Source organism: Sitophilus oryzae, unplaced genomic scaffold (assembly GCF_002938485.1).
Source record: "Sitophilus oryzae breed Bouriz unplaced genomic scaffold, Soryzae_2.0 scaffold_1590_pilon_pilon, whole genome shotgun sequence".
Classification (NCBI taxonomy): Eukaryota; Metazoa; Arthropoda; class Insecta; order Coleoptera; family Curculionidae; genus Sitophilus; species Sitophilus oryzae.
Genome location: NW_022146270.1, coordinates 633,030 through 705,118, shown reverse-complemented (window position 1 = coordinate 705,118; position 72,089 = coordinate 633,030). Strand labels below are relative to the sequence as shown.

The 72,089-nt window shown below is 31.8% G+C and overlaps 4 protein-coding genes, 1 non-coding gene and 1 pseudogene across 9 annotated transcripts; 2 read left to right on the top strand and 4 right to left on the bottom strand.

Moving 5' to 3' along the window:
- Positions 1 to 1,419: 1,419 nt before the first annotated feature.
- Positions 1,420 to 1,493, bottom strand: Trnat-agu. Its single transcript has one exon. It is a non-coding gene; the product is annotated as a tRNA-Thr (tRNA).
- Positions 1,494 to 3,014: 1,521 nt separating this feature from the next.
- Positions 3,015 to 7,682, top strand: LOC115879947. Its single transcript, XM_030897014.1, has 4 exons — positions 3,015 to 3,095; positions 3,203 to 3,355; positions 5,925 to 6,128; positions 6,515 to 7,682. Exons 1-4 carry the CDS (start codon positions 3,087 to 3,089, stop codon positions 6,773 to 6,775), a joined length of 627 nt encoding a protein of 208 aa, XP_030752874.1. The 5' UTR covers positions 3,015 to 3,086; the 3' UTR covers positions 6,776 to 7,682.
- Positions 7,683 to 11,496: 3,814 nt separating this feature from the next.
- On the top strand, positions 11,497 to 39,184 carry LOC115879927 (G-protein coupled receptor Mth-like). 2 transcript variants are annotated; one of them, XM_030896985.1, is made up of 11 exons: positions 11,497 to 12,040; positions 24,585 to 24,789; positions 25,266 to 25,417; positions 27,997 to 28,208; positions 28,672 to 28,871; positions 30,919 to 31,098; positions 32,772 to 32,850; positions 32,935 to 33,101; positions 33,851 to 34,016; positions 34,227 to 34,336; positions 35,762 to 39,184. In XM_030896985.1, the coding sequence occupies exons 1-11, from the start codon at positions 11,936 to 11,938 to the stop codon at positions 35,980 to 35,982; spliced, it is 1,797 nt and encodes a 598-aa protein (XP_030752845.1). In that variant the 5' UTR covers positions 11,497 to 11,935; the 3' UTR covers positions 35,983 to 39,184. The 2 variants fall into 2 exon arrangements, with proteins under 2 accessions (XP_030752845.1, XP_030752846.1); XM_030896986.1 differs by lacking the exons at positions 11,497 to 12,040; positions 24,585 to 24,789; positions 25,266 to 25,417; positions 27,997 to 28,208; positions 28,672 to 28,871 and adding an exon at positions 29,390 to 29,998.
- Positions 39,185 to 43,081: 3,897 nt separating this feature from the next.
- LOC115879925 (phosphatidylinositol 4,5-bisphosphate 5-phosphatase A-like) lies at positions 43,082 to 56,612 on the bottom strand. 2 transcript variants are annotated; one of them, XM_030896980.1, is made up of 9 exons: positions 56,331 to 56,612; positions 55,983 to 56,151; positions 55,753 to 55,923; positions 55,490 to 55,665; positions 55,203 to 55,433; positions 54,997 to 55,150; positions 49,781 to 49,999; positions 45,021 to 45,197; positions 43,082 to 44,964 (listed from the first exon to the last, which is right to left on the bottom strand). In XM_030896980.1, the coding sequence occupies exons 1-9, from the start codon at positions 56,342 to 56,344 to the stop codon at positions 44,905 to 44,907; spliced, it is 1,371 nt and encodes a 456-aa protein (XP_030752840.1). In that variant the 5' UTR covers positions 56,345 to 56,612; the 3' UTR covers positions 43,082 to 44,904. The 2 variants fall into 2 exon arrangements, with proteins under 2 accessions (XP_030752840.1, XP_030752841.1); XM_030896981.1 differs by having other exon boundaries at positions 49,781 to 49,918; positions 56,331 to 56,611.
- Positions 56,613 to 56,856: 244 nt separating this feature from the next.
- Positions 56,857 to 64,473, bottom strand: LOC115879926. Of its 3 annotated transcripts, XR_004049779.1 has the most exons (5): positions 63,272 to 64,468; positions 62,958 to 63,074; positions 60,517 to 61,405; positions 59,034 to 59,156; positions 58,660 to 58,929 (listed from the first exon to the last, which is right to left on the bottom strand). XR_004049779.1 is itself a non-coding variant. In XM_030896984.1 (4 exons), the coding sequence occupies exons 1-4, from the start codon at positions 63,327 to 63,329 to the stop codon at positions 56,920 to 56,922; spliced, it is 414 nt and encodes a 137-aa protein (XP_030752844.1). In that variant the 5' UTR covers positions 63,330 to 64,473; the 3' UTR covers positions 56,857 to 56,919. The 3 variants fall into 3 exon arrangements, 2 of the variants coding, with proteins under 2 accessions (XP_030752844.1, XP_030752843.1); XM_030896984.1 differs by lacking the exons at positions 58,660 to 58,929; positions 59,034 to 59,156; positions 60,517 to 61,405 and adding exons at positions 56,857 to 57,032; positions 57,087 to 57,212 and having other exon boundaries at positions 63,272 to 64,473; XM_030896983.1 differs by lacking the exon at positions 60,517 to 61,405 and having other exon boundaries at positions 63,272 to 63,767.
- A 1,901-nt stretch (positions 64,474 to 66,374) lies between these two features.
- LOC115879946 lies at positions 66,375 to 71,420 on the bottom strand (annotated as a pseudogene).
- Between the last annotated feature and the right edge of the window lie 669 nt (positions 71,421 to 72,089).

Below are 72,089 nucleotides of genomic sequence, written 5' to 3'. Positions count from 1 at the left end.
CTAGATTCTGAACAAAATAAACATATCATGTCTATAATAACAAGAATAATCTCAGACATTATTAGAAATTTTGAGGAAATTTTAAATTTTCTAAAGTTTAACTAAAAAATTGCAACAGAAATTTATTTTACTGCTTTTCCAAATGTTATTATGAATCATTCTTATATCAGAGATAAATAGAAAAAGTCCAGAAATATTTTTATTTTCTTTGATTAGATATACAGAGTGGTTCGAATTGTATTCAGGAAACTTCAGCAGCAAAAGTAATCTGCCGATAAAAAAATTAAAAAAGTTTGTATGTCCGAAAATGACTTGGTGGTGGTGACTGAGTGTTTTTGGAAATGAGAAATTTCGTTTTGATGTTAATATGACCAGATATTCATAGGGGGCACCACCTACATAATTTTGAACTGTTTTGAAGAGTCATTAACTTTTAGTTTTAGTCCGACGGTTTTCAAGATATTTCAAAGCAAAATAAAAACACTAAATCACCACAATACACCAAAACACTTTTACTTTTACACTGGACGCGCGTTTCGCTAACCATGTTAGTGTGTGAGTTTATAATCATCTGCTGATGATGCTAACATGGTTAGCGAAACGCGCGTCCAGTGTAAAAGTAAAAGTGTTTTGGTGTATTGTGGTGATTTAGTGTTTTTATTTTGCTGTGTAACACCAAAGGTTCCAACCCTCAACTGTAATATTTCAAAGCGAAATAATCAATACATGTCATCACTTACAAACAATTTTACACATGTTGACTAGACTGTAGATTGTTATTAGACTGAATCTATATCAACATCCATTTTTTCTCAATAATAACATGTATTAACTATTTCCACCCCAAATATCTTGAGAGCGGTTGCTCGTAGACATTTTTACCAAGATACCTTTTTTAGGTTAAAAATTACGGAAATGTATATATTTTTTTATTCAATATTTTATACAGGTACGGACAAACAAGTTATTACTCCTTTCAAGACTTAAAAAACATATAGGTAGCGTTCTTTGTAGCGTCCCTTACGAGTAGGAGTCATATTGATATTTAAATTGAATTTCTCATGTCAAAAAACACCCAGACACAAATTTTCATCAAAATATATAGATGTTCAAAAATGAAAATTCTACACCCTGTATTTCCAAAACGATACGAAGCATTTTAGGACATACATTTATACGAAGTTTTTTAATTTTTATCGTACTTATTTTTTTATGTGGAGAATGTGTTGACGATCTTTTTTTTTATTCTTAATCTAAGGATCTTTTCGATTACAATACGGACCACCCTGTATATTAATAAAAATTATAAAAAATAGATTGATTTGATTTTCAGTGTGGAAATTATGTTGTGTTTTATGAATGCCATTTGATATAAAATAAAATTAAAAAAAAGTTAAAAAAATCAAAAAAGTTAAGGATAGGCCCCGGAGGGATTCGAACCCTCGATCTCCTGTTTACTTGACAGGCGCTTTAACCAACTAAGCCACGGCGCCATCTCAATTGGTAAGCTCTAATACGTGCATATCAACAGAATATTAAAACTCCATAATAAATTGACGTATTTTATAAATACCAGTTATTGGAACATTAGTTTTCAATATTTCTTAGTGTAATGGTGGGAATAGATTAATAAGATAGTTATACCATTATATATTATATTAAATAGTCGTGTAATGAGGGGTATCGTGAGATGCTGCCACCATGCGGTTATTTTCTGAAGCTTAAAATTAATGAAAATCACCATAAATTTTACACCTCAACACTTCTTTCCTCTGACCACCAGGTAGCGCCCTTGTATAAAATTATAATATATTGTGAGTTGCCTACCTGTTTTATATTATAAGTCTTTTATCTACAGGATGTTTCAAAGAACATGTTCCTTCACTCGTGGGAAGATTTCTCATGTAAAAATAAGATTTATTTCTTATATCAACATAGGTTCAATTCTGCTTTCTACAGGAGGATAGTCTTAATTTTTTTTCGAATTATTAATAATTATAATTTTCTTCCAAGTGCTTTTGGCGATTAGAATTAAATTTTAAGGGTATAAAAGTTGCCATAAGTGCGACATATTTTAAAAAGTGTCAATATATTCACCAGATGTTCATGTCCATTGTATTATCAATGGAATATGTTTTTCTCTTGTTAGCATAATTATTGTGTAGGCCGTTTAATGTCGATTAAAAATTGTATCTTGATATTTTGTCGATTTCCATCTCCTTGATGAGACTGAATTTTATTACACATAATTATTAAAATTAAAATACAACTGAAATTAATGAATTATTTATTTAAATCTATTATCTATTCAAATTTGAACCGCTTATGATCAGTGCTACCTACAGCAAATTCAAGCAAATAATAATGATATTTAAGATAATTACAAAAGACCTATTTTTTAAGTTTTAACATTCTGTAACTTTAAAACTAGCATAGAATGAGTACTTGTTTGACACTTTGGTCAGTTAGTGCCATTCAAATATTTTCAAGGTACCATTAAAATATTTGGATTAAGGATTGGATTAAGGCAAATTAATAAAATTATGCTTATCTCGTCAATGAGACTGAAGTCATTAAAATATCAAGAGGCTAAGATACTATACTTTTAATCGACATTAAACGGCCTACACAAATGTACACTAACAAGAGAAAAAAGCCAGGGAATCACATTTATTTTTAGAAAAATATTCAATGATAACCCTTATGCACGCCCCTGGTAAATCTGTCGACGCTTTTTTAGCATTAATTAAAATAAAAAATATATCATTAATAAATTAAAAAAATTAATACTTTAACTTCTGTAGCTACGAAAAAAAGCAGAATAGGACCTATGTTCTATGTTGATATAAGAAATAAATTTTATTTTTACGTGTGGAATTTCCCCACGAGAGATGGCACGTGTTTTTTGAAACACACTGTATGTTGGGCATCTCGTGTGAACCAAACCAAAAAAGATTAAAGAAATAAGAGCTGAAAAAAGTCCCTGCTGTTTTATCTTTTTTTTATGTTAAACACTTTGTTATTATTTATTTATTTTAATCATAAAATATGATTTTTATTTGTGATTTTGCTATCCGAGTTTCGACATGTTCCAGGTAAAGTATACTTAGTGAATTAATAAATTTTTTAATTAATAAATTACTTCTAAACACAAAATTAATGTAAGAAATGTATGAAGTATTTATATATTTTTTTTATATAGTGGGTACACGAAAACGTTGAAGGTACTGAAATTGAGGTCTTGTCACTGGCACCTTTTACTCTGAATCCTAAAATTATATTTTATAATGTTCCTCTTGGTACTTCACAAACCAGAAAATTACTGATACAGAACCCAGCTAAGCAAGGAGTTAAGGTAACAAAAGACGCATATTATCTGTAGTATATTAATAGTTATTTATATATTATATATCAAGGGAATTATAAGAATAACAATAATTACACTTAACACACAACACTCGTGGTTAATATCCATGATAAATATCCATAAATAAAGTAAATCCATTTTACCCGAAGGAATATAAAAATATCTTCAGTGGCTGGGACAGAAAAATATTGTACTAGGGGATGTCGATGAAACAATGATGTAAATAAATTATTAGTGTAGTTGTTATATTATTACTCAAAATCTCTATTGTATTTCATGGTTGTTGCCTATAAATGGCAGAGGGAATTATGCCATCTTAATTCCCGTTAATAATATCCCAAGGGAGTTATGACTCTATTTATATTTATGCTTAGCGTATAACCAAGTCGAAAAAGCTTATACAGGGTTGTTCACCACATACGACACGGAGTATTGTAGCTAAACAATTAGATTTTTACAAATTGTAAGTTTTGGGTTCGTTGAAGGACTATTAGAACTACAATTTAAAAATATTTTTACAAGATACAGAGTGTCCCAAACATAGACTTAGAATAAAATATAGACTACACTATTTACATTTAAGCGCGGTCCAATATTAATTTTTGTAAACATGTTTACTCCTGGGTGCAGCTGACCTCGGCCGTCTGAGTCTTTCGCCTCCAGCCTATGTTGTCACGTCTAAAATATTATTAATATTTTTTTTGTTGTTATACACTTGCAGTATAAATTTTAAGGCTTCATTTCTCCGAGGATATCAAAGTTTTTAATACTAAATATTTACTGAAGTTTATTTATTGATCAGTTATTGTGTTGCAATAATAAAAATTATACTACCTTATACATAGTGTCTAAAATTTTATTTTAAATAATTACTAGGTTTAAACGGCAATAACTTATTTAATTTAAATAGAACACTGTATATTTTATGAGAATCAGATGCACAGTTTTATATGTCTATCAAATTGTATTATAGCACTTCTTACCTATTCCTTCAAGTTTTCACAGAAAATGCATTTTCATATAATTTAGACCTCATTTATCAATATACCCATGGAATATTGACATTTTAGATTGTTTTTAAAACAACAAATGTACAAAATGTACAGGCTAGTAATATTATCGTTTTTAGTAAAACGATAATATATTACTAGCCCATTTGTATGCAAAAAGAAAACTATTTAAATATTTATAACAGAGTATACCATTAATTAAATATACCGCCCAAATACTAATTAACTACATACTTAATTGTATTCGTTAATAAATTATTCTAAATAAATGTGGATTTGAATCAGAAATCAATATAAGAATAAGTTATGAAAATAAACGTCTCTGTCGTTATAAATAAGCATTTGTCAAAAAATTAAATATCATTTTTAAGGTGTTACTTTTTACCACACTGTCTAATACACATACATAATTCAGTTTTTTAGTATTTGGAGCAATTATTATTAATCAACGCAAACAGTCAATTAATGTAGTTTGAATACTGGAATCATATTAATTGGTCCTCTTTAACAAATATTTAAACAGTTTTTTTTATTTTTTTAATGAAATAAACGAACTATAGCGACAATATTAGTATCTGTACTCTTTAAAAATTTGGTACATCTTTAAAAATAATCTAAAATGTCAGTATTCCATGGGTATATTGATAAATGAGTTCTAAATTACAAGAAAATGCATTTTCTACGGAAACTTGAAGAGATAGGTAAAAAATGGTATAATACAATTTGATAGACAATTAAATTGTGCATTTGATTCTCGTAAAATATGCAGGGTGTTCTATTTAAATTAAATAATTTATAGCCGTTTAAAGCTAGTAATTATTTAAAATACATTTTTAGACACTCTGTATAAGGTAGTATAATTTTTATTATTGCAACACAATAACTGATCAATAAATAAACTTCAGTAAATATTTAGTATTAAAAACTTTGATATCCTCGGAGAAATGAAGCCTTAAAATTTATACTGCAATTTTACAAAATTGAAAGTATTTCAAAAACGGTAAGGTCACACCTCATCACTGAGTGCGCCGAGACGACAACCATTCGTGCCATGAACTTTGGTACGACTGATATTGGAGATGGAGAACTACCCTCTATAAAACCGTCCCAGATACTGGCTTTTGTCAAAGCCCTGGGACTGTATGATAAGTTATGATTCAAGAAAGGGGGACACAATGGATCTGTAAGGTCGAAGTGATTAACCCCCTCCCACTCATTCTAAATTCTAAATTATAAAAACGGTAAAGTTTAAGTGTAACAAACCTTAATCAAATTTACCTTTATTTTAATCGTAGAAACTAAAAATGTAATAATATATAGAGTGTTCCATTTAAAAAAATACAACTTTGATATTTGATTATTTATTTGGGACATTCTGTATCTTGTAAAAATATTTTTAAATTGTAGCTCTAATAGTCCTCCAACGAACCCAAAACTTACAATTTATAAAAATCTAGTCGTTTAGCTACAATACTCCGTGTCGTATGTGGTACAACCCTGTATAATAATTCAGTAAGAAATAAATAATATTTATATCGTTTTTAAAGATATTTGTGGCAAAAACTTTACCAGAAGAGTTACGTGTTACATTGAGTTGGACCGCAAGCTACATTGGGCCAGGTAGTGGAAAGATTTTGGAAATGACCTGGAATCCAGTGGATGGAGAAGCAGGAATATATAATTTTACTTTGACAGATGGTAAAAGAATCAACAGGAGTATAAGAGTTACTTTAAAATCTGCTGAAGCAGAAGTAAGTGTATAGTCTGTTCAGCGATCGTTCAACGTTACGTCATCATTATTTATCAAATATGCGATGTGCCTGTGTGCCTGAGATCATTTAATATTGTTTAGAAAATTTTAAATGCGTTCTGAAGTTATTAATTATAACCTCAAATCAAATGACAATGCCAATTACTAAAAACAAAGTGCAGTAATTTGCGAAATGCTGTAATGACATAATCAATCTCTTTCATCTGGCTGTCGAGAGTAAGTAAGTAAAAGAGACAGTTCGACAATATATGACGTGACATTGGATCGCTGAACAAACAATATTTTGTTTAGCTATTGTTTGTAAAACAACTAAACATTAGATTAACTTCCTCTTCAATTTTTTAATTATTCTGAATTATTTTACAGCGATTCAATGCGAAAGAAAAAGAAAAACTTCTGGAAAATGACAAGTTAGTAAAAGCTGCTGTCAAAATACAAAAATGGTATAGAACTATAAATTTGATGAGGGAAAGAAGAATATGCAAAATACTCACTGACAGCTATATTGCTGTAACGATGAGAGCTACAGAATTAGGTACCGCAGTCAGGCCACCAAGGTATGAGGTTTTGAACAACTGTCGAAGAAGTGCTGCTGTTTTCGAAAATTCAAAGCCCGGTTCATCGTAAGGAAAGCGTGGTTTCGAAAACTACGAGTCTTGCCAGTGTACAGGGTGTCCTATTTTTGTGAGTTTTACAGGGTTTTTCGTTTATGAGTAGAGATACAAAAATTCTGTTTTCTCGTCACTTTGCTACTTTTTTACTGAAGATGTTACACAAATAATTTGTCCTAGCCTTTTTGGTTCCTGAAATACAGAGGGCGTATTTGAGATTGATGCATTTTCTGACACCCCTCGTATCTTGGTTATCTTATAACTTATCGAAAAGATGAAAAATATGTCCTGTAGAGTTTTCACGTAGAATCCAGTGGTGTAACTAGTTTTTCGCTGGCAGTTGTCATTTTCGAAATATGAATCTCAACCTTATGTTTTGTTAAAGGGGACACCCTGTATATTATTTTTTCGTTTTATTTGCCTTGTTATGAGCTTTCCAAAAATATTTTATATTCTGTACTTATTTTCATAAATAACATAAAAAATGCATTACCTAAATTTATAACATAAATCAATTTAGTTTAACAGAGTATTATTATTTCATTTAATTTAATTTAACTAGATAATTTTGCTTTTCATCGTGTTGTCTTAACAAACTGAACTGAAAATGAACTTAAGCAGCTTTTAGATAACAAGCTGTCAATCAGAGATATTGATATTTTCGATGAATTTTTTGTGCAATCAAATCGCACACAAAAACTAGCGTGGAATAGTCAATAAAAAATAATTGATGTAGAATAATGTGTGTAGCATCTTTAGTTTCATAAAAAGTAGCACATTTTATTTCTACTTAAACAGGGCGTCTCAAAAAACATATGCTATCTTCCGCGGAGGGATTCCTCACGTAAAAATAAGATTCATTTTTCATATTAACGTAGGTCCGATTCTGCTTTATTTCGTGGCTACAAGGTGTTCAAGTCTTAATAATCTTTCAATTTATTATAATTTTCTTCCAAATAATTTTAATGATTCGAATGAAATTTTGAGAGTAAAAGCAGAGTTTTTTTAAATTTTATTCTGTAAACTTTGGTAAAAGTTACTATAAGTGCTACATATTTTACTGCTAAAAAAATGTCGATAAATTTATCAGGGACGTGCATATGGGTTATCACTGGAATATTTTAAAAAAAAAACATGCGCGACACTGACTTTTTTTCTTGGTGAATATGTCGACTCTTTTTTAGCTTTAAAATGTGTCGCATTTATAGTAACTTTTACCTTAACTTACCTTAACTTTAACTAAAAGTACTAATCGAAAAAATATTATGACTTTAACACCCTGTAGCTACGAAACAAAGAATCGGACCGTTGATATGTAAAATAAATCTTATTTTTACGTAAGGAATCTCCCCATGAGATAGCACATATTTTGTAAACCTAACCCCCTGTATACGATAAACACTATAAAACGCACGAAAATAAGACATTCTGTATCTTCAATGTCTGGATTATGCCAACCTAACCAAACATTTTCACTAAGGCAGTATTCGCTTGCTCTTCACTAATAAAAATACTAGAATTATCCGAGTAGATATGAATTAAAAAATCAGTTAATTGTTTTATATATTTTTTTATTAAGTCCGTCATATATATTTGTATATTGTTTTTTTGTATTTATTTTTTTATATTATTAAACGATGTTTATTTTTTAATTTGTGAGAAATAGACTGATACCTTTTTCTGCATGGTGTTTTTTTTTCATAACAAGGGGCCGTCCTCTCCCGGAAACACTGCGACCTGTGAGGCCTATTGTGTTTGTCCCCTTTCTATATCTGCACCCATTCTCCTATCCCTGTGCCCTGCACTAACTTATGCAGGTCCGTGATAGGATGGGAGCATAGTTTCTCCGGTTCTAGCCTAGCTTTCCCAAATAAAAAGTGTCGCTTGCGATCCAGAGCCTCGCAATGAGATTTTATGTGCTCCGCTGTTTCAGGATCTTTATCGCAGAGTCTGCAGCAAAGACTTCCTTGATACAGGTTGAGCTTGTTCAGGTAACACTTGACAGCCATGGGTCCTGTCAAGAGGCCTGTTGTAATCCGCACTTTATTCCTGCTAAGCATTAGCAGTTCTTTTGCGGTTTTAGAGCTAGGTCCTTGGATAACAGCCTTGCTATGCCTGTGTCCCTGTCTGTTTCTCCAGTGGACATTCTGCTTTTCCCTGATCCAGAGTTTTAGTGCACCACGGGCCATACATTTGGGTATTCACAGTACTGGCTCTGGACCAAGATAGGATGCCGATGATCCTTGCCTAGCTAGCTCATTGTTTTTTTCGTTGCTTTGGATGCCGCTGTGGCCCGGCACCCAGAATAATTTAATTCTGTTCTTTCGTGCCAGAGCATATTATAGAGCATTAAATATGTGAGGGAGACTTCACCATAATTGGAAAAGGTTGTAAAAGCTGAAAATGAAGATGATGACTGCTACTCCAGAAAATGATTAAAAAGAAAACATTTTCAATGTTTTTGACATTGGTTCTATTTAAACAAACTAATTTAATTATCTCCAAAAACAAGACAGTAACATAAAATGCGATGTCAGAGCTAGTGCATCCATATTTTATCACAAAAGTAAACAATATCAATTCGAAATACAACCATACATCTATCCTGTCTCCTATTTCAAGCGAGATATATAGTAGGGGAGCCCAATCGAGAGTTTTGGAATTTATTCAAGCACGCCAAAATAACATAAAAGGAGAAATATTGCACCCTGTTAAGTACCCCCATCATACGTTGCTAGTCTATACGCACGACCCTGTATAAGATAGAGGGTCGTGAGAGTAGGGCAGTTGATCAGACTAGTACAAAATTGACCGTTAGAAAAACTCGAGCGCGTCAGATTAAAGTGTAACAACAAAAGTGTTAACACTAATTTAAGAGACACAGACGAATGGGAGAATCACAAAGTTGCAAAGTTGCAAAAAGAACGTCACCTGGAGCGTGGTTATTTGTTATTTTGAAGGAAATAATTCAAGAATCAAGGGAATAATATAATTTGCCGATTTTCAGAAGCCGAATTAACTAAAATAATCAATAAGTATGGTGCTTAGAACTAAATAATATTTCTAAAAAATCTGCCATGACTTTGGTCGCGCCGAAATCGTCAGTCTTTTGAATAGGAACTTCTTTACGGTTTTTCTTCCCAAGTGGAAAACAAGTTAAAGCGGAACTCAAGAACATTGAAGCCTCCATGCGTAATGTGGGATCAGTCAGATATCCGCTAACGGTCTAAGATACTCGACGAACTTCTCAGTATCTACGTCGAGAAATACCCGGGAAAAAAAGATTTTCCTTGCTTTAAGTAAGAATAATCTTCGGATTGTCACGGGGTTTTAAAAGGACACTGTCTTCTCAATGAACATCTCAGTAGATTGAAGCTAAGAAACAACGGCGAATGCAGATTCTGTGGGGAAAATGAGTGAATACCCATCAATGAGTGCGCCAAGACGACAACCATTCCGGAGATGGAGAACTAACCTCTGTAAAACCGTCTCAGAAAATGGCTTTTATCGAAGCTTTGAGACTGTATCATCAATTATAACTGAAAAAAGAGAGACAATAGATCGCGGTGATTAACTTCTCGCTCCTATACAATCTACTATCAGAGATTATACAGATTATAATCTTTGTTTTTTCTTTATTGTTTTTCGTGCTTCCAATTTTCGGAATCGGGCCCACTTATGGCCTCTAAAATTGTGCACAGCGCCTGACCGGCACAGTTATTAGAGAGATATCGGAAAACCGAATAGCGTCATCCAGTATTTACGCGTACCTTATCATGGTTACGATATGCGCGAGTCAATTTTTAACGCAACACCCGCTAATAACATTACCGCCTGACGTAATTTGCGGATCAATTACACTAAGCGCTCTTTCTAAATAACCTCTGATAACGTTTAAAAATTGCTTAAATGGGCATGTGCGGGTATTTGACAACCGGAGCCGGCCGTCGAGACTATGGGCGTGATCTTTTATTTTAGGTTATGTTTGAATTGTTTTGAATTATTGCTTTAGTTTTATTAGGTAATTTGATATTTAAGTAGCTGGGATTAGTTTTAATTAAATAAATATGGCCCAAAATATGGATTCCACCTCTTCCCATACTAAAGAACCTATAAAGAGTCTTAGGTTTACAGCAGATGACGACTTCTAAGAGAATTTGTTGCTTGTTGCCCTAAACCCACTGGCAGACGTTGAACAATAAAGCACTGGAAATAAGCACTTTAGCCCTTTAGTTTTAAAATACCTAGTAAACAAAACAATTTCAAAGTTTTAAATTCAAAGTTAGGTTAAGTTTAAATAGCGGACGCGACGACGCGATCAGAATTCTTTCAGATCCGATAACTATAAATGAAGAGAGTTAATACCACCTCACGTAAAGGAAATAACACCTGGCCTTAGTAACGTCCACGCACGCTATTCGGTTTAGCGATATCTCTCTATTACGCTGCGCTGGTTATTGTTATTTTACGCGAGTTTATTTTTGCGCACAGGAAATTTGACTCGTTTGCACATCATCATAAAAAACAACTTTCGTACCACGAATTAGGGACAAGATTTTTATCTGTATACTTATAGGATACCTAATCTGTGCTACTATCTACAAATCCCATCTAACATCTTTGGCTCCCCTACTAATATTTTCTATCTCCGTCTGGCAAAACCTGTCTAAACGGTCGTACTACTAGTCGTAGGTATTTTATAGGCTCGCTGAATAAAGATTTTAATTTTAATCTCGGTTGGCTCAGGCAGTACTATTTTGACTTAAGTTGGAACTGCGCTCAGTCGCAGCGTGATCGTGTCTAACTTACGAGAATCGCGTTTAGGATGGTACTTACACACGTTTTTGGAAGTCATTCGTACTATCAGAGATCGATAAGAATGAGCCTTAGTGATGATAAGCCTGGTCGTAATATAGCAACACCTTTTTTTCTAAATTTTAGTACTCTACTTTAGTAACCCAGTCGTTTTAATAAACACATCTTTTTTTAAATAGTTTGTGTGATTAAACTAGCGTCGACGTGAGTGATATTAGTTGTGATTAGTGCTTTTCTTATTGTGTAGAGCAAAAATGAGGAATTCTCACGCATAATGACTCACAAACAAACAATAAAATATTGCTAGTAATAGATTAGGAACATTAATTGTTCTGAAACCTATTTTTCACGTGCCGACAAAATGAAGAGTTGTACTGCAGTACTGCTAGTATTTTTAAGTATTTATTTATGTGCTAATAGACAGACTAATGCTGCAAACCAAACTAAAGTTCCTAATAAACTACCGGTGAGTAGGAAAATATAATTTTTTTATTCATTATTAAGGATTGTTATTTATTTGTTAAATTAAAATTATAATTTTTGCATATCAAAGATTAATAATTATCTATCACATATACATTATCACATCAGACAACCTGTTTTGTATTCTAGTTTCTTTGTGGCTGTAATTGTTTGAAATAAAGAACAACATTGTAGTATTTCATTCATTAATTGTAATCATATGCGGTACGTATGCAACTACAAACGATAAGTAATATATAATTTTTATACTAACTTTGATGTGATGATTACATTCGTAGAAGTGTACTGAAACGTATTTTTACTGCTGTATTTTTATTTTTAAACAATTTGAATAAAAAATAGTAATTTATATTGTTTGCTCATTGTCATTGGTGTAGTCTAGGAATATTTTTGGTTTATTTATTTCCCCAGTCAGCAAACACTGTCGGTTGTTATTTTCATATATGTAGGGTTGGTTTTCCGATGGGTTCAGGTGGAAAATGCGTAAATACAAATAGGTACCGGGTGTATCTCAAAAGTGGCTCACCCCTATAACCCTATAACTTTTTTATTTCTTCAGATAAAAAACGAGATTAGGTATGCTTTGGTAATATGACATAAATTAGGAGTGATTGACGTATTCAATTGTTTTCGGTCACTTCCTGTTTCACCGGAAATTGCTACAACTTTTGATTTTTAAATGATACCCTCGGTATTTTTTATTCGTTAGAAAATGACATTCTGAATAGAATGACATATCACGTGTGAACTTTTGACATTTTCGCATATGGTGTATTTGAAATTGTAACATGCGGTTTATAACGACAATTTGACTCGAAATATCAAGTGTGTGGTATCAAATTATTCGTAAAAAACTTTTTCCAAATATGCTAATGAGCCACCCTTGTACCATTTGAAAAAAATTGAGATATTATTAAAAATACGATTTGGGCATCTTTTAATCGGCCTGGACAAGACACTAAAAACGATAATTAAATATATTTGTCCAAGGCTCCTCGATTAAACTATAGTGTTTTTAACACAGCCATGGCACTCTAGATTCAAATTTAAAATACAACTTTTTTTACGCGAGAATGTCAAAAGTTGACATAATATAGTTGTCATTCTATTCAAAGTGTCATTTTTTATAGGATAAAGTAAAAAAATACCGAGGGTGCCATTTAAAAATCAAAGATTGTCGTCATATCCGGTGAAACAGGAAGTGACAGAAAACAATTGAATACGTCAATCAATCCTAATTTATGTCATATACTAGCATATCAAATCTCGTTTTTTTATTTGAAAAAATAAAAAGTTATAGGGGTGAGCCACTTTTGAGACGCACTCGGTATACTGCACTTTTTTTCCAGCGATAAAAATTAGTTGAGAGATGTTATACAGAGTGAGAGATGTTATACAGTTAAGAAAAAAAATAATCTGGTTAATCTGTAAAGGCGCGTTCTCACGACTTGTGTACTTGACAAACATTTGTAATTGGTATACAGGGTATACACGGTGCGTCGGGCATCTATATAGAATTTCTAAGTCATTTATTATAGGAGCTACGCCGCATTCCCGCCAGATACTGTAGGCCAATAAAAAATACTTGCCAAGTACACGAGTCGTGAGAATGCGCCATTAGAATGGGTAATATGTTTGGCAGGTGAAAAACGAAGTGAAAAATTACATAAAAATTCTTGAAACCATACAAACTAATTTTTTTTGCAAAATTGTGTTAGGTACTTAGTGTGATATTGATGACTCTGATAACGTAAATAATGTTTGTGGTATTATAGTACCGATTGTTGTTGTAGACTATAATTATAGGACCATTTTTTTCCTTCTTGTTACAATGGAAACGTGTAATTATATTATGAAGTTGAATGTCAATCATATTTTGCGTGTCTCGTTTGAAATATTACACACATTGATCTTTTCTCTATTTATACTCATCGTGATTATAGAAAACTGTTATATACTCCTATTGTCTTGTGATTTACACAATTAGAACGTTGTGAATAATTACACCAATATAAATGAATATGAGCATTAGCAATGTATGATATAACTTGTTAAGTTCCACTCTCAGAACTACGTTTTGTCGCTGGCGACGCTGTTTGACACCTCAAACAACCAGTGAGAGCTGTACTAAATTTCAAATTGACAGGTGTTTGAATTTTGTAAAAATCACGTGTCGCTGGCTTAACACCATATCTGTGATGAAGTAAAATCTGTACTGATCTGTACAATCTAGATATATGGAGGTAGGAAGAATGAGCTTGAAGATGTTACATTACTGATATGGTAAAAGAAATTATATTTATTATTTAATTATTTAATATAAATCAGTCTAGTTTAAAAGAGTATTATTATTTTATTTAATCGAACCAGAGATGATTTTGCTTTCCATTCACATAAAACACTGTCAATTAGAGTTATTGACATTTTCGATACACTTGCGCAATAATTTCATACACAGAAACTAACGTGGAATAGCCAATAACCAAAATTTTATGTCGAATAAGTTATTCGATTGTTTTTAATACTAAATTTAAAACGGCCGCCTATGTTAAAAAGTTAAATAATGCATTTTTTACGTTGTTTATGAAAATAAATAGATAATATAATAGAATATATTACATTTTTCAAAAGCTCATAACAAGGGCAATAAAATAAATAATATACAGGGTGACCCATTTAAAGAAAAACATAAGTGTGGGTCATAATTCAAGAATGACAGCTCACTGTGAAAAACAGGTTACGCTACTAGATTCTACGTGAAAAATTCTATGGGTCTCGGGTTTCACCTTTTCGATAAGTTACAAGATAGCCGAGATACAAGGGGAGTTGAAAAATGCAATTATTTCAAATTCGCGTTGTATTCCAGGAAATAAGAAGGATAGGACCTCGGATAGGACAAATTTGTTTGCAGTATTTTTAGTTTCATAAAAATCTAGGACAGTAATGTGAAAACCGCATCTTTGTACGTCTAGTCATAAACGAGAAGCCCTGTAAAACTTACAAAAATAGGAGACTCTGTACAATAAAAATTGAATTGAAAAACTATAGGTTTGGTATGAATATAAGTTCGAATCGCCCTGTACAGCGTTTCCTGTCCAAGAAAAGGTTGATCGCGGATTACGAGGAAATCATGGTTGCGTAAAAAAAATAGAAAAATTCCTAATTCAGCAACTTCGTCACATAGGTATGGACGGACAAACGAAAAACACATAACGTAGGTTTTGTGTTATACAGTGCCTTTAAAATACACAATATCCTGTTTTATTATACCTATAAAATATAAATTTATCTGTATATGTGTGGCCTGGACGTTTCATCGTACAATAACTCATTGCCAAATAAAAGAAATGAGTTTTATTCTGACAATATTATAAACGGTTTCAATTTTACTGCCAATATTTTACGTTCTATTATAAATATTTTTCACACGGATGTCATAAATTCCATTATTGATTTTTCAAATCATATATATTTTCGGGGAACGTTTAATTTTAACAATTAGCAAATCACACCTCACGCATTGCAAATGCTTCTTCTATATTATTTGTTTTTCGTATTACTAATCAGGATCTTGCTACTTCACTCCTTAGCTCCGTCTACACCTATGGTCTACACATAAATCTTTACATATACCGGGTGCGTCTCAAAAGTGGATCACCCCTATAACTTTTTTATATTTTTAAATAACAAAATAAGATTTGGTATGTTAGCATATGACATAAATTAGGATTGATTGGCGTATTCAGTTATTTTTGGTCGCTTCCTGTGTCACCGGAAATGACTAAAACTTTTGATTTTTAAATAACACCCTCAGTATTTTTTTACTCTATTCGATAGAAAATGACACTCTAAATAAAATGACATATGATATGTGAACTTTTGACATTTTAGTATATGGCTTATTTGAAATTGTAACATGCGGTTCATAACCACAATTTGACTTGAAATAAAGTGTGTGGTACCAAATTATTCGCAAAAAATGCTTTTTCAAAATATGCCAATGAGTCACCCGTGTTCCATTTGAAAAAATTTGCGCCGGGAGGCACCTATATACCTATATAAAAAGTTGGTAGGCAGTTCTTTTAGTTTCAAAGTAAAGGAATTTTTCCAATTTTTTTTTACCTCAAAAACTGAGACTTTGCCTGATTTTGATGTTATTACAAATTTTGTTGCAAATATTATTCCCAATCTTAAATTAAAAACCGCGTTTCGCTAGCTACTGTAATTTTGGAGTTACGATTTTTTAAAATTTTTAACCCTCCCATACCCCCTTAACAACCCCCCACCCCCACCAAAAACTAATGGCCAGATTCACGGGTGTCACAGTATTTTTGTGCCAAATTTGGTTAAAATCGGTTTAGCGGTTTTTGAGTTATCGTTTTACAGACGGACAGACAGACAGACAAACAGATAGACAAACACCATGAAAATATTTTGTATTTAGGTCATTTATGACCCAAATAACTCATTTTGAGTGAAATTAAAAACTTTTTTTTATCGATCTTAATCTTAATAGCCTACAATACCTATTGTATGGTCGGCTAAAAATTGAGATATGATTAAAAATACGAGTTGGGCATCTTTTAGCCGACCAGGACAAGACTATTTATCTATTTTTCCAAAAGGCTCCTTGATTAAAAATTAGTGTTTTTAACATAGCCATGGCACTCCAGTTTGAAATTTAAAATATGATTTTTGTTGAGCGGAAATATCAAAAGTTGACATATTATGATGTGTCATTCTATTCGAGTGTCATTTTCTATCGAATAAAGTAACAAAATATTGAGAGTGCCATTTAAAAATCAAAAGCCGTAGTCGTTTCCAGTGAAACAGGAAGTGCCCGAAAGCAATTGAATATGTCAATCAATCCTAATTTATGTCATTAACATACCAAATCTCGAAATTTATTTTGAAAAAATAAAAAAGTTATAGGGGTGAGCCACTATTGAGACGCACTCGGTATACTGCACTTTTTTCCCAGCGATAAACCACCTAACCTAACCAACCTAACCAACTAAAAAAATAAAAAAGTTATGGGGGTGCGCCACTTTTGCGACGCACCCGGTATATTGCCACTACGATAATTTTATTTTTGGTAGATAACTTGGTCAAAATTCAGTATAAAGCTCGGTATAAAGTATAAATCGGTAGATTGGATATTTAACACGTATTTTTATTAATACGTGCTAAAGTCGGCTTGGAAACGACGATTGGACATTCCCCATATAATTTTTTACATATACAGCGATCTCCACTTCCAAGTTACGCCAGTATATGGTTTATAATATTATAAAAATGCAAAAAGCCAGGAATATAAATCTTCAAAACGTCATAGTTCTACAGAATCATTAGTAGATTTTTTTCACAGAATATAAATGAGACTCAAGTTAACAACCATTTAAAGTTTTATCAGGTATCTGTAAAAATAAAAAAAAAGAAAACGAAGGAAGATTATATTTCCTATGAAAACCACTAAAAATGTATTATTATCCATCTAATCTAAATAAATATGTTAGTAATTTTTAGATAATTTTTTTCAGTTCCATATACCGGGTGCGTCTCAAAAGTGGTTCACCCCTATAATCTTTTTATTTATTCGGATAAAAAATCGATATTTGGTACATGTTAGTATATGACATAAATTAGGATTGATTGACGTATTCAATAATTGTTTTCGGTCACTTCCTGTTTCATTGGAAATAACTACGGTTTTTGATTTTTAAATGGCACCCTTGATATTTTGTTACTTTATTCTATAGAAAATGACACTCGAATAGACATATCATATGTCAACTTTTGGCATTTTCGAATATGGTTTATTTGAAATTGCAACATACGATTCATAACGACATCAATTTGGCTCGAAATGCCAAGTGTGTAGTACCAAATTATTCGTAAAAAAATGCTTTTTCGAAATATGCTAATGAGCCACCCTCGTTCCATTTAAAAAATTTGAAATATGATTAAAAATACGATTCGGGCATCTTTTAACCGGCCAGGACAAGACACTAAAACATTAGACTATCAAATCTATTTTCTAGGGCTCTTTGATTAACCTAACACTAATTTTTATAGTGTTTTTAACACATCAGTCATGGCACTCTAGATTGAAAATTAAAATACAATTTTGTTTTAAACGAAAATGTCAAATGTAGACATATGATATGTAATTCTATTCAGAGTGTCATTTTATATCGAATAAAGTAACAAAAAACCGAGAGAGCCTAATCATTTCCGGTGAAACAGGAATTGGCAGAAAAGAATTAAATAGGTACGTCAATCAATCCTAATTTATTATAATAAATTAGGATTGATTATTAAGGTTTTTTTCCCAATTAAAATATAAAAAAGTTATAGAGGTGAGACACACTTTTGAGACACACCCGGTATATTCCTTACGTAACAAAATATACAATAAAAAATGTAATTTTTTAATATTTTTGCAGGTTTTACAAGATAAATTGCGATAACATATGGCCGAATGTTTACATAAAAATTAATTCTGTTCACTGAGTTCGAGATATATAAACTTTATCAATAAAAATGTGATATTGTATGATTTATCATAGTTTGAATACTTGAATATAGGTTTTTTGATGCTGTTAAAGATCATTCGAAAACTTATTATAAAAGTAAAGTGAACTAAAGTATTTTAACCGCTACTTCTTGTTGCTACGGCTAAACTGGAAGGGACCTACTTTATTTAGGCGGAATTTAAACCGCGATCCTCGGCCATATTGTCAATGGCGTACCGACTTGGCGAGTGTCCAAAATCAACCCTTACTCAGGAGATATCTGACCATATCTATATATTATATATTAGCCGTACTAGAGTTTATATCACGAATGGTTGTCGTTTCGGCTCACTCAATGATGAGGTGTTCTGGTGTTTCCCCAGTTTCCCCTCAGAATCTGCATTCGCCGTTGTTTCTTAGCTTCAATCTACTGAGGTGTTCACTGAGTAGACAGTGTCCTGTTAAAAACCACATGACAATCCGAAGATTGTTCTTACTTACATCAACAAAAATCTTTGATTTTTCTCGGTCGTCAGCACTGAGAAATTTCTTCCAGTGTCTTAGACCGTTGGAGCCTCCCAGGTTTTTGAGTTCCGCTTTAAGTTGGTTTACACTAGGGAAGCAGAACGGTTCTGGTCCAGTTAGTGGAGTGTTCGCTCATTTTCTAGTTAGATCGTTTGCTTTTTCATTACCCTAGATTTACTAGAAGTTTCTTGTGAATGATTATACAAAGAAAAATTAAAAACAAACTCTCAGTCCTTTATTTACAATTTTTTTATTACTATGTTACTAATTTCGAAAAAATACAGTCGCCATCTAGAGTCTGGAACAACTAAAACTAATATAAAAGTCAACAAAATTACAAAAAAATATTTTTATTTTTATAGTGCTCAAGGTTGTAGATTTCTCTCAGATTTCCAGTAATCCTGGATGGATTATATTCACACAAGATTAATTCTTTATTTTAATTTCTCAATGTGATAGCGATATTGATAGCCATCACAATCTGGTCTGATGTTATCTGTGTATGTAAAATCGACTTTAGTTTACTAAAAAAATTGCCCTCGGGTGCCGACATTTACAGATGAAAGGCCTGATACTGTCGACCGAAAAAAAAAACAGGGATTTCTTTTCCTTTAACTTGTGCCACATAGATTTGCGGCTGTTTTTTTTTCTAGCCACAGGAATGTATTTAATTAAAGGTACAATATTGAAACGCTGGCGATGCCTACTTAATGTTACAATATAGAAAATACGTACCTTCATCATTCAATGCAATAAAAAAATTACAACATCAGTTAGTTTGAAACCACACACTATACTGGTTGTTCCAAATTCTTGCCTATCATGAGCATTATTATCACTGATTCAAATGCCCTCATTAAACATAAAATTTTCGAATACTTCTGTCATTCATCATTACTTTTTTTGGGAACATCTTGTACACAACAAAATATTTTTAGGATATGTAAGTTCATATAAACTAGGCAACATTTATATTAAACTGTTTTTGACATTTCTGTCAACAACGACCATATTGCACTCTCTCGCACTAATGTGCCACAACAATGAAAAATATAGTAATATCAGTTATTTTTTAATATTTTATTACAATACAATTTACAGCAATTTATTATGTTGTCGTTTAACTTAATATTACCTGTCTTTTTTATAAAATAAACTAAAATATTACAGACCATTTTTCTTTGTCTCAAGGTTACTCGTAAAGTCAATCTGATCGATGGATATATTGAACTTCGAAAAATAATGAACAAAAAGAATTTAAATCAAGTTTTACTGACTCATAATGACTTTCTGAAAGTGGAAGATTCCAGGAGATTAAAGTATTTACAAAAAAAATGGTAGAATGGTAACAAAGCTTAGCAAAGATTTATATTAGGTCAATTAAGAGTCATTTATTATTGAATGATAAATGAGAGAGTTACATTTCTATAGAGTAAAAATAATAGGACTTCAAGGAACGATATAAAATTCTTCATAAAATATTAAAATAATTGTATTCTGGTTTATAAATCATTCGTATTGTATAGGATGTGTAAATATTTTAGAATGTATAAGGATTGTTTTTAAATACTCCTGAACAGAGCTGCAACAAGTCAGTTTTAAAAAGACTTAAGTTTTAAGTCATTTCTAAAATCAAAATGAATTAAGTGTTAAGTCAAATTCAACATAAAGTGCAAATGATTTAAGTCTTAAGTCTTTGACTTAAGTAATTTTATTTCAAGTCAAGTAATTGCTTTTTGCTACTGCTTTTTTAATATGACTTAAGTCCATATTTTTTACTTAAATCATGATGATCTGCAAGTTAAGTCAGTAAAATGACTTAAATCAATATACCCTCAAGTCAAAACAACCCAGAATTCAATATTTATATAAGTACCTACCTTTTTTAAATGTTAATATTAATTCTCTTGTATTACTAATTAGCAATTTTCTTACTAAGTATCGTATTATAAATTTTTTGTAAATACAGATGCGAGTAAACCCACATAAAATAAAACAGTTAATTTTCAGAACAACTACAAAGACAAAAATATGTTTTTTTATAAAACTTAACCGATTATCAAGTACCTACTTTATATGTATCCAATACAAAGAGATGTCATCAAATACATGTCTATTAAAAAGTGGTGATGTGTTTTGGTCACTATGCAATATATTGATGGCATAAGCTAAGGGCTGGAGGGTTTTGAGGTACTCTTCAATATATTCGAGATAAATTTCTTCTGTTGTCTTTAAAGCTACATAACCGAGTTGGGGATTCACTTGAAAGACAACAGACTCACTACGCACGCGTAAGACGACAAATAATTATTAAACTATCGTGTGATGTCGATATTTTATAGCTACTCCAGTAGTATATGTTTAGTACGATCCTTGTACCATATACGAGATGCACTTATCTACGACGAGATGGTATACAAACTTTATTGATGGTGTATATTGGTGTATAAGACTTTCTGCCTGTGCAGCAAGTATTAACTATAAACTGTGCTCTGGGTCTACAGTTAATTTTCCCTCGATTTTGCCTTCACTTGACTTCGAAAGACACAAAACACACGTAATAACACGAATCAAAATGCATCATCTTCCAAAACGCAGATATTTGACATAAGTTGACACAAAACTATAACCTATAATTTGGCAAGACTTTGACAAGCATCAAAATTCTAAAGCCGTGTTCATACGCATCGGCGTCCCTTTGTCGTTCATCGTTCCGTCAAAACCAATAAAATTGAAATATGATCTGTCATTTTTGAAATGAACCAATAAAACTGGTTAAAAAAAACAAGAGACGACGCATGACGGATTTATATTTAAACCCAACCATAGTTAACTTACAAAAAGTCATCTGCTTTTCTTCTGTCATCGTCTGTCGAAATCCATAGTCGAAATCTTACCTGAGAAAAAAAAACAGAGTATATATAATTTATTACAAACAAATAAAGAAAATCAATGAATATCTAAAAAACAAATATAAATTAGTAAAAACCAACCAACCCCACCAAATAACCAACTAACCAATGAATTAACTCCCTCCAAATAACCACGCTAACCAAAGCTTAATAGTTGCCTTGCTGGGGTTAGACGCAAATGTTTTCTGCCGACCCATCCCGTCGCGTCGCGCGTCGTCTATCGACTCTATTAAAGCTCTTGCAGCGAGTAATAAACAAATTAACAACCTGTATACAGGGTCGCTGGTATGTATGGAAACGGTCGATTATTGGGTATAATCATTTTTATCTTACGTCGTTATATGTATTACAATTTTTGCTTAAAATTAAAATGAAAAAAGGACGAATTGAAATACCCAATAATTTACAGGGGGTTTTATTTAAAAAAAAGAATCTTAGAGGTGCCACGACTTTATGACCGACCCTGTATACCTAAATTTATTACAACATGTTAGGTATTTAAAAATCTTACAACTTTTGTATTTAACTTTTTGCGGGACCTCGTATATTTTGCCTAATGTAACCTAAGCGACCCTGTACGTGATTTATGGGATTTATAAATTACATAATAATTGTATTTATTTACAACTTCTGTAGCTTTGATCTGCTTTTGATTTTATGATCCATCATAAACAAATCAAATTGATATTTTTCGTGTATTTTGGACCGAGTTTCTGATACTATAATAGATTTTAAGTTTCGTAGGTGTTGTCGGTTACTAATAAATATTTTGGTTAAGGCGGTGGATGCGGATTACGACTTTGCATTCCTCCAAAAAGATAAAGTCGAACAAAATTAACAACGTGTTAATAAAATCCGTCAGTTGGCCAACCATAAAACAATAACCCATAAATATTTATATCATTTTCTAATTTTTATGAGCGCCAGTTTGAATCAGTTAAAAAAACAACTGTTATATTTGAACATTGGTTAATCCTGTATTTTTATTCTAATAATAGCTTATACAGGGTGAGAGTCTTAAATAAGTGGACATATAGGGTGAATTAGCCAGTGGTCGGACAGCTTAGAAAAAGTTGAGCTTAAATTGTCGATTAAATTTGCTTTATTGATGGCATGGAAATGAAATTTTATGAAAAAGTGATAAAAGTGCTGTTTTGTCAGTATAGTTGGACAGCGCTTGCCAGTGTCCGGCCGAGTAGTTACCAGAAGTCGGACACTTTAAGATTGGCTGATTCTCCACAGTCCCGTATTTAATATATGTATAATTTTAAAGCGCAAAAAAATCTTGAACATTATACAGGTTGTTAATTTGTTTATTACTCGCGGCAAGAGCTTTATGGTTGAAATATGGCAACCTGGGCCAGCTCGTCGAGAGACGACGCGACGCGACGGGACGAGTCGGCAGAAAACCCTAAAAGTGTTCTACGAGAGCGTTCTCAATAGGGAGTGTTGCCATTCTGTTCCCCAATAAGTAATCGTCCAGTTAACAATCTGTATACCGTTTTTTTGTATCTTATCTATATGAAAAAATAATCTTTAAACGATAGCAACGCGGTTCATAAAACCATGCTTCCATTAGTAAACAGCGTTTTCAATTTTTCTTCTTCTAGATACAATTTTTTCAACTGTATTAAGTAACACCTGTTTTTTTATTGGAAATCCGCAGACGGGTACGTTTTCAATCCAGGTAACAATTTTTTTTCAATTTCTCTGGTTAAAACAAGTTCTGGTTCCATTCGTTTACAAACGTCGGCGTCGCTTATTTGTCTTTAATACGGTCCAGTACTGCTGATTTTCCCTCTTCTCAGGCAGTTTGGACTGTTTTTTCTAATGCATCTTTATTGTATTGATGAAAACTCCCTTTTGCTTTAGGCTTCATGCTTGAAAATAAACAAAATCTCATAAAAAATCAGTCTGAACTTTGCAATATGACGTCGAAAAGGGGCTACTGTCCGACCTCTCAAATATATTAAATTTAGCGTTGACCAGTGGTTGAACAACTGTTGTTATTTCCTTTTATCTACGTTTGTGTTGAGTTTTTGCTGTCCGACCACTAAACACTACCAAAAACTCATGTTTCATTATATTTCAAACGAAAAAGACAGTAGAATTTCATATCAATTATCAAGAAAAATAAATAAAACAAAAGAATTATTTTTCCTTAAAGCAAAATTGTATACGAGTTTATCGGACATCTAAATTTAACATTAAAATAATAAAAAGTATCATTTTTCGTTATTTGAAATAAATGTTTAGACTATTCTACATACACGTAAAGCTATAAGTACTTCATAAATTAGATACAAAATTTTTAACTTACCTTACAAACTGTCTCACCTCCATCTTTAACAGGCAAAAATTAGGACGCATAAACATGTGGTCACTTTCCCGAATTTTTAACGGTTTTAGGGTGACAATTTATAGGCAAAGAAAATGTTATAGAACAAAACGGAAGAATTGGCAGAATTGGGTTTTTATTTGAAGCCATACTAAGCCATACTTTTTAACTTATTTAATATAAACAATATCTTAACACTTTCAAAGATACAATAATATATTTATCTTGTCTTTCCAGGCGTCAACGAACTTGCATTTTGACGTTCAGATCTCAGGATTTAACAGTACCAGTATTTCATCCGGACCGATAATCCTACAGGACAAAAGGACGATATTTGTATCAAATTTAGCGTATAAGGGATCTCAAAGTGAACTGTCATATTGGACTGGTACGTCCAGTGTCTACGGCCAGAAGTACCTTGTAGCTAGGAAACCATTTTTAGGTAGTTATTATCTAATTATAGTTATAGTTCCTTCGGCCGAGAGTATCCTCAACCGTACAAGAGTAAAAAGGGTCCCTAAAGTGTGTAGTTTGTTGAAGTAAGTTGATGTTTAATGATGTGGAATTTAAGGAAATATTCTCTGGTTTGAGAAAGAAAAACACATATCTTTAATTACATTCCCTCAAGCCATACTTATCATAAGCTATCGAAATATTAGAATACAAAAAATATTTGATATATTATATTATTTATTCAAGCACTTGCTATTTGAACAAGATATTAGGTATTACTGGATATCTTGTTGAGCTTACTAAACATATCATCACAAGGTATTTCGCTAATGCAATTATTATGAATCAAAGATATTGAAGATACGACGATTCGTAGGGGCCTATGCTAAGTACTATACCAAAAGCTACATTTATTCAAGAGATTTTTGTTATTTTATAGATGATTTGTATACGATTTCTTTTCAGGAAACCATACCAATGTTTACATTGATTTGCCATCGAATTCAACTTTAGACAATGTGACTTTTTTAGAAGTGAATGATGGTAGTACACTGGATTATGTAATTTTTGATAGTGTGAATAAAAGTGCTATAAGGGATTATAACCAATCGAGAACGGTAAGAATTTTATAATAGATATCAATATATATTAAAAAAAATTATATGAACCTTATTTACGATGTAAATAAAATGCCTTAATTTACTGATAATATTTATTAATAAAGATTTTACTATAAAAAAATACAAAAATATAAATAGCTACAGAAAGCTGTGAAAACACTAGATTAGATTTTATACTGTTTAGTTAGCCTTTCCCATGATACAATCATGGTCTACTCCAATGCAATATTTTTTTAGCCATTATCTGCTTCTTACATTATCAGTTCGGGGTTTAAAACCTTTAGTGTTACAACAGCAAAATAAAACACTAATTCACCGGAATACACTAAAACACTTTTACTTTTGCAATGAACGCGCGTTTCGCTAACCATGTTGTGAATTTGTGTATAGTGCTAATAATAAATTACAACAATTATTAGGTATTCCTAAAGATAAAACACCTCCACTGGAAAGGTCGAGCATTTATGAAATTTCATGTAAAGAATGTAATCAGAAATATGTTGGGCAAACTAGAAGATCAATATTAGGGTGTGATTTCCTAGCGACGTCTGGCGTCCACGACCCGCCGCACACTGGTTCGCTTCTATAAACGTACGTAGCCAAAACCTGTATTTTATTATATCAATGTCGTAATATATCACCCAGTATCACTTCATAGGGAAACGAACTATTGTGCGGTGAGATGCGAACGCCAGCCGTCGTGTCGCGTCTCGTCGCCTCGCTAGGAAATCACACCTTTAACTATATCAGATAAGATATGGTAGACCGGATAAATCTTGCGTTGCTCAACATATTGTTGATAAAAAACATTGTATAGATATTAATAATTTAAAATTAATAAAACAAGTCTCAAATTACAGGCAATTAGATGCATATGAGAGCGTGAAACGTAATCAACGTAAAGATAGTATGAACAGAGACAATGGTTCAATTTCTTACAGTTCTTTGTTCATACTGCTCTAGTTTCGGTAAATAATAAAATAATTGCTACGCTAAGTTGATTTTGACTCGCTTGGCTAGTTTTTGCCGCGCCTACTCGGTGCTAATTGAGCGAGTATATAAAGGCTCAATTTGTAGATGTTAGTTTCGTTTTAATCATCTGCTGCTGATACTAACATAGAAACGCGCGTCCAGTGCAATAGTAAAAGTGTTTTGGTGTATTGTTGTGAATTAGTGTTTTAATTTGTTGCTTCTTACACTCACTCTTAAGTCGTATTCTTTTCAAAAAGTCTAAAAACTTGGAGACTGAACCTTCCATATAGCCCATTGTAAATTTCTTATCATTGCCTAATACAAAGAATCGCACTTTTGCCAGGCTGTCGCACTGACATAAAATGTTTTCTGGCGTTACTTCTTCAGATGGACATAATCTGCACATGACTGCAATGAGCACTGCAGAGTGGTTCTGGACCTATGAATGGCATTGATTAGTCTCGTTTGATCATCTCATCTGCCTTTTCATTGCTGTTCTGTCCTTGTACTCGGTACCCAGATAAACGTAACCCACGCAAACTATTCCGTAGGTATTAGTCTAGAATTGACCTCTGTTGAATAGAGTGTCTATAGTTCTGCTTCACTATCTCTGAATTTGGTAACTGAACAGTGTATTCTTTCCTGTGTTCCTTTGTTATTTCTTCCACACAATAAAACATTACTGTTATTTACACCTGGAAATTTAAGACGTCCTGGATAAGCTTACTGAAAAAGATATCCCGTTTATTTTAATGCAATCACTAGATTGTATTTCAGGGTGGAAGTTAATCACTGCATCCTTATAGATATATTGTGTCCTCCTTTCTTTAGTTATAGCTCATCATATAGTCCAAAGCTTTAACAAAAGCCAGTGTCTGAGACGGTTTTACAGAGGTTAGTTCTCCATCTCCGATATCCGTCGTACCAAAGCTTATGGCACGAATGGTTGTCGTCTCGGCTCACTCAATGATGAGGTGTTTTGGTGTTTCCCCATTTTCCCCACAGAATTCGCCGTTGTTTTTTAGCTTCAATCTATTGCGCTGTTCATTCTGGAGACTGTGTCCTGTTAAATACCCCCTGATAATCCGAAGATTGTTCTTTCTTAAATGAAAGAAAATCCTTAGTTTTCCTCGGTTGTAAGCGCTGAGAAATTTCCTTGAGTGTCTTAAACCGTTGGAGAATTCCCTTTCCAATTTATCGATTAAGTCTTCAAGGTTCTTGAGTTCTGCTTTAAGTTGGTTTGCACTTTGATCGCAGAAAGTTTCTGGTTCAGTTAGTGGAGTGTTCGCTCCTTTGCTTGCTAGATCGTTTGCTTTTTCGTACTATTCTATCCCTTGGTGGGCTGGCCGGACATCTAGAGTAGGATTACGAGTATTTTTTTTGCATAATCTGTTCAGTGTCTCTAAACATTCTTTAACCAACTTCGAAATGATGGTTACTGAGTTGATCGCTCTTAAGGCTGCTTGACTATCAGAAAAGATTTGCAAGCACTAAACAAAATATTATTCTTTAGAACTACTACTACTTTTTTTCTACTGCTTTTTTATTTATTTGAAGTTGTTGTTTTTGAAGGTGATGATCGACAATTATAATTTACTTTACAGGATATTCCAGTGTATAGGATACCGAAATGTTGTGGCCAAGGCCAAATTCTCTTACAAGAATTGGGGTGTATTGATGACTTGGATTCCTACTCATGGAACGTCACCGTTTTTGAAAGTAATGTTACAGGTTTGGATCCTGACATCAAACTGGACAATTCACAGTACGACCTGAGGCTCTACGTTTACAAGATAACATGTGAAGGAGGCATAATGTAAGAATGAAAGTTTGAAATAACATTTAATTTAACAAGAAGATACAGGGTGTCAATATTTGGTGAACCTGGAACTACTACGTATTTTTGGAATCAAAATAAGTTCATTAGACACAATTTACCTCCATACAAAAGTGCTTCATTTGCCCGTTAGATGGAACGGGCAGAACTTTAAAAAAATAAAGACACTTTATAAGATAATATTTTAAGAACCGTTATTCCGATTTAAATGAGATTTGGGGTGCGTATGTTTTGCTAAGTGCTTTAACTCTATCTTAAAGTTTGATGCCCTCTAACGGACAAACGAAGCACTTTTGTATAGAGGTAAATTGTGTCCAATGAACTTATTTTAATTCCAAAAAAATGCAGTTCTATGTCCACGAAATATTGGGACACCCTGTGTATCAACTTGACATATTTTTTTGAAATAGAAACAACATTTTTTTCTCACTTTATTTTGCAGAGCTGGTGTAGGAGACAGCGATATTTATGGAATAATATACAATTCGTCATTAATTATCCAAGGGGAAGGTATTAAGGCTCACAATGAGTTTTGTATGGACATTTCTTATGATCTGGAGAAAAAAGACTACCAGACTGTTACAGTAGTATGCTACCAGCACACTGCCAAGGAGAACGACTCCAATCTGCTCTATTATATAGGTAAATACTTCTAGTTTTGTTACGCTTGGTTAGCACCAACTGAGCACCTATATAATCGCTCAATTTGTAGATATATATTTTTAATATGTTTAAACATCTGCTGATGATTCTGACCAGTGATGGAAAAAAACGATTAATTTCAATAATACTTCTTCTTACTTTTCACTTCAAATACTTCTTCTTGTTGTTCTTCTTGATCTTCGTCTTGTTCGTTTTCTTCATCCTGGATGTAAGTAAATTGCGTCAATAGTGATGTATCGCATGTTTCTTCGTTGGTATAAAACGAATCCTCTATTATTGGTGATTCAACATTATAACATGACCGGCCTTGACAATTTGTACATGCCAGAGAACGGTATAGAGCAATATTTACAACGGATTTAACATATTTTTATAATCGGATTTAACAAATCTCTTCATTGATTTTTATTAATCATACTGTATATTATGTATTGTTTATGTTTATTTTAATCATTATAATTCTTGGAGGTTTATCAAAATGATAAGAATATTTATTTATTAGATACTTCAGGTCAGTTCAAATCAATTTTAATTCGTATGAGCATCGCATTATTCCATATCACTAAAAATGATTCTTTTATTTCTCTTGCTTTTCTCAACTGCTTTAGTGAAGTGTTCTTCAGATCTGTGTTCTAATATTCTTCGTGTTAATATAACAGAAGGACTTCAAGTGTACAACTTGGTAATTTTTGACGGTATCGTCTTTCAAAAAAGCAATTATTTTGTCAAGGACTCAACACTTTGGGGCTGTCCGTGTTCAGTGAGAAACTGCATTAGAAAATGCTGTCCAGAGTCCATGGAACTTGTCATGGATAATCCGAATTGCATTGAATGCACTAGAACAAATCGATCTTTTAGTATCCAAGGATATACGAATTCTAGTCAAACGATTAATGATTTTTTTACCATATATGGTGATAGTTGCCCTCCAAATTATATAGGAATTAAATCCAAAGGTTTTAAGATTGAAAAAAATGGATATCTAATCGATGTGGATTATTATCCTCCAGACTTATATTGTTTGGATTACGTGAACAGGGAAATGGTGGCTAAGCTATGTGTTATTCCTATAGAATCAAGTCGGCCAAGAATGTTTTTCTATGTAGGTGAGTTGGTTGGTATAACTTTATGTTAATAATATGGAGTGTCATGTTTATAAATTCGTCAATAACAATATATTTAACTATGATTATTGTTTGTTCCCAGTAATTAGTATGGAGAAAAAAAATCGTTTGTATTTGGGAAGGCTTAAAAGGAAACAATTATCTTCTTTGGGACGTTTCAGGAACTAAAACATTTAGTATTCCAAGTGCCTACAAAGGTTCATGGCGACTCCAACCGTCCACACTACAATAAACATATACACGATACGACCAGAAACTTTGTAAACTTCAAGCATCTAAACTGGTGGGTTTGATGGATGGAATTTCTGCATACAATTCCTGTAATTGTATGCAGGTTTTGTCAGTCTGAAGAAGAATCAACGACAGAACACATTTTATATCAGTACGACAGTCTGGCAAATGTGCAGTTTTTTGTATTAGGCAATGATAGACCATGGACCTAGTGCTATATGGAGAGTTCAGTCTCCAAGTTGTTAGATGTTTTGAAAAGGATAGGACTGTAACCTAGCGATCAGAAAAGAACCACAATAGATCTGAAAAGGTCGCAGTAAAACAGGACGATAGCCAACGAAATCTAAGCTACTCTAGTCTAAATTCGTCAGTGTTTACATGTCAGCATCATGTTGTCCTTGAGTTTTATTTCAAAAGAACCTATAAACATCTAACTACCATCGCCTTGTAATATAAGATAAGTACGGGCCAATTAAATGACATCTAGGGCTTGACCTCGCCAAAATTATCATCGATTGCCATTCTCCAGCCGTCTTTGACGCCGTTTTTTTTTCGATTGTGTGGTATTAAACTAACTAAAGTTTTTAAGACTGACCTAGATCATGAACTTTCATAAAAAAATACACATTTAATAATTAAATATAATTTTGAATATGATATATTTTTTTCAGTAATGGGTATATCGACAGTATGCTTTGCGCTGACTGCTGCTTCATACGGATTGCTATTAAACGAAAGCGATATTATCAAGAAAAAATGCGTCATATTTTTTTCAGCATCCATGTTTGTGGTTTTCTTGTCGCTGGTAATACTCAGCGTGCAAAGTAATTATACTGTCTGTAGAATATTTGGTGAGTAGATTTTGTCTTTTTCTGTTTTTATAGTCATGTTTTTTACATATTAATAATGTTATTAATCAAATGTTTGATTTGGAGACCATCCAAACATACCTGTCCAACGAGCGAGAGAAAATTTCGACAGATGACATTTAAAACATAACAGAAAATACAATTTTATTGTGGACTAGAATGACAAATTAACGACTGTCACTTTTTGAGACAACTGTCTTTTTGTTCTAGTTGTTCTCAAAACAATTAACATACATACTATCTCATTACATTGCAACATTTAGCATCATGTACTCTCCTACTATATTCCTTCCATAGCTTCTACAATTTTGAATTTCAATTTTTTTTCTTGATGTGTCATAAATATTATGATACAAGAATAATGTTAAAAGAAATGGTTTATGATAATTATACCGTGCTGGCAACTGTTACTTTTGGGTCGGCATTCACATGTGTGGAAGGTGGAAGTAAATCGCATAGGGATATTATTAAGTCGGAGTGAGTGACCGACGCGACGCGCGACGGTGTGCTGTTGCGGCGTTGCCGATACGCCTTTCCCTATCAAGTAAAGTAAAATCACGATCGCAAACCGCTTATTTTTAAAAGACTTTTTTTCAAGAGATAACTAGATAAAATCATTAGACATGTTTCTGAGCATCTGAAATGGAATTATAAGGATATCGTTAAGGTGTCATTTTTTTTATAACGAGAAAACGTCAGTAATCGCAATAATTTAAAAACTCAACTTTTTAACACATACAGGCCATAAATCAAGAACGACTTTAGATATTGAAACTTTTTTTTATTTTCAAGATCGGATATTTTACAATATGTTTACATAAGAAAAATTCGATAAGGTTGTTTTTTCCATTCAAAAATTGTAAACAGTCCATCCATTTACTTTTAGAGCAAGCAATTTTTAGCAATCGTGTAATTTTTTTATTGATAAAGATTTTCACATACTGTCACAAAGAAAATACAGCAGAAATATTAACAAAGTTCTTGAAAAAACTACAATCTATTATTTCTAATAGATTTCGAGATATCGATTTTTGAATTCAGAGTTCTAATAGCGCGACCACTATCGAACACCCACTCAATTCCACTTATTTTTACCAAAAATGCAAGTGTTTCTAGCTTGCAATTAAAAAAATTCAAGCTATAGGCAAAATTACAACGATTCGTTAATAAATGAACAAATCAAGTATCACGAGACGTAATTAAATCGTGAAGCTGAACGCATGACGTACACCTTTCCCTAGAATTTTAAGTACTGACAGAGGTATTGATTGGGTCGACCGGTCAACTGCGACAAATCAGAAGTGTCTAGCCCTAGCAGTCAACTATTAAGCTTGACCAATCAGGTTGGTTAGCGTGGTTATTTGGAGTGTGTTAATTCATTTGTGTTTGTCAAAAACTCTAACGTGATTGGTCGGGCTTAATAGTTGCCTGCTAGGGCTAGACACAAGTGACAAATCTGCTATATCCCCTTCCACGTCTCTTAGTGATGTGCACAATTTCTCGGTTTATTTCATACGTTTGGCAACGTGTTTACTGTCCTCTCTTTGTTCAGTACATTATAAACGCAATGTACTCTTCTTCAATACGGAAATCTCGACCCAAGACTAATCTTTGCCAGCCCTTAGTATAACTATTTAAACATTCTTTGATTTTAGGTTTTGTATTCTTCACATTTACTATATTTTCATTTGTATGGTTGAGCATATCCTGTTTTGAGTTATTCTATATGGTCAAGTAAGTAAATCCATGTTATATTGTGTCATTATTCAAAGTATTATTATTTTCCTTCTACTTCATAATATTCTATATTATTTTTAGAGTAGCAAGAGAAAATAACAGACAAGCCTGGCGATTGCATTGGTATCTAGGAGTATCTACTGGTATAGCACTTCTTATGCTATTGATTTCGCTGTTCTCTGGAGAAGAGTGGACACCAGATATGCCAGATACGTTTATAAGAAATTCAAACAGTTGCAATTTTTTGGGTAAGTTATTTTATTTTAAACCTTATTAAATCCAATATCTTAAATTCCATAATCTTTTAATTGTTCTGAATCTTTATTAATTTGTATTTTTTTGTCTACAACTAAAGTATATTCGGATTTCATTTACGTCTGAGGCGGAAACGTACGAAAATTTGTTCGTAATACTTACGAACTCGTAAGAAATTAGGTTAATCAACACCAGGAATCAAATTGGTACCAGAGGGTACCTCTTACCGTGCAAAAGGGTTAATTATAAAAATAGCAGAATTAAATAAAAAATGCAATTTTAATTGTCTCACAATGAGAGGGTTTTTAATTTTATTTTTTACATATTTTCCATTTATAATAAAATTGATTATACATTTTTTAGCTCACAAAATTAACTGGAACCAGATGTCGACTAAATTAACTCTCAGTATATACGCGTTACGCGTCCTTGTATTCTTTAGTCATTGGTAATAAGCTATAGTACATATGTATACTGCCATCTTTGACGCCGTTTTTTTAGATGGTATGGTACATAGACTTAAAATAAAATATTAAGTCTATGGTATGGTATATCTCTATGCCCACAAAGTTTATATAGGCACTAAGATTAAAACTCGTCTCAAAGATCTATAGTTTATTAGCCAATAAGAGACTTTTTTAGACAGGTTTTGGTTTGGTTGGAGTAACGCTCATTGTTTCAGTCAGGCGTAAATTAAATCTGAACGAATTTTAGATTTCTTATTAATTATTAAAATTTCTAGTTCCTTTTGAACGCTTTCTGATCCTGTACATCCCTATGGTCATCTCGGTGATCGTAGCTATAGTTTTTATTGTACTCGCTCAGAGATTAATAAATAAAAACGATGTCGATCCCAGGATAAATATCGACTGCGATTGGGTAGCGAATAGAAACAGTTATAAATTCATGTAAGTAAAGTATATTTATTTTCATAGTTAATAATATAATAAATCAAATAGTATAGTATGATTACGAATACCGTACGATCGAGAGAAAAAAAAAACAACGTCACAGTAGCGTTTTAAATGTCGATCGAAATCGGAATTTAGAAAAACCCTGTACAATACATTTATTAATACCTATTAAATATATGACATATATCTATTTGTTATTTTTAGGTGTAGAACGTATATGGTTATAATTTTGGCAACATTGTTCTGGTTTCCTCATTTGTTTTACAACGGAGTATCTAGTCAGCTTGCGTTAGATGCCTTAGAAGGAGCACTAGGTAATATATACCTACCTAAAAAATAGTTAAATCTTCCTTTGCTACACTTATTTTAAGCTGTAGGTACCTATTTGATTGCATACTATGCTTAAAAATGTATTGAGTTAAAAATCTGCGGAGACAAATTCTCCTGTCTTATACAGATATAATTCTCTATAAAGCCGGGTTGAATCGGTCAATGGTGTACTGGTCCAAGTACACATTCAAGTGAACCGAATGCTTCCATTACAAATATACCTACAGTTCATACCAAATAAACTTTTAGTTACGTGATTAAGCTTGACCGGCACAGCGTTGCTCACTTTTATATAATATTTTCTTTTAATGAAAATATTCTAGGAAACAAAAATAAATAAATTATAAATATACACTTCCCCAATAAATTAACGCACCACAAAAAAATAACCAAAAGTTTAAGTTAAGTTTTTGTCAAAACCACTTATCCGATTTGGACGATTTTTTTTTGAATTATAGGTTATTCTTTCCACAATGTTGCTATACTAACTGTATTTTGATAGGAACCCTTTTTATACTAATACCGGGTGTAGCAATTATAACGTGTTTTTTTAATAAATTTTGTGACACCCTGTAGAGTTGATCAGTTACAGTATCAAGTTAAAATTGAAATCACATTTTAGCCTTATCTTTTTTTTACATTTTGTTTTTTTATTTACTCCATTATCTTCCTTATTACACGAGAAACAACATTTTATAGGATGACATGATTTAATATTGGTTTTAATTAACATTTTTCCATTTTACTCACTAAAGTAAGTAGCAGGCTATGGAAAAACACGGATTACCAGTAAATGTCAAATAGTGATGCTAGTTTCTGTGCAAACTTGTAGACCATTAGTATCTCTGAGCTGAGTTTGAAGGGTCCGAGCTGTTACAAAACGTTGTCTTAATGTTGAGTTTTAAAAAACGTTCCTGAATCGAATTGGTTCTTCGATTCCTGCCTTGTCCCGGCTTGCGACAATTACTCCCAGTATCTCTATACCGTTGTATAACTCGTGAAATGGTTGAGTGAGTTACATTAAATCGTTCACCAATTCTTCGGTAGCTCCAACCTTCCTCAGACAATATTAATGCTTGAACACATTCTTCGCCAGTAAGATTTGTTGTTTCACGTGCACGTTGCCATATTTTTGATATAATAAAAGGACGAAAACGACTGACACTGACGACAAATTAAGACCAGTCTCGTTCATCACTATTTTCAAGTGTGTACAGTGTGTTCCATATAAGAATGCACATTACAGGGATATCGTAAAACAGAGGAGTGTCAAAGATGATTAAAATAAATCGGAAAAAATTTGCGCCTTGTTGAAGCCTACAACGAAATGTTTTAAAATCTAATAAAATCCTTATATGGGACACTATGTATATATTTAAATGACTCGAATAAATATTACGAAATTTTAGGTATTTTAACACTGTGCACGTTTGTCCTGGACAAGTACACCATGCCAAAAATTTGGGCAAAGTTGAAACGTAAAAAGAAACTCAACGAAGCCAGTCTCGGATTGCAAAATATCCCTACACCAACCACTGCAGAGCTGGAACCATCGCAAGAAACACCGTTCATGTTCCATGGAAATGCTCATAACAACCACAACAATACTGGAAACAATAATGGAGGATGATATGACGCGTATAATAAAACGGCTACACAACTTTTGAAGAATAAATATATTATATCTTTACTAACGAACTAAAGAAGTTAGGCAACTAAAAATTCTACACGTATCAAAAAGTTGGTGCAGTCTTAAAAAAAGGGATTTTCTAATTTGATGCTGCTTGAACCACAAAATGTTATATAATTCATTTCTTTATTACTTTTTTGGTATTTCAAGATGAAAATATAACAATAGAATATATTTATTTTTACTGTATATTCTTTATAAACTTTAGAAATAATGCAACGCTAAACAAGACTGAAACATACTGTTTTATACTGAAAGTCTCATTAACTATATTTATGAGACTTCTTCAATATAGTTCATCTTAAAATAGTTGTAGCTGGCACAGTAGCATACACTTACACCAACTAAATAACAAATCTATAGATTTAGTTCTTTCTAACTTAAACCTGTACCGTATGATCCAAAAAACGGTGTCCAGACAACTCTGACGCTGTTTTGTATTCGACATGAACATTTTAGTCAGTATATTATTAGTATTTTAGTTTACTCCGCGTTTTTTTTGTAAAAATATTTATTTGAAATTCTAGGTTAAGACATTTTTTTTAATATTCCTTGACTTAATAAGTATTAAATTGTTTCTAATTTAAATCTTCATATATGTATATTAATGCTTGAAAAACGTTGTGACTTTAGTTATAGTTAAATATTTGTTGTAAAAATAGTATTATCTCGATAATAGTTTTGTAAATAGTACCTACCCACCTATCCCATAACGAAACACAGGATGTATGCAATTATATTGATTTTATTTCAACATTTCTAAAATAAATTCACTAATATAAAACAAACAGATATGTAAAAACAATATATTGCAATAACAAAAACCAATATACCAAAGTTAAACTATTTTTCTAGCCTATTATTTTGTTAAAAGGTAATTAAGTATAATTTCACAGATTGTTTCATATAACTTTGACTAATAAAAGAAATATATAAACCGCAAATGTCTCCTTAATTACTAATAATATTCTATTTCTAAAATTGGTTAAAGCATGGAATATATTAGAAGAAATTTTTCTAAATACAGCGGCAACCTCTTTAATGGGAACAGATAATTATATGCTAGTCTATTGTATTATATAGTGCAAAAAAACTCACAAATATTGAACCTCAGGTTCATTTCTTGAAAAAATGGGATTTTCTTAAGAAATTAACAAACCACAAAAGTTTGTACATTATTTATTGAACAGTTTTTTAAATATTTGAAGTCATCCTTGCTACCTTTGGGATACACGCAAATCTTCATTTTATGCATAGTTTTGAAATGGCCTCGCTTTTTAAGTTCCAACGTTATGGTGCGTCCAGACCTGAGGAGTCGAGTGCGAGACGAGCGCGAGACATTCGAAATTAGCTAAGTGTGGACGGGTCTCGCAAGAGCCTCGACAACCCACGGAGCCTCGTTGCTATCCGTCCCCTGTCGGTTTTTCGACGGCCGATCAAAGAAAGCTCGCGGCCAAGTCTGGACGTGTTTTTGGTAGGCTCGCTCGACTGCGAGATATTAGCTCTGATATTAGTGCATATTGAAATGGAGACTTGGACGGAAGATCAGCTGAAATTCATCGATTTATATAAAGCGAAACCAATATTATGGAATCCAAAAGATAAAGAATATTAAAAAAAAACAATAAACACGATGCGTGGATACATATTTCACAATCGTTGAATAAAACTTGAGAATATAAAAAAAATATTTCTCTACTGGCAACATACAGGAAGGAGATTATTATACGAAGTTTAATTATTAATGAATCTTGTTACCTAGTAAATTAAATACACAGGGTGAGTCGATAAAGTTCATTATTTCATTTGTTTTGAGAATTATTAAAAAGTGTTTTAGAATTATTAAAAAAATAGAAAAACTGTAGAGAAGGTTAAGATACACATTTTAAAATTATTATAGAGTATACAGGGTGGTTCAAAATAGTATTACGGATATAACATGGTTTTTAAATGTAATACCCTATTTTTTATTTTATTTTTAGATTCTGCGTAAAATTTTATAACTTTTTTAAGTATAATGCGAGGTATAATGTTATATACCTAAAACGGTATACTCTGTATACTCTACAGTAATTTTCAAATGTGCTTCTTAACCTTTCCTATAACTTTTCTATTTAACATTTTGTTCTAAAAACGAATTTTGTACAAGACGTCGTATCTCGAAACAAATGAAGGGTGAAAGGGGAAAAAATCGACGATGAATAAAATACGACAAACCAAATATCATGTTAAAGATACAAAGATTTATCACTTATGCGTTATTATTTGCAGCAGGTTTTATGGATGTTTTTGCGGACATGTTTCCACAAACCGGTCACCTTTCACTATGATCCAACTCGCTTGTCTCGTGGCAGGCTTGCGTCAAAAAATGGATAGAAAATGTCTTGCTCTCGTCTCGCACTCGACTCCTCAGGTCTGGACGCACCATTACATGTTTTCGTTTTAACATTTTCTTTCGATTTGTAAGTAGTAAGGTAGTGATCCACAAAACTGATGGATGTTAGGCGTATAAAGGGAAATTAAAACAACATTCGTTGCACGTCATCAATGACACCATGCGTCATCTTATGAAGTTTGCTAGTAGTCGTATTATGATGTGTAACGAAAGTTATTTTAATTTCCCCATATATTAAAGATCAAAAGTACACTGAACATTCAAGTTCAAACATGTTACTCAAAAAGGGAGGAACGCTAAAGACAAAGCAAGGAGACACCGTGCTACGTAATTGACAAGTATTTTTAGGAACGTTCCGACTATAACATCGCAATATGTGTTCAAAGAGGTTGCACTGTATAACTCTTTTATTGAATATTTTCTTATATTATAGATCTTTGTTACAATTTTTTTAGTTTACAAAATGTTATAGTTCTTTATGTATCAAGCGAATTATAAGGGTGTTAATTATCGATGACAAAGTTTCAATAATTAACAAAGAGAGTCAATAATTGTTCAAGGTTATTAACAACCTATAATTTCCGTGGTACATAGATTATTTTATTTCTTACTGAATTTAGTATATTTTGTCCTATTTTAAAACGACACAAAAATAGTATTGCATTTATTATATATATTATTAATCTTCCAGTATAATTGTATTAACGCTGCTGATAAGAACTTTGTTTGCTGCCAGATTACTGATTAGTAAATGGCCTATTTATAAATTGAGGGTTGTTGTTAATCGAGTTCAGTTTTTTGTCAGAAAAAAACGCAGATTAAAATGGAGGAAAGTTGAAAAAAGCTGAAGCAGCACGACAAGCGTTACTTCCACCTAAAAGTGAATCCATTTATCAAGAAGAATATAAAAAATACCTTCAGTGGCCAGGACAGAAAAATATTGTAGTAAGGGATGTTTATGAAACTGTTCTCTTGTATATTTATTATAAACGGCATTAATGATGTAAATAAATTATTAGAGTAGTAGCGTTTCATTTTATATTATTACCACAGATCTACTCTGTTATCTGTGTGTTATTACTCAAGACTCAAGATCTCTATTGTATTTCTGATTCTATGATTGTTACCTATAAAAGGTAAAGGAAACTATGGCATCTTAATTCTCGTTAATAATGTCCCAAGGGAGTTACTTTATTTATTGTTAGCGTAACCAAGAGGAATATACCGATTTGGTCATTTCAGACGTGTGGTCTGCATTTTAACGTGTAAGACAGTGATTAGGCAGCTTAATGGAAAATCAAATGTATTAAAAAAACATAAAAGTTGGGTTGATGCATTTCTTCTATGCGGTATTGCCGGATTTTGCATCAAAAGTCCAAACCGCACAAGTAGGCGTTTATGGAAAATGTTGCATCTAGGGTTGGAACTTTATTTTTCACAATTAGTTACTCATTTTACTACAGATGTAATAGACTATATTTAGCTTAGATATATTAACTTCATTTCAGTAGTATACATGAAAGTTTTTAAAATAGTATTTTTTTCTACACAAATTTTCCTACAAACGTAAAAACCGGCAACACTGTATGCAGCTTTTGATTTCGTCTCTCTGTCAACCGGTCATTTATAGTATTCTCTGTCTTATACGTTAAAATCTAGATCACACTTCTAAAATGACCAAATCGATATGTTTATTGTTTATATAAATTCAGTAAGAAATAAACATATTTCTGCATTGTTTATGCCTTAACACCTCTTAAAGGCACCAGTGTTAAAACATAGCTAAGAAAAGAGAAGCTAATTATTTTAAGGCCTTCATTTCCTTACATTAGAAAAAAAAATTAAAGGAACTCTATAACTTTTTAAATATTCTTTATAGGATACATAAAAATATTACTTTTAAATATCTATTAAATATATATTATGTGTACAATAACTAGTGATCTGCTACACTGGGGAAAAACACTTTTTAAGACATTTTTATTTGATCACATTAAATAAAATACCTTACGACAAAAAAAAACGGCGTCAAAAAATCTGTTGAAATGATAATTTAGAAAAAGTTAAAAAGGAATTCGGACACACATTTCTGAATAGATTTGCGTCTAAACAGCTGGTCTGGAAACATTTTATTCAGTAATTGAATCATGTCATTTCAATGGCTTCTATGACGCCATCTTTTTACGATCCTAGGAATCATTTTTCGAAATAATGATTATTATTATGTATTAGCAGAGCAGTAATAATAATAATCATAGCTATATAAAAAAATAAAAATAAATGTTTGTCTACCATATTTCATTCTTTCTCCAGCTGAATTATTTTTAAATACATAATGTAAAGATTCATAATAAAATATTACTATACATATCGTTTCATGGATAATAATACTGAATTAAAAGAATGTTTTAAGACGAAAACGATTTAAATAAAACTTAATGTTATTGTAAACAAAGAAAATTGGACGTTTTTTTCTTAAATTTTTGATCACACATTACTAAGATTAAATAAAACTTAAGCTGCATACCTACATTTCCTTCTACAAGTTAACCAAAACGGTTATTTTTGTACTATTCATTTTACACTTTATCTGCTACAAATTATATTTGTTATAGTTGTTTTTTAATATAAGCGTAGACTATTTTTAAATGTTATTTTAGTTAAATTTCAACTGGCCTTACTTGTACCTGTGATGTTACTATTAAAAAATGTTTTGTAGATATTCAAAAAAAAAAAAAAATTTTTCTAGTCACAAAATTATACCATACGATCGAAAAAAAAGACGTCAAAGGCGCCTGGGGAATGACGATCGATGATAATTTTAGCGAGGTCAAGCCCTAGACGTCATTTATTGGCACGTACTCTTCTTTTTTGGAAATAGATTTTTATGTCTTGAAACGTTCTATCTTTTTTTAATTTTTCTATAATTACTGTTAATTTTTGACAAGTTTTATGTCAATTTGTAATAAATGACGTCTAGAGATTGACCTCGCCTAAATTATCATCGATTGCCATTCTCAGCCGTCTTTGACGCCCTTTTTTTTTCGATCATACGGTATAATACATAGTGATACCATTTTTTTTCATAATAATCCTAGATGAACCTCTTATTATAAGTTAGTAATTCATAAAAAACTGACTAGAACATTAAAGTAATTTGAAAAAGGGGAGATATGGGTAATGATAATATAATCATAAAGTCAGTGGCTCTCAAAAAATGAAAAATTTGACGGGTATAAATTACCTTGTATCAGCATAAATAAATCTTGTGTACTTTTAAGTACATTCTTGCTTTATCTATATCCTGGAATGGTATACGCGGAGCGATCAATAATGACTGAAATAGTTGGCAACTGTGTTAGAGGATTTTAGGAGTACCGATTGGTACTGACGCTAAAACAAATTATCGATCGAAAAGTTTTAGCAAATTATGCCAATTCATTGAAGTCGAGTATTTCGGCTTTTCTTTATATTCTTGAAAACTTTACAAGTTTTGACTTTGTTATTTATAAAATCAACATGTTTGTCAATGTAAAAAGTTACTATTTTTCAATACAACTATAGGGTTCAACCAGAGAAGAATAATCGTAGAGAAGCGACAAAAACCGTCGGCACTATTGAAGTGTTGTGACCTTCAAATTGGCGTACGTGAGAGATAACAAGTTTATAGCACGGCACATAAAACAATCGGCAGGCTAACTCGCTTTGGCGGGAACGCTACGCGCATATGCTCGCGCATGCCGCCATTTGCGTTTCCATCAACAGAAAGTAATCAGTGTGGTAGTCCGTGGTAGTTTTTTCAGCGACAACACACAGTTACGGCAGATTCGAGTCAGTAGCGTGCGGCTTAATTTATTTTGATTTTTTTTGAGTGATATGTTTTGTTTTATTTTTGTTTATTATGTGATATATTTGGTTTTTCTAGTTTTATTTTCGTTTCTTATGTAATATAATTTGTTTTAGTAGTTTTATTTTTGTTGTTCAATAAAAGTTTCTTTCTGTTTCCTAGAGATCCTATTAGGTATTTTATATTTTAGTTGTGAAAAAAAAACAGTAGTATACATATTAGGACATTCAGCGAAATAGGAAGATCTAATTAAAAATCTTAACAAACTTTAATATTAGTAAGATTTAATGTTAAATATTTAGTAAAATTTAATGTTGTATCTAGACACTAAAAATTAAATTTAAAAATCATTATATTATTAATTTAAATATAATTATAAAATGAGTATATCGAAAATAAGTTAACAATACATTTTTAGGGCAAGAACATGGGCAATTGCAGCTAATAGAAAAGACTTGATTGAAGATATAAATAAGGCCCACAAAAGGTGCAGGTTGTGTTCTGTTCATTTTGAATTTAAAATGTTTACCAATTCACTTTGTAACCGTATAAAATACAATGCGGTACCTACTTTGTTTCCTGCCATGAAAAAAATAGAAGCTTCTCAAAAAAAAATTGTGGATTTGTTAATTTGTGAAATTTGAATATTAATAAAATTTGCTACGCTCATTGATGGGCCTAATTTGTACGTAGCCTCTTTATATTGCTCAATAAATATTTTATTGGTATTTCTTTAATTCTTGTTTGTAACTCTTGGCATGTTTTTGTTAGTTGCATGTTGCGCGGTTAACGATTCATTTGTTTGGACAAAAGTATTGTGTAAATAAAATTCAGTTTCAGCCAATTACAGTATTTTTTTAATACGACCCTGTCTATCAATAGTTTATTTTCTGAGAAACTTTTTGATACGTTTTAATTCGGCCCTGACTTGGAAACGATAATGGCGCCGTCAAGGTCAAATTTTATAGAAATTTTAAACAATGGAATCTGAGCAGAGTTGTCGTGCCGATTGCTTTATGTGCCGTGTTTATAGCTACACCGAGAGAAATTCAATGAAGGCAAAAGAAATAAGAAAAGCTGTACACGGATGTGTTCAGTAAAAAGTATATTCGAAATATTTAGGAATCATATTGAATAGTATCTTTTAAGATTTAACGGGTTTCAGCGATTCGTGGATTTACCGCGTTCTAACCATTTTCTAATCTATTCCTTTTAGAGAGACATTTTCAAATCGTATCTGATAATATTGTTTGCTTCGAAATTAGTATTTGAAAGTGTGTTTTTAAGTAAAACAATTTTAAGAAAAATTCGAATATTTATCAGCTGTTATCACAAGCTAACCTAACCTAACCTAAACAAACCAAAAAGTAAATAACATGATTACGATTATGAGAACTGGGATAAGATTATGGAACTGGGATATTACAACAGCAAAACAAAACCCTAATTCACCTTCATGAATCTTCGAAGTCACATTAAATCCGTCTGATGACGTGATGTGACGTGACGTGATACGCCAAAGTTTCAGTTTTATCGTTTCTAGCGGATTCTAGCGGTTTTTATATGCGAATCTAGCGGGTATCCAATTTCGAGAGTTGGCAACCCCGAATATTTTGCCTTTTAAAGATAAAAACTATGTAGAACTTTATAATACTATTTCCAAATATCCCGTATTGTATATTGGATACGCTCTAACAAACATCTTTTTGGAATAAATCCGGTTTATGAAACCTTAATATGCCTTTTATTCTCAAAATTTCTTATGAGCAGGTATACCAACCTAACCTATTTTTTATTGTTCAAATTCAAAAAGTAATTAGAAAACCTTAAACTCAGTTATTTATCATCCCATTTTGATTATAGTCTCATTTATTATGGAAAACTAGTTAAATAGTAAAAAATGACTCTCATATTATTTACTTTTTTTGACACTAGTGGCAATATCTGATAAAAATTCGAATATCTTAAATTAATTGCCAACCAAACGGGCAAAATCAGAATAGCCAACTATTTCAATCATTTTGGACAGTTTTGTGTAGTATGTATGTAATTTAAAAAATAAATATACCAGATATTTAAAATTTAAAACATCAGTACTATGGAGGGTAAAGGTAAGGAGAATTATCTTCGCGTATTGAAAAGTGATTATCAAAGAGATAGCAATTAAGATGGCGTTGCTGTAGCAAAAGTTCTACATTTGAAAGAAGCGCAAAACATTTTTAGAACAGGAAGTAATTAAAAGGAGATAGATAAATGTGCGATTTCTTAAGGCGCGTGTTGCCATTCTTTTTTGACTAACTTCACATTATTTATAACCGCTATTTTCAGTTGTTCAATCCCGGATTATTAGAGCCACTGTGGTTATGTAGTGAATCCTTATTTTCTCCTTTTAGGTGACCACTTTTTCAAATAAAGATTCCCATAAGACATGATACTCCTTACCTCTATCTTCCATAATGAGTACCCGACCTCCCTTAGATAATTCATTGAAAATATATAAGAATCTATATAAAAAAAAACCAAAAAAGTGGTTTTAGTGCAATAAATATAAAGATACTATATATAGTGCGTTATAGATATAGTTGTTCATTTAAGGACGTAGATACACAGCTGACTTTAGTCAATCCCCTTGATTTTTAACTATGGGAAAAGGATCGCTGATTCCTAGTACGCTCATAACCTAACAAAATTAAATTAATTACAAAAAAAAGAGAAAAAAACTAAGAAATATCTTACCTTATCTTCAGTTTGACTGAAGTAGACTAAGCAATAATTTCCCCTGCATCTACTTGATATATCTGGAATGGTAACTTCGTATTTTTGAGGTCTGGATGCTCCAGATTCGTCAGAGGGTGACACGCACTTGCTTACATATTCGTAAGTGATGTAGTCATCCAGAGATGCGAAGTTTTCCTATATAAAAGATAAAAAAATAAACCATATTTAATCAAATATATAATATGATCAAAAAGTTATATGATAAACTATGTTTTGAATAATGACAGGTAATTTTATAGTGGCCAGCTTTTGAGTCAACTAATGACGGATGCAGACGACGGACGCGGCAAAAATAGCACATCTTTCAAGAGTAGTACGAATGCATTATCTAATTTTTACATAAAGAAATCTGAATGAGCATCAGAAAATATTTATTTGGGCTAAACTTAAGAGAAATATATAGCAATTTTTTAAATACCGGGCGAGTCTCGAAAGTGGCTCACCCCCATAACTTTTTTATTTTTTCAGATAAGAAAACGAGAATTGGTATGTTAGTATATGCCATAAATTAGGACTAATTGACGTATTCAATTGTTTTTTTTCACTTCCTGTCTAACTGGAAATGACTATAACTTTTGATTTTTAAATGACACCCTCAACATATTTTTACTTTATTCGGTAGAAAATGACACTCTGAATAGAATGACGTATCATATGTCAACTTATGACATTTTCAAACATGGTTTATTTGAAATTGTAACATGCGGTTCATAACGACAATTTGACACGAAATACCAAGTGTGTGGTATCAAATTATTCGCAAAAGAATGCTTTTCCAAATATACTGAGCCACCCTTCTTCCATTTGAAAACATTGAGATATGATTAAAAATACGATTTAGCCATCTTTTAGCCGGCCAGAATAAGACACGAAAAACATTAGACGATCAAATCTATTTTTCCAAGGTTCCTTGACTAAAAATTAGTGTTTTTAACGCGGCCATGACACTCTAGATTGACATTTTAAATACAATTTTTTTAAACAAAAATGTCAAGTTGATATATGATATGTCATTCTACTCAGAGTATCATTTTCTAATGTCTAATCGAATATAAAGTAGAAATAAACCGAGGGTGACATTTAAAAATCAAAAGTTATAGTCATTTGCGGTGAAACAGGAAGTGACCAAAAACAACTGAATACGTCAATCAATCCTAATTTGTGTCAAATACTAACATAACCAAATCTCGTTTTTTTATCTGAAAAAATAAAAAAGTTATAGGGGTGAGACATTTTTGAGACGCACTCGGTATGAAATAATAAATCTTTTTTAAGATTATCTTTTACTTTCTTAGCAACATATTCACTGTATCCCGTCATGCTGTATAGTCTGTTCAACGGGAAGATTCCTGACAGTGACAGTTGTATCCATAGGTTGTATTTGTCATTATAATTCGCAGGTAAATTGTATTTTCTATTATTTTTTGTACGTCGTCTGTTGAAATATTCCCTGGCCCGTTGGATAGACCATAGCAGTGATGGCGAACCTATGACCGGTAGGTCAGACACTGACGATTGCTAGGCGACCATTTGCTTGTTTCGCGGGTTTATTTACATTTTTTAATTTGTGTGGATAATTAATATTCTATCTACATTTTTTTCGAGCATTGCGAGCAAAGCGGATTTGGAAAAGAATAGCTTTTTCGCCTGTGTGGGTCAATCGTGGTATATGGTGGCGTTACAATTGAATTATTTAATTTTTAATATATATATTTGCAAAAATATAACTAAAGGGTATTTTCGGATGAGATTATGGGAATGATCTCGGATCTTACACCACCAGTCCAATTCTTGACGCGCACCTACAACGTCCTGTTTCCGAATAGGGACGAGTGGGATAAGCCGGGAAACGGCTTATTACATGCGGAAATGTGTTGGTACACGGACGGATCCAAAAACGAAAAAGGATCTGGCGCAGAAATTTACTGCAGCAGTCCAAAGACTGAGATCTACCACAGTCTTGGGAAACACACCACGATCTTCCAAGCTGAGCTATATGCTATTGAAACCTGTGTGCAACTGCTGGTAGAACAGCAATACACCGGGAAAACAATATGTATATTTTCGGATAGTCAAGCTGCGCTGAAAGCACTTGAGGCAACGAAAAGCACGTCTATGACGATTCTTCATTGTAAGAAACTACTCAATATACTGGGAGATAGGAACAAAGTGTCGCTAATATGGATACCGGGACATGTCGGCCTAGAGGGAAATGAACGTGCTGATTCCCTCGCCAAAATTGGTGCAGGCTCGCCATTCGTGGGCCCAGAACCGACACTTAGCGTTCCTAAAAATCTCGCAAGAGACAGGCTCTGTGAATGGGTTAGGAGTGAGACGTTCTGGGACTGGAATGACAGTCCCGGAATGGAACATGCCAAGAAAATCCTAGCAGGGCCATCCAAACATAGAACAGGAGAACTCCTAAAGGCCGGTAGGAATGGAACGCGTGTGCTCACTGCAGTGTACACGGGCCATTGCCGGCTGAGATCTCACCTACAGAGGACGGGACTGGTGGAAGACGCCGAATGCCGACTGTATGGAAGATGATGAAACAATGAAGCACGTTATGTGTACCTGCCCCGCTGGGAGCAGGACCAGGTTTGAGATGTTTGGCACCCATGCTAGACCTATCAGACCTAGGAGACATATCCCCCTCAGACATAACGGCTTATATTAAGAGGCTGGGTCTTGAGGATGAACTTTGACGCTCTTGTAAATTAGAGCTTGTAGAAACTGAGCCACAATAGGCCCTCGCGGCCTCAGTGGAGGGTCCCCTATGGGACCCACTCTTAGTCAAATACAATACAAAGGGTATTTTGCGTTTTCTAAAACATATCGACAGTCTGAATTTATTTCAATAGTTTGAAAGTGGTTTTATTTTGTCGTATTTCTGGGTATTTTTGGCATCAATAATGCATGGGTAAAAAATAATTATTAATTATAACTGAATTAAAGAAAATTGACTGTCTAAGTTAATTATTTTTTTAATATAAGTAATACTGATTTTTTTAATAATTATTTTCTTAATTATTAACAATATAATAAACATATTCTAAAAATTAAAACAGAGCTTGATTTGTTTATAAATTTTATATTTTAAGTACATTATTTTTTATTAAGAAATAAATATGAAGATTTTTAGGATTTTACTACAATTTGGACAATGTGTATGCTATTTTAGATGTTTAACATTAATAAAAAATAACAGAAACCTGTTATTTTAAGCTGTTCTATATAAATAACAGTAACAGTTTCAACTGTTATGTAAAAATGAAGGTCTTGCCCACCACTAAATTTTAAGGGACTCAGAAATCAGTTATAACCAAGTAGGGTTTAGAAGAGGCATGGGTACGAGAGAGGCTCTGTTTAGCATAAATGTGTTAGCACAGAGGTATATTGATATGAATCAGGACCTGTATGTGTGTTTTATAGATTTTGAGAAGGCTTTCGATAAAGTTCAACACCATAGACTAATTGAAATACTTAAAGGCATGAATATCGATAGCCGAGATATCAGGATAATAGCAAATCTTTATTGGGGGCAAACAGCGAAGCTTATGGTGGACGACCAACTTTCTGATGAAGTAAAGATTCTGAGCGGCGTTCGTCAAGGATGTATACTTTCTCCGCTATTGTTTAATATATATATATATATATATATATAGCGAATCAATTTTTCGGGAGACCTTGACTAGTAGAAAGGAGGGCATTACTATTAATGGGCAGGTCTTAAATAATATGCGGTTCGCAGACGATACCGTCCTTATAGCAGACAACGTGGAGGGTCTGCAAACACTTCTACAAAGACTAAACAACACGTGTAGAGTATATGGCCTGAAAATGAACGCTAAGAAAATTAAATTTATGATAACCACTAAGAGAGATATCCAAGCCAATGTTCTAATAGATAATATACACCTATGGAGAGAGAGTACAAAAATATAAATATCTAGGCAGTTGGTTGACCGAAAACTTGGATTAATCAGCAGAAATAAAAGCTCGAATAGAAATAGCCAGAGCAGCCTTTGTAAAACTCAAAAAATGTCTCTGCAGTGGAGACATCAACTTAAAGCTTAGATTAAGAATGCTAAGGGGTTACATATTTGCAACTCTACTCTATGGTTCAGAGGCTTGGACACTTAAAAAAGGCCGAAATGAGAAGCTTGAGGCATTCGAAAGATGGTGTTATCGGCGTATGCTGAGGATTGCATGGACTGACAAGGTTACAAATGTAGAACTGCGACGCAGAATTCAGAAGGATGAAGAAGTGATTAACACCCTTAAAAAAAGAAAACTTGAGTACTTTGGACACTTAATGAGAGGACCTAAATATGCCCTACTGCAGAACATAATAGAAGGAAAGATAAAGGGCAGAAGGAGCCAAGGAAGAAGAAGAACATCATGGCTCAAGAATTTGAGAGAATGGTTTGGAATGACTTCAAACCAGTTATTCAGAGCAGCCGTTAACAAAGTTAGAATTGCCATGATGATTTCCAACCTCCATTAGGAGATGGAACCCGAAGAAGAAGAAATTTTAAAGATGGGTAGTTTTAAAAATACTCAATTTCTTTTGATATTAACTCTGGTGCAAATGGGCATTAGTGACCCTCGAGCTAGTACTAAAAAAATATGGACAAAATTTGATCCACGTCTCAAAAAGGTTCGCCATCACTGGACTACAGAATTCTTAAAAATCATATTAAATAACTAATAATTACTTTAAACAAGCCAATCCAGTCGTCCTTGGTGGCTGGTATGTCCTTGGTAACTTTATAGTAAGCCTTGTTGTCCTGCCCCTCCTCCCACCTGGGTATCTTGTCGAACTGAACCACGTGCTCAGAATAATCTGAAAACACCTGGTCAGAGACATAAGCGTCAGTTTGGATTCGGTCCGTTTCAACATATCTTCTGGCTCTTTTAGTAACCCGTGGAGGTATCTGGATATTTTTTGTTTGATAATTATTATAATTTGGTTTAAATTCCAATGAGAAAGCATAAATTTTATTTGAAGCAGACCATAATGATTAGTAGACAACATAAAAATATTACACAGAAAAGAAAAAAATATATTTACAAATACAGTTTGACAAATGGATTTGAAACAACGGGGCAACGGTAAGGAGATTCGGCCGATTTCATTCATAAAATGTTCAGGAGCGTGAGGTGCTTTATGAAAACATATCAAGAATTTTTATAATATTTTCCAGTAAACTTTATATTATTTTACTTTAAATGTATCTACATTCTGCTTACTGATTTGCTTAATGTTTGTTAAAACCATATCAAGACAAAAGGCTTAAAATAAAATATAATAACAAAGCCACTGTGGCGGCTCGTGAGTATATTGGAAGGTGAGGCTATATACATGAGGTTAATAATTTTGTTTAAATACAAAAATAAATTTTCTCACCTATGTTGATGATTATGAATAACGTTATAAATAGGATTCATTTAAAAAAAGAAACACTAAAATCCAATTCTTATTCGGCCTTTCTTTAAAAAATTATTAAAAATACAAATACTGTCCTGAAATCAAAACTATATTAGGTAATTACTATAGATGGTCTGCACTTACTTTGCTATAAATATGGTAATCGTAAATCATACAGGCTGTTTAAAATTCTATGACAAACTTAGTAAAATATAAAATAATTTGTCTTTGTTTTTTTTAAATGAAACACCCTGTATATTATTTTTTCGATAGATGGAGAATTAAAAAATGAACATTTTTTGTATCTAAAGTATTTCAAAATTTTTAACTGTTTCGCAGATATTCGCGGTTTTATATTTCATATGGCATTTTCCACAGTAAATTTTTATCAAAGCCTATAAAATAATACTGCGTGTATCTGCAAAACCATTAAAAATTTTGAAATACTTTAAATACAAAAAATATTCATTTTTTAATTCTCCATCTACTGGAAAAATAATATACAGGGTGTTCCATTTAAAAAAACGAAGAAAAATTATTTTATATTTTAGCGCTTTGGCATACAATTTTGAACATCCTGTATGATTTACCATTACCATATTTATAGCAAAGTAAGTGCAGACCATCTAAAGTAAATTCCTAATATAGTTTTGATTTCAAGACAATTCTTGTATTTTTTAATATTTTTTTTAAGAAAGGCTAAAAAATATATATTTTTTATTTATTTATTAATAATATCTCTGAAACTATCGAAAAATATTTAATCATATCTTAGGATTATGTAAAGTGATCTGAAATGAAACCAAAAATGCAATAATATACAGGGTGTTCCGTTTAAAAAAAATCATCCCGATCCACTCACGCTTTTTTGAGCCACCCTATAGAAGTTAAAATATTCTCCTGAAATACATCCTAGTACATACTTTAGGTTTGCACTTGAACAAAACTCCTAAGTTTTTTATTCTAGGAGCTACAGATGCCCGACGCACTATTGCCGGGCCCTGTATGGTGTAGTCTTTACTGTATGTATGGGCAGCTAATGAATTCGGGGAGCCATGATGAATTTTGTCAGCGTTGCCGGACGATATCTTTAGAAAATATTTATCTTTTGTAATAGGCAGAATGAATGAAATCAGTTAATTAGATCAATATACATCTAACAATAAGAACTACTTTAAGATACTTAGGATGTAAATTATGTATGCTAAAATTAACTAAAATATATTCAATTTATAGGTAATATCCAGCAATTTTGCTTTTTTATTATTAAACATGACAGCATCGATTTTTTTGCTGGCATTCCTTCCGCTGTTTTAGATCCGTTTGTCAGATAATATCGAATATATTTTTTATTGAAGATCAAAATGCGTAAATTTATATTTTTCTTACCATGACTTTGTGAAATTCTTAAAAAATAAGTTTTTCAGCAGATTAAGCAATTTATTACGTTGTGTAACCTTCTCCAAACACCTTGTTTAATATAGCTTTCGCAAAGGTTATTAAAAGAGCTGTAGAAACATGGAAAAGCTAAAGAAAACAAATTATATATACCCAAAGATAATTTATCAATATAATATAGGGTTTCTCAAATTTTTAGTCTAAGTGAGGTGAATATTTCTTTTATAGAGATACAGAAAAAATGAGGTCTGTAAATTAAGCAGGGTTCAAAAATATGATATTTATAAAAAAACATATCACATGATATATACAAGGTGCTACAAATTCGAGGTACGAGCATAAGTATCTCGGAAACCGTAATAGATACGAAGATAGTTAAATTGGGGCAAAGTTGCGCCTTAGGATGTTCACCAAGATGCCGTCAAAAGTTTTAAAAATTTCAAGGATTGCTGAGTTTTTTGGAAAAAACGGATTTTTTTGAAAATAAATTTGATTTTTTCCTCTCGTTACTTTTTAAAAAATCAAAAAATTAATTGCACATTCTCCTAGCCACTTTATTAGGGCTATCTGATAGTATTTTTAGATTTTCAAATTAGCTGATAATTTTGGAGATACAGAGGCCAACTTAATTTTTTTAAATACGGACCTGCATTTTTATTTCAGATTTTGAAAGAACTCGGTCTCCTGAGTACAATGATATGCCACACTTATTTTTGTTTTGACATTTAAACACAATTTATATAAACTAATTTCAAGTCCGGCTATGTTATATTTAAAATATTTAATCTATCCATCGTTACAATATTGATAAGCTTTCAAACTTAACAATGATGTGGGATAAAACATTGAATACGGAAAATCAAATGCAATAAAATAATTAATATAAATATAATATAATATAAACAATCAAATCAATTTCCCGTTAGATGGATCGGAAATGGTAGAGCAGTAAAATGTGCAGCGAGTCCACTGAAGTCCTGGACCAAGGGGCTACATTACTTGACGTCATTTGTAAAAGTGTAAAATCAATTCATCTCAACATTTACAATAAAGAGTACAAAATGCATTCGGAAGTATAAGAAGAAAGTTCAAAGAGCTATAAATAAAATTGAACGAAAAAAAAAATTGTGCAATAGGGAGAGGGTGGTAACCCTTTTGAACATGTAGAACATTAGAAACTAGTTTGTAGAAGTTGAATACCTACGATTAATATTATGCATATTATTAGATCGCACACTGAGATTTCAAATTCACAATAAAAAAAGTTAAAAATAATATTTTTAAATTTCTGACCTGGATATTATTTATTTGAATCTTCCATTTGGCTCGATTTTCCTTATTCAATGTTAATTAGCGCTGATCAATATTGTTGCGATGAATGTAATCAGATCAAATAATTTAAGAAACCAGAGTCGGACTTGAAATTATTTTAAATAATAATAATTAAATAGTTTTGTTGCTGTTAAGGTACCCAAAACGAAAAAAAAGTATAAAGTGTGGCATATCATTATATTCAGGAGACCGATCTTTCAAAAGCTGAAATAAAAAACGCAGGTCCGTATTTAAAAAAATTAAGTAGGCTCTGTATCTCACGAATTATCAAGTAATTTGAAAATCTAAAAATACTATCAGATAGCCCTAATAAAGTGGCTATGAGAATGTGCCAGAGTAGTTTTTTGATTTTCTTAAAAGTAACGACAGGAAAAAATAAAATTAACTTTCAAAAAATTCCGGTTTTTCCAAAAAACTCAGCAATCCTTGAAATTTTTAAAACTTTTTTGATGGCATCTTGGTCAACATCCCAAAGCGCAACTTTGCCCCAATTTAACCATATTTGTATCTATTACGGTTACCGAGATACCAATGCTCGTACCTCGAATTTGTAGCACCCTGTATATATATATTTTCAAAACGCTTTAAAACTAAATCTTTAATAACTTAAAAACGATTTACAATAGGTAAAGGAGCAGGTATAATGAAAAAATAACAAATAAAAAAACTTTTTCACTGGTGAAATAAAAAAGTAGGTTTCCATTTTGAAATAGATTGTCACGTCTACTCTTTATATCACAGTGACGTTTAGGCTATAGAATTTTTTATGACACGCAATTTTTTCCTCCAAAAATTTTAAATTTTTTTTTCTCAAAAACATTTAATGTTATGTATGGAGTGTTTCATATAAAAATGAATAAAATTATATAGATAATTCAAATATGTAATAAAAAATGGGGGTACCTATTTAAAATCAGAAAGTTGGAAATTGCTTTCTGCTTTGCACGATAAAAATTCTTTAAGTTCTGTAGAAAAAAAACAGGAAATCTATAAACATAATTTACAAAAAAAAACTAGTCTAGTAATATTATTCATCAAGGGTATATATAATTTTTTAACAATGTCAATAGGTTAGTATTCAGAAGATACATAGCAAAAGCTAGAATTTCAGCAATAGCTAATGAATTTTAAAACAGATTTTTTATAATTTTGTTGAAATTCTGTGGAAAAGTCATAAAAATCAATAAGACTTAAACTTAAGACCATAAAATCATACTAGGTACAGTTTAATAAACAGAAAAATACTTGACTCTTCAAAATTACTGATGACAATGTTATAGTTCCTAAAATCCACAGTTTAAAACGGTCATAAACGTTTTTAAGATCTCTTAAAAAATTTGAGTCACATATACTAGATGTTGAGACACTTTAGTAGATATACATGGATCTTTAAAGAATTTATACCGTCGGATTGAAAAAAAAAATCAGCATCCAGTTGGCTTGGAAATGACAATCACCACATTCCCCATATAATTTTACATATAAAATGTCAACAATTTTCATTTCAAAGCCATCACTAACGCCGTTTTTTTTCGATCATATTGTATTTTAGGCAGAGATGGGCGAGTAAAAAAACAAGAAAGTATTTTTAAGTGTAAACATTTTTTTTACATTTAAAAAATATTTTAGTATATTGCATAGATGGATCTGTTTATTGTTAATATATACATTTTTTTGTGTTATATAGAAACATAAATTTTTGCAGAAACAGTAATAATTCTATGTTAGTAATAGCATGTATCAGTAATAGGTAAAACACACCAAAATACATACCTTTACCAAGAATTCTGCACTGACAGGCTTGTGATCACTAAGTGTGTAGTAAGGGTGATATTTATAGGACAACTGTTCAACTTTTAGTGTCACATTTTCATAGTTATCTGGATTTACACAATACAATATTCTGTCGCACCATGCAGGCCTCCTCCTATATCAAACACTTTAGTAATTATCACATTTTTAACTTTTTTTTACCTTACTTGCAATCATAATCATTCGTCCCAACATCAAACTTATAAGTCGGAGGAAATTCAGGATCTTTCTCTGTAAATTCACTAAAAGCATCACCTTTTCTCATCACATATCGCAACTGATCATTCTCAAACAACTTTTTAAGGTCTTTCTTCAAGATACTTCTTGTTATTTCCTCAGGAGTTCTATCATAGTCTTCAACCAATCGAAAATTGAGATCACCCATCCAAAAAACATAGCTAAATATAATAAAAAGTACTTCAATTAAAGAATTTAAAGTATCTCTAGGGCTTACTCATGGAAAAATATTTTCCTGGTCTCGGGAACATGAAAATCTTGATCTTTTATGATGCTATTGTAGTCATTAATTCTTTCTTTTAATTGGTTATCATGCGCACATAAGTGAGCATTTACAAAACACAATGAGCAGCCGTATATACTAAGTCTAACACTAACAGCACCTTTATTTCCCTAAGAAATATTATATACTGAGATATATACATACAACACACTAACATAGTTAACTAGAGATCAAATAAATATATTGTATAGACCTACCCATATACCAGCAAATCCGGTTCTAGTATACTCTGATTCTATTTCTCTAATGTTTAGCAAATGTCTTCTCAAAGAAAACACCAAAAGCAACAAACCTTGCAATCTAATGGATTTTAGTTTAACATATCCTTTATTCTGTAAAATTTCAGTCAATGCTGCTGTCCAAGAATCCTGTAAATAAACAAAAAACATACATAAAAACTGTAAAACATAAAATAGGTAGATCATACACTAAACAAAGCATCGAGAAGCATAGTTTGAGGCTGGGCTTTGACTTCTTGTAAAGAAACAACATAAAAATCAGGTAACTTCTCGTTTTTCTGATTTGATAACGATAAGAAATCCATAAGTCTTTGTTCTGGATCATTTGTACCTACATTGTATGTCACCATATAGAGCCTGATGAAATAAAATATAAATATATTAACAACAATGACATCAAAAAAAATATATTTAATGGATTAACAATATCATGTTAACCTTGAACATCTATACAGTAATCAATATGGAATATATCCGTAACAAAACAATTAAATTTTAACAACTAGAATTGTTGTTATTAATTAATTTCTACCTACCTTAAATATTCCATTTTAATAGGTTATATTTTCACAATAATCCAACAATGCAAGCTTAATTTCTCCTAGTTACTATTCCTATTATTTGCCTAGGTTCAATAAAACGCACATTAACCGACGGAAAACATGTTATTTAGTAAAAGTAATTAAATTTTTAAATTTAAAAATGTAGAAAATCCACTGTTCTTTAAACTTATTCAAGGTTGACATTGACATATTTATTTATTGTTTCTCTGTTTGACGTTTGGCGCATTGGTCCTTTGAAACGTTTGAATAAATTGGAAAATTGGTATTATTTAAAAATAACTATTTAATTTTCATGATAAAAAGAGTGCGTTATTCGGGGGCAAATTTAATGCTTTTATAATTTTATAAACTTTCTACTATTTTAAAAACTGAAATTGTTACTTTTTTTATTCCTCTATGGGTGTTTACCACAGAGAAATATTATATTATTCCCATATTTTTCCCTAAAAGTATGCAACCAGAAATACAGTATAAAGTTAGAAAATAAGTTTGTACATAATATATTTAAATAGTGTTATGTTATTATATATTTAGAATATTATTCTTTATAATAATAATTGTTTTATTTTTCAAGATTATTTATTAGTTTTACGGTTCCATAACTTGTACTCTGGAAAAAAGTGTGTTTATCTAATGTGCTGGGCTCTTCGAAATAATATTCCTTTAAACTTGCTCCTTAAAAATAAAAAAAAAATCATTTAAGTTAGACATGGAGAATTGGATTCTTACCCAATTTATCTAAACATGATATTTTGTGATCTATTCTTTTCCTGTCTATGGTGGATTTGCTTTGCTTTTTACAGCTACTAGTACTATCAGGACATTCTCTTTCAAAACAAGTAATTGTATGATGTACTAAAACAAATTTTAAACATTAAATAATATACTAAGTTGTTTTAATTTAAATTTAACGTAATGTAATCATTATCAGACGATTATTTTAAAAAATATATAAAATTGTAATTATATCACTCAGAGTGCATTTAAACTTTTCAATATTTTTCATGGGAGTGCTTTACATATTCAAAATGTTTAGGTATACAATTTTTTATATTTCTCTAAAATTTAGCTTCCACGCAGCTATTAATATTATTTTAACAGTAAATAGGAAAACTTGTATTGTATAATTAACTTTAGACAAGAATCACCCGAAATAGGACTCCTTAGGACTCTACCGAGAACTCCTCAAACTAATAACATTCCAGATCAAACTAAGATATATCTTAAAAGAATATAAAATTTTACATACGACAAGTATAGTTTCTTATTCCAGGTTGTTTCAGACAGTTAATACATATTAAGTTAATACATCTAAGTCAATCTTAAGAAACTGTACCAGTTGAAAAAGCACCCCCCACACTGCGAGGAAGGAACCAGCAAGTGCAGTGAAAAAAAACGAGTTTACTTTTTGGAATTGGAAAAGACATTGCGCAAGGCCGAATGGAGCGTCAGCCTAGAAAACTACAAAATTCTGGAAGCCCAACTTAGTGCACAATTCAGCAAATCAGACCCTTCAAAGCCAAAATGGCGTGAAGGAGTGAACAAGAGCTCGTTCACTTACTTTCTTCTGGATTCTCGCGTCACACGTGGGAAGCGTTTTTGTCAGCAATTTTCTATGTTGGTAAACGTAAGAGGTCCAGACCTTACCAGCACCTTTACGATGCCGTCCAAATATGGAAGACTCATGAGTCTCCTTCAAGTAAAAACTGAAGAAAATTATCGATGTTTGGAACGATGGAGGGTGGTGTGATATGTTTAAACGTTTTTATAAACATTATTCCAGTAGAAGCTTATACAAGAGGAACTGCTTTTACATGATTGCTGTGTGTTTGGAGAACTTGACCAATGCAAAAGGTGGAACATTTTACTGTGTTGGCGCCTTAGATTGTTGGCGCTACTTGGATGAACAGACAGAAAGAATGTTAATTGTCTATTTGTTATTCAGGACCATGGGAATTTTTTTGAACGAGGGCGAAAGACAACTGTATCCAGAGGATATTAACTAAGTTGTGTATGAGGTAGAATAACATAAAAATATATTTGGTGCCCAACGTTGGGCGTAAATCTCAGAAAAAAAAATGATTATGTGTTAATGCAGTGCTTTAAAAAATACAAATAGAAAATAAATTATCCACACAAATTAGAATATCTAAATAAATCCGCGCAAACAAACAAATAGTTGCCTAGCAATCGTGAGTCAGTTAAAAATCTTGCATATAGGTTCGCCATCACTGACGTCGTGAATGACTTCAGTGTTTCTTAATTCTTTTTCGTACATGGGTAGAAGAATCCAAAAACCAAAGCTATTAAAACATTTAAACAGTTTATTTAATAAATAATTAATTTACAATGCATCTGGTATTTTATCATTCGACACACATTTTCAGTTAGTGGGTGGAATTTTTTTAAAAGAAATCTACTAGTCTTCCATGGTAGGGTGTCAAATCTAGACGTTGGGCTCTCTGAGGGCTAGAATAACCCTCATTTACAGACTCGTACTTGGTGTTATGGTAGTTGGTATGAGGATCAAAATTACTGGGTTCCTCAAAGTAATAATCTTTGAGCGTTGAATCTGAAAAAAAGTATAAAAAATAGATTCAGCTGTATTTTAAGATTTCCTAGACTTCTTATGAATTAAAAATGTGAATTAAATCTGTTCCTTTTTAGTAACCTTACCATAGTCATCTAAACACGATATAGTGACTTCAATACGTCTTTTGTCGCTGCTTGATTTTTTGTCTTGCTTGCAATTGGTGGTGCTTGAAGGGCACGCTTGACCAAAACAAGTAGGTGGAGGTACTAAAAATTACGAGGGCATCTAAATGTTATTATTTTATTTTCTATATTATATAAAAAATATTCGATCATTACTTCCACATTTAATTATATATACACTAAAATGCTGAAGAAATCACAGAACTCACAAAAAATTATTTATACCATACGATCGATAAAAAAACGGCGTCGAAGACTGCTGGGAAATGACTATCGATGATGATTTTGGCGAGGTCAGGCACTATAGATGTCATTTACTTGGCCCGTACTCTTCTTTATATTTTAATGGTACTCACTGCTAGTTGGCCTTAAGGTGGTTGTATTTTATTTTTATATTGTGTAAAAAATTTATTTTTAAGTGATGTAAAAATATTTCTTCGCGAATTTTAATCGCGAAAAAATATATTTGGGAAATATATTTGTGTGTCTAGAAATGTTATATTCTTTTTTAATTTTCTATAATTATTGTTCATTTTTGATATGATTTATGTCAGTTTTTAGTAAAAGAGGTCTAGAGCCAAAATTATCACCGATTTTCACTCCCCAGCCGTATTTAACACCGTTTTTTCGATCATACGGGATTAGTACCATTTTCAATATTATGCGAAGAAAAATTCAAACAATTATTAGAAACCTGAATCAAAAAACCTTCATTCAGAACGAAATTATTGGAATTAGTGGTTTCAACAAAAAAAAAAATTTCTAACCACAATTTCTTTTGACGTATTAAATTAAAGGCCAAAATGACATTAGTCGCAAATTTTGAAGTATAATTAGGGGCAGTTAAAGCAAGTTCAAGATTTGTTAACTTTTTCTACTAATTGAAAATTACTACCATTAGAATTTAGAATTTAGAATGAGTGGGAGGGGGGTTAATCACTTCGACCTTACAGATCCATTGTGTCCCCCTTTCTTGAATCATAACTCATCATACAGTCCCAGGGCTTTGACAAAAGCCAGTATCTGTGACGGTTTTATAGAGGGTACTACCACTATAATTTTAACATTCTAAATGGCTACATTGAAATTAGAAGAACAAACTTAAGGTATAATTGAAACCACTAACTTATTCCACTAATTTTGTGGTTTCGGATGAAGCTTAACGGTAAAATAAAATTTATTTGGATTGCATGATCATTCACTTCAGCAATAACTAATCAAAGTGGCGACAAATGATACTAATACTATATATATATATATATATATATATATATATATATATATATATATATATATATATATATATATATATATATATATATATATATATATATATATATATATATATATATATATATATATATAATATATATATATATATATATAGTTTTTGAAAAAAAATTGATTCCCCTTAATTCTAAAAACAATTATTTTTATTACTTACCGTATTCCTGTGACAACGCCACAAGTCCAAAAGCAATCAGTAATATTAACAACGTATTTTTTTTTAAACATTTTTCTAATTTTTTGTACAGGCTCACCGTTAAATTTTCCAGAAAAAATAAAAATGCCTGAATTAGTGAAGCTTTAGAAGTTTATTTCTCTCGTGTATTACTGATAATTGTCGTTTCGACATCAAGCTGTTATAAATATTTAGGTATACAGGGTGTCCCAAAATATATTTTCAATTTCTTTATAATGATATCAGTATTATTAAATTCAATTAAAAACATTATTATGATGACAAATAAAACGATGATGTTCTTATTATCTATTTTTAATTATAAAAAATATAATATGTGTAATATGTGAAGAATATCTCTAACAACAATAAATACAGATTCATCCAGAAATCCCCTGTATAGTAGTACGATTGGCAAACATTCCAAGAACTCGTTACAAATAAGCGATTAAAAGTGTCATAGGGTTAAATCTGTTCAGATATACATTAATAAGAATGATTTTAATATCTTTTTTGATAAAGATGTACCTAATTATTACTGATTGCTTATTTTTATGAACTTGTAACAGTTAATTTTAAAGAATATAGAACAAGGTTTACTTGAGATAAGAGGGCGTCCATTGAAAGAATCAAGGGAGGGAGGGGATCAAATTTTTTACTCAAAAACGCTTCACATAATTTATGGATGCCCGCCAATATACATAAAAAAGAACTATATTATTATTTAAAAACTAAATTTATTATTGATAATGTAATATTTAATGTTAAATTTGATGGTCTTCATCATTATTGTTGTCTTCTTTCTTTATGGCATCGTCTAATTTAATTAATTTTATGAACTTTTTCAAGACATGAGTATGTAGTTTTTCTCCTGCAAAATAGGATTTGTAGTTATTTAAGAAACACACTGTATATAAGGCATCTACAAGCTCAAATTACAAGCATACTCCCATTGTTATTATAATCGGGAGATGTCTATCTTAAAAGTTCGAAAATTCTATTGAACAGCTGCATGTCAATAAGCTTCATGTAAAAAGAAATTTTTAAGAATATACAATACAAAATAGATGGATGCACATAATTTTACATATAAATAAGATGAATGTATAGAGCTTTATGAATATTTATACAGTGTAACAAGTAAAATGTACAACAAATAAGACATCGTAGAACAATAGTTTTTAGCTGTGGTAATTTGATACTTCAGTGGTTACCAGAGTAAAAAGAACTTTTATAATTTAAAAATATGCAAAAAAGTGCAAATATTTTTAATAACAATTTTAATTTAACTTTTTGCAATACATTTAATTTTAAGGATGAAAAGTAAGACGTTTTTTTTATAGATCACAGCCTATTTATTAGACAGCCAGTCGACTTAGGATCATTTACAAGAATTTCTGCGTCCCCCACATAGTTATTCTGTTATTTATATTAGGGGAGTCGAAGCGGGGATTTGGGGATTTACTCAAGCGCGGCAGATTAACATAAGGGGAGAAATCTTGCACCGCGTTACCTGCAGAAAAATGTGCATTTTAATAATCTGACTTAAATTGTTGTGGCATGGAAAATGGTAGAATCATAAAGTTGCAAAAAATTTACCTGAAAAACCTGATTTACCAAAAAATCATTCATATGTCGATTTCCACAAGTCGAACTAGCTAAAATATTATCAATAGTGGGACGCTCAGAATTATGAATTTTTAAAAAATCTGTTGTGCTGTAAGTTTTGGTCGCGTCCAAATAGTCAGTTTTTGAACAGGCGCTTCTTTAGTGTTTACTTTTGAATATCTGACGCCACTCGAATACATTTTTTCTCTTCTCATTTTCTATTCCTTCGTACCGTTATCCCTATTATGCAAACCGGGAGATTAATATCCCTCCGTTATCAGAAACACGCTGCACTATTTAATATTTGAAACGCCCAAGTATTTCTTTGTTACTTTTTTTTAACATTTTTGAAAATCTGTACAAGCTCTTCTTTTTTTTGGCATTTAATTTTCACAACACAAAACTATTTACGACGCTCGAGTAAATCCCCATTTAGCCTGATTGGGCTCCCTTATTATAAATACCGTATAACCGCGTCAAAGATTGACAATCAAGGATAATTTTGGCGAGGTCAAGCCCTAGAAGTCAGTAACTAGAAATTGACATAAAACTTGTCAAAAATTAGCACTAATAATAGAAATATTAAAAACGTATCCAGACACAAAAATATTTTTTCTCGAATTTTAAACTACATCATTTAAAAATCATTTTTACTCAACATAAAAGTAAATTACAACCTTCTGATGTATTAAAAAATAAAGAAGAGTACGGGCTACGTAAATGGACGTCCGTGGCTTGACCTCGCCAAAATCATCATTCGTTGTCATTCCCCAGCCGTCTTCGACGCCTTTTTTTTCGATCGTATTGTACAATACCTGCATCATTCAGACAATGAATCCTTATTTCTGCTGCAGTTAAATTTAGTATTTCAAAATCTCTGTCACAGTCTTGGGTGTTTGCTGGACAGGGTCGGTTAAAACAGTAAAATACAGCTAAAATGAAGAATGAATATATAGTAAAAAGTTTAAAAATAATATTTTAAGAAGAACTTGAAGATAAAATAGAATTTGCCAGTTAATAAAGAAAATTAATAGTATATTATTTGTCAAAACATGTTCTGAAACGCCTTATGTTTCTCAAGCTAATAATTATCATTTATCTATAATGATTTGTGCTTGGTCTTACCTACCTAAGGAGTGCGAAAATAAAAGAAAAATAACAATAAGCCCAACAATAAATTTGTTCATAATTACCACTTTCGGCTCTTTCGTGTTTCTTTAATAATTCAATATATAATCAGTCGTAAAATTTAGAGATGTTAACATCATTATTATTAGGAGATTTTGCATCGCCTCCTCTAAATGGATTTCATCCGCGATAAATAATAGATATTTTTTGAAAGCTTTGGCGCTACAAGAGCAAATTAAAACACTAGTTCACCGCTATACGACAAAACACTATATTTTCAACACTGGACGACTGCTTAGCTAACTAAGTTAGCATCATAAGAATTATTTTAGATATGAATTATCGGGAAAAAGAAATAGGCCGAAGAAATCTTATCCGATAGCCAAGCAGCCTTAAGTTGCGATCAACTCAGTAACCATCAATTCGAAGTTGGTCAAAGAATGTTTAGAGAAACTGAACAAATTGAGCAAAAAAAATATTCCTATTCCTACTCTGGGTGTCCAGCCAGCCCGGGGGCCAGCCCACCAAGGGATAGAATAGTAATGAAAAAGCAAACGATCTAGCAAGCAAAGGAGCGAACACTCCACTAACTGAACCTATACATTGGAATATCCTGTAAAGTAAATTATAATAATTGTCATCACCTTCAAAAACAACAACTTGAAATTTTCAAATAAATAAAAAAAATCAGTAGAAGAAAAGTAGTAGTAGTTCTAAAGAATAGTCTTTTGTTTAGTGCTTGCAAATCTTTTGTGATAGTCAAGCAGCCTTAAGACCGATCAACTCAGTAACCATGAATTCGAAGTTGGTTAAAGAATGCCTAGAGAAGCTGAACAAATTAGGCAATAAAAATAAAGTTCCTCTACTCTGGGTACCAGCCCACCAATGAATAGAAGATAATGAAAAATCGATCTAGCTAGAAAAGGAGCGAACACTTCATTTACTGAACATGAACTGTTCTGCTTCTCAAGTAGAAAGCAACTTACAGCAGGATTCAAGAACCTGGAAGACTCCATTCGTAACCTGGAATGGGAATCCTCCAAACGAAGAAATCTCTCAGGACTTACGACAAAGAAAAATCTAAGATTTTCCCTGATTTAAGTAAGAACAATTTTCGGATTGTCACGGGGTTTTTAACAGTGTCCTGTTAAAAACTCCTCAATGAACGTCTCATTAGATTGAAGCTCAGAACCAACGGTAAATGCAGATTCTGTCTGGAACATCGGGAAAACCAGAAAACCTCATTACTGAGTGCGCCGATACGACAACCATTCGTGTTATAAACTTTAGCACGACTGATACCGGAGATAGAAAACTAACCGCTGTAAAACCGTCTCCGATACTGGATTTTGGCAAAGCCCCGAAACTGTATGAGTTATAACTCAAGATAGGGGGGCGCAATAGATCCATAAAGCAGTAGTGATTAACTTCCCCCTTTCAATACAATCTACAATATCTATGAGACCTCATAATTTTTTGTAGTACAACCGCGTTGCTAGACTTGACTTCATTTTACATTTTATATTTTTGATGGAATATTAGGTATGCAGCTGCTAAAGTCACTCAGCGGCGATACACTTAGTTATATAATTAAATGGAGACTCTAGCGTACATAAATAAGAATTCGGATTAGATCTTGACCTTGCTGGTGATATAATTTCTAAAGAACGCTATTAGTTATAATAATGTATTAGTAAATCGGTCAGCCCCGGATCTACAGTTTTTTTCAACCGGGGCAAAAAATTGATAGTAGCGCCCCCTCTCTCCAGCGCCAGCCTTTGAAATAAATTAATTTTAAAAACTTACATATATCTAAATATACAGTTCATATCAAATAAACTTTTAAACGGGCCAGACATGGCAGACAGGTACTTAATTTGCCACTAAAAATATTTAGAGTTGGTTCCAACAAGAAGCGCTGGCACACAAACTATCAAACCTATCGTATATATACTACTGCGTTGTACTACAGATTTTCTGCATCCCATACTTCCGTACGATACGACTTTGTCTTACTACGAGTAGTACTACAAAGCCACTAACTATCCAACCCCTGTGTCAATGGTAGTATCGACTTGGTGTCGTACTACATGTAGTACGACGAATCGTATAATGTGTGGCCCGTTTTAGTCACGCGATTAAGCTTGACCGGCACAGCGTTGTCCACTTTTATATATTTTCTTTTAATCAAAATATTTTAGGTAACAAAAATAAATTAATTATAAATATATAAACAGTTATTATTTACATCAACAGTTATTATTTACATCAACAGAACCTTCTTAACAGCACTTAAGGGACATAAAGGGTCATTACTGCTGCTTTCCCATAATACATTTGCGATGAGTTTGTTACAGCTATTAAGCTATCTTGTACACTTCGCACTAAAAGAGGTTCTAAAAAGAACAATGTTCGACTGCAAGGTCTGCTAGTAAACATTTTAAAGTATCAAAACACTATTTATTTAACCCAAAAACTCGTAATACAAAACTAAAGTGTTAAAACGAATGCAATGTCAGGAAATAAATAAATAAATGCGGCAACTTGACATTTTTTTACAGCAGAGCTACCACCTGAATCCCCAGCGCGAATGTTAAATTCTAATTAGTCAGCACGGCGTCGAATATGTCCATGGTTGGCACCAATGAATTTAAAAATCGCGCTCTCGATTTCGTAACTAAAAAAGGCTAAAAGTTTAATTGATATGAAATATAGGTAGGCATTTTTCGTAAACGGGACAGTTTAGACTAACTGGACGTTTTAAAATTAAATGAATACTTGATAGAAGAACGTAAGGTGCATACTAGGCACTTTGTGGAGCAATTTCTTTGATTTTCAACCATATTATATTATGATTTTGGCGCCTCCTGACACTGGCGCCCGGGGCAGGCGCCCCGGTTTGCCCCCCCTTAGATCCGGGGCTGAAATCGGTAGATAAACATAATAGTAAAAGAAGAGGAGATATGGCTTGCGTGAAGCTATAAAGCTAAAAATATATCGTGCGACATAGATTTAATATACTTAGGTGGTGGAGATGGGTAGATCAGTATTTTAAAAAGAGTCGGGTCCGAGTTACATCAAGCTTTATAAACCTACATCCAGGTTCCAGTTCTATATTATTCTAAGCTTTAATTTTTAAATTTTGTTTTGAATGAAGCAATCCGCGTTTAAAAGTTTTATAGTCCGTTAGGGATATCTGAAGTTTGCGAAACTCATTTATTTAATAATATTATAAATTGTCGTTCATATCTAACTTAAGTATATTCTTATGATCCATATATTTATCAATGTAATCCAAGTTTTTCCACCACAAAGCCAACAATTTCTTTTTAAAAATCATCTTGAACCAAGGAGTCAACTCATCATCGCCAACTTCACTCAAAAACTGATCGAATCTGTTCAAACTGACGTATATCGCATCTGACACCTCATTAGGATTTGGTTTGACATCCAGATCCTTCTTGATGAAATGATGTAGTCAATTTCGTGTTCGCCAAAAAGTACCATCTCCTGAGTCTTTGTAGTGAATTCTAGTGACGTAGATGAGGTTATCTAGTGAGAGTTTATCTGGTTCTATTCCTAGCTCATGATTGAGTTTTCTTAAGGCTGCTTTTTTTATTCCTACAATATCTTTAGATTCTATTTCTTCTGCGATGTCTGCTAAGGGGTGACTGCAACATGAATTGGTATATCTGAAATTAAATAGAGAGCGTTATACAGGGTGCTCCAAATTATATTCTGGAAACGTCCGCAGCATATTCTGCAGCTAAATATAATATAAAATATAATATAATATATAATAAAAACGTTTGTATAAATTTATATCTTAAATGCTTCGTTTCGGAGATACAGGGCACAGAAGTTTTATTTTTATTTCTATTTTGTTTCGATAACTTCTGAACTAAAGTCGATATTTCTATCAAAACTGGTGCCTGAGTGTTTTTTTGAGACGAGAAATTGGGTTCCCATGTCAATATGACTCCTACTTATAGCTATTTTCTACATAAAAGAGATCTCTTAGTAAAAATTGCTGCGAGCAACCCTTCTCAAGATATTTGGAATGGAAATTATCAATCACGTTATCACTGACAAAAAATAAACTTGTTGGCTGGATAGTTATTAGACTAAAATGATAAATTTGAAACTTTATTTTTTTAAATTAATGAATTTTTTTTTGTTGAAAAAAGTATGATAAAACAGTTTCTGTTAAACCATTGGCACAAAAACATTTCTAAATTTATTATTTAAATCTAATAACTATCTGCAACATGTTTAATTTTTGTAAATGGTCCCATGTATATTGATGATTTGGATTCCTAGTATCCTGAGACCCATTAATCGTAGCGATTTCTACCAAGAGAAATTTTTTAAATGGAGTTTGGAAATGTATATTTTTTCACTCACTAGTGCAATATCAGGTACGGATGAAAAGGTCTCTACTAGTTAGTTCAGAAATTATTTGGAAAAATGAAACTTCTACATCCTGTATCTCTAAAACAAAGCATTTTAAGACATACATTTATACGAACTTTTTTACTTATTTTTAGCTGAAGAATATGCTGCCGAAGTTTCCCGAATGCAATGCGGACTACCCTGTATAAATTAATTTTGATTCTAAAGGATGCAATTTTTTAAATATATCTTTATAATTTTTAACTTGAAATTATCTTTTTAAAATTATACTAATAGTAAGGGGCCCAAGTATATAAAATAATGTTTTATCTTACTTGTTGGGGTAAGTAATTTTCATATGGGATCTTTTTTGAATCAGCAATTCTCCTTTGCTGTTGAACAGGAAAACACTGAAGGCCCTGTGCAGTAGAATATCTCCATTTTCACTCACTAGATGACACTGTCTTTTAGTTGCTTCACCTACTACATTATCCTGGTTATCTACCAGTAAACATTTTTCCTCTAAATATTTTTCTTGTGTTGGATCCATCATAGACACAAAGCAAAGGCTTAGAGAAAAATAAAATCAGCAATAGTTTAGATATAATATGGATACAATTGTTATGAAAAAAAACTTACATGTTATTTTTTTATACTTACACTTTGTGGTACTGATTTGGTTTTGAAAAGGATAAAAGATGACATGAAGCTATGAAAAACAACATTTGCAAGTATAATGGTCTTTTTTTAAACTGATATACTGAAGGGTACTCTGAACAATACATATTTATTTCTTCTACACCGGGTGTTTCTCAAAAGTGCCTCACCTCTAGCTTTTTTATTTTTTCAGATAAAAAACGAGATTTGGTATGTTAGTATAGAACAAAAATCAGGATTGATTGACGTTTACAATAATTATTATTATTGTCGGACACTTCTTGTTTCACCGGAAATGACAACAACTTTTGATTTTTAAATTGTACCCCAAAGTTGTACCCTCGGATTTTTTACTTTATATGATAGAAAATGATGTTCTGAATAGAATGACAACTTTTGACATTTTCAATTAAAAAAAAGTATCATTTTAAATTTTACTCTAGAGTGCCATGGAAATAGATGTAACGACAATTTGACTCGAAATACCAAGTATGTGCTGGTACCAAATCATTAGAAAAAAATTCTTTTGAAAGCCACTCTCCTTCCATTTGAAAAAATTGGGTTATGATTAAAAATACGATTTGGGCATCTTTTAACTGACCACAAAAAAACACGGAAAGCATTCACGGATCAAATCTGTTTTTCTAAAGCTCTTTAGAATTTTTTTAATTAAAAATGTCGAAAATTGATATATGATATGTCATTCTATTCAGAATGTCATTTTCTATCAAATAGAGTAAAAAAATACTGAGGGTACCATTTGAAAAAAAATCAGTGGTATTAGTCATTTCCGGTGAAACAGCAAAACGACCGAAACTAATTGAATAAGTCAATCAATCCCGATTTATATCATATACTATACAAAATTTCGTTTTATCATCTAAAAAAATAAAAAAGTTATACTGGTAAGTTATTTTTGAGAAACGCCCATAGATAAGTATTATACAGTTTCTTATAACTATACTAATTTAATAGATTAATAATACATACATCGCGCGTAATAATTAATCAATTACAATAATTAAGTAAGTACCTATGTAAAACTATTTATAGAAATATTAACAGTATGCACAATGTATAAATTATTTTTAAGTTAATATTATACTATATATGTATATATTAGTTATTTCATTCATCAGATTGATATTTTATTAGACGATTTTATGCTTGAAGACACTCCTAAATCATATCTCCCTTTAAATTCAACACCCTTATAATATGTATTTTGAGGGTAATGATTTCTTTCAGTTTTATTAAATGTAGTAATTATTTTCCCTAAAAAAGAAATTTATGAGTGTATATTTTTAAGATATATATCGTCTAATTTTTTATGTTCATACCTTCGACATCCTTACAAGTGATCTTGACATTGAGATGTTGCTTGTCCTCTGACGTTTCTGACGCTTTCTGGCAAATTTTAGTATTTTCTGGACAGTTAAGAGATTCACAAAAGAGCGGTGGTCCATCTAAAATATATTTTATTTGGCTTAATAATACCACAACCTATGTTATGGGGTTTCTAGTTTATGAGTAGAGGTAAAAAGATGCTGTTTTCACATCACTATAATAAGCTACTTTTTTATGAAACTAAGAGGCTACACACAGGTTTATCCTAGCCCTTTTAATTTGCGATATTTCGCAAACTAAAAGGGCTAGGATTGGCGAATTTAAAATTGTTTTATTTTTTTACTACCCTTGTATCTCGGTTATCTTATAACTTATCGAAAAGGTAAAAATTGACTCACATAGAGTTTTATACGCAGAGCTCAGTGGTGCAACTTTTGCAGTTTTACGCTGGGAGCTGTCATTCTCGAAATTTGACCTAAACCATTTTTTTTTAAATAAAATATATTATACAGGTTTTCCCGTTAAAAAAAAACATAGGTTATTTGAGTTATATTTTCAAAACGACACTTTCCAGTGAAAAAATAGTCACACCACTGGATTCTACGTGAAAAACTCTACGGGACACAGTTTTCATCTTTTCGAAAAGTTACACGATAACCAAGATACGTAGGAGGTTGAAAAATACAACAATCTAAAAAACGTCCTGTGTGCAAGTACGATGGTAAGAACAAATTTTTGTGTAGAATCTTCAGTTTCATAAAAAAGTACCACAGTGATGTGAAAACCGCATCTTTAACGATAATACTGATAAAACGAATAAACGACAATTCTCATAAAACACACGAAAATGGAAGTCCCTATACAGTGTCATAAAAAGTGTTAAAATCTAATTCAGAACCTCGAAATTAGTGGAATAAATTAGTGGTTTCAATTATACTTTATACTTAAAAATTTACGATCATTCATAATGTCTAAAAAATGCAATTAAAATTAACAGAATATGCTAGCAACAGCTTGCGTGGTAGTTAGTTGTATCCATAGAGAAAGCCTAATAATAATTAGCTTATAACGTATGATAGAAAAAAAACGGCGTCCAGTTGGCTGGGAAATGAACATCGATGACATTTCCCATATAAATTTACATATAAAATGACAGCGATCTTCATTCCATAGCCATCGCTGACGCTGTTTTTTCTCGATCATACGGTATTATAAACAATAAACTTTTGATTTCTAACCACAATTTCTCTTGACGGATGATAATCAAAGGCCAAAATGATAAACTCTCAAATTTTGAAGTATAATTAGTGGCTAAAGTTAAAAGTTTATTAACTTTTTCTACAAATTGAAAGTAACTACCAGTAATTTTGACGTTCTGAATGCTTACATTGAAGTCAGGGGAACACACTTCTACGCTAATTGAAACCACTAATTTATTCCACTAATTTCGATGTTCTGAACGAAGCTATAGACAAAAACTAATTGTACTTTAGTATTCTTACTTACCTTTATTATCATTAGGCATGCCGAAAACTTTGCATGTGGAAAATACTAGTAGATAGGAACATATCAGAAATAGTCCTTGTTTTGACATTTTTAAATAAATCGATATTTCTAAAATACCACTTTATTTAACTAAATATTCTTCTTGTATCCCAAAATTTTCTACTTATCAATTTACTGTATTAAAAATTTCAAAGATATTGCATCAAATTCAAAGAAATCTAAAGATAGACTTTATGTATGGGTTTGTTTGCAATAATTGATAATAATAAAATCGTAATATAATATACAATGGTTCAGAAAATTGTACAAATAAATTTTTGTCTGTAGTAGATAGTGATTTGGATTTAAAGGTGAAAAAAATAAAGAAGCTATGACAAAATGACAAACAATATTTGAAAGTATAATGATATGCTTTAAACTCATATTCTGCAGGTAGTACCACAGATTAGGTGTACTATATGTATACAGATAAACATCTTGTCCCTAATTCGTGGTACGAAAATTGTTTTTTATGACTATGAGCAAACGAGTAAAATTTCCTGTGTGCAAAAATAAACTCGCGTTTAAACAGCGTAATAACAGGGCCGGTCAGGCGCTGTGTACAATTTTAGAGACCATAAGTGGGCGTGCTATGTGCGCAAACTAGTAACATAACTAGTGCGCGACTCCAAAAATTGGAACCACAAAAAACAATGCTTTTGACGATAAGTTTATAATCTGTATTAATCTGTGGTAGTACTTATAATACTTATATCTACTAGATTTCATCTAGTAGATACAAGTATTATTTAGATATATTAATAGCAAGATCAAGACATACATTAGTTTTATATTATATAAAAATTCCATAGTATTAATCGATAATTTCTTTAATTAGGGAAAATATTTTTATCTTTTTTGAACTGGTACTTGACAAG

Excerpts from the sequence above, each read along its gene's own strand:
- LOC115879947 (XM_030897014.1), top strand. Across the intron at positions 3,356-5,924 it reads CAGCTAAGCAAGGAGTTAAG|ATATTTGTGGCAAAAACTTT; the intron begins GTAACAAAAGAC and ends TCGTTTTTAAAG. Across the intron at positions 6,129-6,514 it reads TAAAATCTGCTGAAGCAGAA|CGATTCAATGCGAAAGAAAA; the intron begins GTAAGTGTATAG and ends ATTATTTTACAG.
- LOC115879927 (XM_030896985.1), top strand. The coding sequence starts at position 11,936 with ATGAAGAGTTGTACTGCAGTACTGCTAGTATTTTTAAGTATTTATTTA. Across the intron at positions 28,209-28,671 it reads ACATGTGAAGGAGGCATAAT|AGCTGGTGTAGGAGACAGCG; the intron begins GTAAGAATGAAA and ends TTTATTTTGCAG. Across the intron at positions 28,872-30,918 it reads CAATCTGCTCTATTATATAG|TAATGGGTATATCGACAGTA; the intron begins GTAAATACTTCT and ends TATTTTTTTCAG.
- LOC115879925 (XM_030896980.1), bottom strand. Across the intron at positions 55,924-55,982 it reads TTCTCGATGCTTTGTTTAGT|GATTCTTGGACAGCAGCATT; the intron begins GTATGATCTACC and ends GTTTATTTACAG. Across the intron at positions 50,000-54,996 it reads GTGCAGAATTCTTGGTAAAG|ATACCTCCACGGGTTACTAA; the intron begins GTATGTATTTTG and ends AAAAATATCCAG.
- LOC115879926 (XM_030896983.1), bottom strand. The coding sequence starts at position 63,329 with ATGAACAAATTTATTGTTGGGCTTATTGTTATTTTTCTTTTATTTTCG. Across the intron at positions 63,075-63,271 it reads TTTATTTTCGCACTCCTTAG|CTGTATTTTACTGTTTTAAC; the intron begins GTAGGTAAGACC and ends TCTTCATTTTAG. Across the intron at positions 59,157-62,957 it reads TCATTGTCTGAATGATGCAG|TACCTCCACCTACTTGTTTT; the intron begins GTATTGTACAAT and ends CGTAATTTTTAG.